This window comes from Salvelinus sp. IW2-2015, linkage group LG4q.1:29 (assembly GCF_002910315.2).
Source record: "Salvelinus sp. IW2-2015 linkage group LG4q.1:29, ASM291031v2, whole genome shotgun sequence".
Taxonomy (NCBI): Eukaryota; Metazoa; Chordata; class Actinopteri; order Salmoniformes; family Salmonidae; genus Salvelinus; species Salvelinus sp. IW2-2015.
The window spans coordinates 13,134,957-13,206,681 of record NC_036842.1 but is presented as its reverse complement, the minus strand read 5'-3'; the positions used below and the strand labels follow the sequence as shown (position 1 = coordinate 13,206,681).

Here is a 71,725-nt window from a genome sequence, read left to right as displayed (position 1 = left end):
TGACAGATCTATAACTCACAGATCTATAACTCACATTTCTATGTGAATTTGGTCGGTCGCCCAAGAAGTTACACATTGCAATTTTCTTAAACATCCTCGGTATTGTGTGCTTGTTGTGTAGACCTTTGCACTCCTACCCTTATATGGCTTGAAAATGGCAGATTTGGGTCCTGATAAGTGTAACATGCTATAAATGACATCAGATCTCAGGCTCTGCGCTTCACAGAGCTGTCTCATTTACACTATACAAGTGGCACTTGCCTAGAAACGCTAACCTCACCCTCATGTGGGTGCTAACAAGCTAGCAAGCAAGCTAGGTAGTGCTACATATCCCACAGTGTTCAGCTCCCTCACCCAACACACTACAGCCTTTCTGAACTTGAGCACTGCATGTGACAAGAAGTTGCCGCATCCCTCCCGCTAATTGGGCAACTTTTGCATTTTTTTGTTGTTGTCTGAGTGAGAGAAATGCTGTAAATTAAAAGGACTCAATGGATTTTGAAAGATGAGACGTTAAGGATTATAATAAATAACGCTTTAATGTCATACAAGCCAAACACCCGTGAGACCAAATGTGCACTTAACATTTCCATATCATAAAACTCATGTCATATACAGTTTATGTTTAAGATCACCATGCTGGAATGTCTACCAATGGAATGTCCATCTTACATTTACATTTACATTTAAGTCATTTAGCAGACGCTCTTATCCAGAGCGACTTACAAATTGGTGCATTCACCTTATGATATCCAGTGGAACAACCACTTTACAATAGTGCATCTAACCTTTTAAGGGGGGGGGGTTAGAAGGATTACTTTATTCCTATCCTAGGTATTCCTTAAAGAGGTGGGGTTTCAGGTGTCTCCGGGAAGGTGGTGATTGACTCCGCTGACCTGGCGTCGTGAGGGAGTTTGTTCCACCATTGGGGTGCCAGAGCAGCGAACAGTTTTGACTGGGCTGAGCGGGAACTGTTCTTCCTCAGAGGTAGGGAGGCGAGCAGGCCAGAGGTGGATGAACGCAGTGCCCTTGTTTGGGTGTAGGGCCTGATCAGAGCCTGAAGGTACGGTGGTGCCGTTCCCCTCACAGCTCCGTAGGCAAGCACCATGGTCTTGTAGCGGATGCGAGCTTCAACTGGAAGCCAGTGGAGAGAGCGGAGGAGCGGGGTGACGTGGAGAGAACTTGGGAAAGTTGAACACCAGACGGGCTGCGGCGTTCTGGATGAGTTGTAGGGGTTTAATGGCACAGGCAGGGAGCCCAGCCAACAGCGAGTTGCAGTAATCCAGACGGGAGATGACAAGTGCCTGGATTAGGACCTGCGCCGCTTCCTGCGTGAGCAGGGTCGTACTCTGCGAATGTTGTAGAGCATGAACCTACAGGAACGGGTCACCGCCTTGATGTTAGTTGAGAACGACAGGGTGTTGTCCAGGATCACGCCAAGGTTCTTAGCACTCTGGGAGGAGGACACAAATGGAGTTGTCAACCGTGATGGCGAGATCATGGAACGGGCAGTCCTTCCCCGGGAGGAAGAGCAGCTCCGTCTTGCCGAGGTTCAGCTTGAGGTGGTGATCCGTCATCCACACTGATATGTCTGCCAGACATGCAGAGATGCGATTCACCACCTGGTTATCAGAGGGGGAAAGGAGAAGATTAATTGTGTGTCGTCTGCATAGCAATGATAGGAGAGACCATGTGAGGATATGACAGAGCCAAGTGACTTGGTTGTATAGCGAGAATAGGAGAGGGCCTAGAACAGAGCCCTGGGGACACCAGTGGTGAGAGCACGTGGTGCGGAGACAGATTCTCGCCACGCCACCTGGTAGGAGCGACCTGTCAGGTAGGACGCAATCCAAGCGTGGGCCGCGCCGGAGATGCCCAGCTCGGAGAGGGTGGAGAGGAGGATCTGATGGTTCACAGTATCAAAGGCAGCCGATAGGTCTAGAAGGATGAGAGCAGAGGAGAGAGAGTTAGCTTTAGCAGTGCGGAGCGCCTCCGTGACACAGAGAAGAGCAGTCTCAGTTGAATGACTAGTCTTGAAACCTGACTGATTTGGATCAAGAAGGTCATTCTGAGAGAGATAGCAGGAGAGCTGGCCAAGGACGGCACGTTCAAGAGTTTTGGGAGAGAAAAGAAAGAAGGGATACTGGTCTGTAGTTGTTGACATCGGAGGGATCGAGTGTAGGTTTTTTCAGAAGGGGTGCAACTCTCGCTCTCTGCAGACGGGAAGGGACGTAGCCAGCGGTCAAGGATGAGTTGATGAGCGAGGTGAGGTAAGGGAGAAGGTCTCCGGAATCTTTTTGTGAGAAATTACATTGGTCATCCAAAACATTTTTAAAATGTCTACAAAGTATAAATAGCCCACACTTTAGATGAGGCCACACAAAAATACTTAACTAATGATTAGTAAATGGTTTATAAGGACATATATTAAACATCTTATGAATTATCTTATGAATGATTATTAAATACTTTAAAAGTTGTTTATAAATGTGTGAATAACTAGGTTACCAACATTTATAAATGTGGAAGTAAGGATTAATAAATGATTAATAAACTATTTGTTTTGCAATGGTCAAGAAATAAGCTGCATGGATGTCAGACAAAATGTCAGACTCTCAAGTTCATTAGGGACTGGGACATGCTTAACACCCCGGCCATCCTACAATCTAAGCTTGATGCCCTCAAACACAAATTATCAATGAACCTACCAGGTACAACCCCAAATCCGTAAACATGGGCATCCTCATAGATATCATCCTAACCAACCTGCCCTCCAAATAAACCTCTGCTGTCTTCAACCAGGATCTCAGCGATCACTGACTCATTGCCTGCATCCATAATGGGTCTGCGGTCAAACGACCACCCCTCATCACTGTCAAGCGCTCCCTAAAACACTTCAGCGAGCAGGCCTTTCTAATCGACCTGTCCCGGGTATCCTGGAAGGATATTGACCTCATTCCATCAGTAGAGTATGCCTGGTTATTATTCAAAAGTGCTTTCCTCACCATCTTAAATAAGCATGCCCATTCATAAAATTTAGAACCAGGAATGGATATAGCCCTTGGTTCACTCCAGACCTGACTGCCCTTGACAAAAACATCCTGTGGCGTACTGCATTAGCATCGAATAGCTCCCGCGATATGCAACTTTTCAAGGAAGTTAGGAACCAATATATACAGGCAGTTAGGAATGCAAAAGCTAGCTTTTTCAAACAGAAATGTACATCCTGTTGCACAAACTCCCAAAAGTTCTGGGACACTGTAAAGTCCATGGAGAATAAGAGCACCTCCTCCCAGCTGCCCACTGTACGGAGGCTAGGAAACACTGTCACCCCCAATAAATCCACGATAATTGAGAATTTCAATAAGCATTTTTCTACGGCTGGCTATGCTTTCCACCTGGCAACCCTTACCCCAGTCAACAGCCTTGCACTCCCCACAGCAACTTGCCCAAGCCTCCCCCATTTCTCCTTCACCAAAATCCAGATGGCTGATGTTCTGAAAGACCTGCAAAATCTGGATCCCTACAAATCAGCCGGGCTAGACAATCTGGACCCTCTCGTTCTAAAATTATCTGCCAAAATTGTTGCAACCCCTATTACAAGCCTGTTCAACCCCTCTTTTGTATCGTCTGAGATCCCCATAGATTGGAAAGCTGCCGCGGTCATCCCCCTCTTCAAAGGGGGAGACACTCTAGACCCAAACTGCTACAGACCTATATCTATCCTACCCTGCCTTTCTAAGGTCTTCGAAAACCAAGTTAACAAACAGATCACCGACCATTTCGAATCTCACCGTACCTTCTCCGCTATGCAATCTGATTTCCGAGCTGGTCATGGGTGCACCTCAGCCACGCTCCTTGTCCTAAATGATATCATAACCGCCATCGATAAGAGACAATACTGTGCAGCTGTATTCATTGACCTGGCCAAGGCTTTTGACTCTGTCAATCACTTCATTCTTATCGGCAGACTCAACAACCTTGGTTTCTCAAATGACTGCCTCGCCTGGTTCACCAACTACTTCTCAGACAGAGTTCAGTGTGTCAAATCGGAGGGCCTGTTGTCCGGACCTCTGGCAGTCTCTATGGGGGTGCCACAGGGTTCAATTCTCGGGTCGACTCTTTTCTCTGTATACTGCAATGATATTGCTCTTGCTGCTGGTGATTCTCTAATCCACCTCTACGCAGACGACACCATTCTGTATACTTCTGGCCCTTCTTTGGACACTGTGTTAACTAACCTCCAGATAAGCTTCAATGCCATACAACTCTCCTTCCGTGGCCTCCAACTGATCTTAAATTCTAGTAAAACTAAATGCATGCTCTTCCACCTATCGCTGCCCACACCTGCCCGCCCGTCCAGCATCACTACTCTGGACGGTTCTGACTTAGAATATCTGGACAACTACAAATACCTAAGTGTCTGGTTAGACTGTAAACTCTCCTTCCAGACTCATATTAAGCATCTCCAATCCAAAATTAAATCTAGAATCGGCTTCCTATTTCGCAACAAAGCATCCTTCACTCATGCTGCCAAACATACCCTTGTAAAACTGACTATCTTACCGATCCTTGACTTCGGCAATGTCATTTACAAAATAGCCTCCAACACTCTACTCAGCAAATTGAATGCAGTCTATCATAGTCCCATCCGTTCTGTCTCCAAAGCCCCATATACTACCTACCACTGCGACCTGTATGCTCTCGTTGGCTGGCCCTCGCTTCATATTCGTTGCCAAACCCACTGGCTCCAGGTCATTTATAAGTCTTTGCTAGGTAAAGCCCCGCCTTATCTCAGCTCACTGGTCACCATAGCAGCACCCGCCCGTAGCACGCGCTCCAGCAGGTATATTTCACTGGTCACCCCCAAAGCCAATTCTTCCTTTGGCCACCTTTCCTTCCAGTTCTCTGCTGCCAATGACTGGAACGAACTGCAAAAATCTGGAGACTCATATCTCCCTCACTAACTTTAAGCACCAGCTGTCAGAGCAGCTCACAGATCACTGCACCTGTACATAGCCCATCTGTAAATAGCCCATCCAACTACCTCATCCCCATACTGTTATTTATTTTATTTATTTTTGCTCCTTTGCACCCCAGTATCTCTACTGGCACACTCAACTTCGGCACATCTATCACTCCAGTGTGTAATTGCTATATTGTAATTATTTCTCCACTATGGCCTATTAATTGCCTTACCTCCCTTATCCTACCTCATTTGCACACACTGTATATAGACTTTTCTATTGTATAATTGACTGTATGTTTGTTTATTCCATGTGTAACTGTAACGATCGTCGTAATCCTCCTCGTCTGAGGAGGAGCAAGGATCAGACCAATATGCAGCGTGGTATGTATCCATATTTATTAGAATACTTTTCTAACACGAACAAAACAATAAACAAAACGAAACCAACGACGCTACAGTCCTGAACAAGTGAACAATGAAAAAACAATGAACGCACGAACAGGAACAATCACCCACAAACAAACACTGAAAACAGCCTACCTTAATATGGTTCCCAATCAGAGACAACGTAAAACACCTGCCTCTGATTGAGAACCATATCAGGCCAATAAGACACACCTAAACCAATGAAACACAAAACATAGAATATACCCACCCAGCTCACATCCTGACCAACTAAACAAAGACTAAACAAAGGAAATAAGGTCAGGAACGTGATAGTAACTCTGTGTTGTTGTTTGTGTCGCACTGCTTTGCTTTATCTTGGCCAGGTCGCAGTTGTAAATGAGAACTTGTTTTCAACTAGCCTACCTGGTTAAATAAAATTGAAATCAAAATTTACAAATTAAGTAAATCCATGCACATGAAAGTGTCAGAGGAAGATTTTAACTGGGCTACTTGGGGGCTTCGATGACACAAACAAAGGCTAGTATTGAATGAAAACACTGAATCAGTGTGTGCTCACACTCAGTAAAGTCTTATGATATCAGATGATTCTGCTGAAGAGAGCAACAAATCAGATATTATAATTTTCACTATCTCTTCTATATCACCGGGGCAAAACGTGGATAAGCTTAAGTCTGGGGGTGTTTGTGATTTTAAAAAGAAAATAGAAAATGTTTTACGGTAGTCGTGTCCTATTATAACAGATCATTAATATGACTAGAAATAGACTGAAACTGTATAACAACTTGAAACTTTAAAGGAGAACTCTTAGAGCCAAGAATGGTAACTTGACAAGCAACAGATAGACTATAATGGACACCATATCATCTGCACAGGCAAAGAAAATTGCTTGCCCATTTCCTTGACAGATTAGTGACATTGGGGCAGAAGAGACGAATGGAGTTAAAAATGGAGTTGTGACGTAGGCAGGCAGTTTGAGGCGATCTAGAATAGAACAGAGTAAGATGCTCTGTGAATCGTGACTGATGGAGATATAGAGAGAGGAAAATGCAGAGATCGACACCCTTGACAACAGCAACAGGCATTGTTGGACAAGCTGTCAGCTCTCTGCCGTTCTTGGCTCCTCGCAGATAATCAAGCACAGCTGTCTTTACCTGTCTGCATATTCAGTGTACAGTACCATAAAAAGACTCCAGATTACTTCGAGCCCAGTGTGTGATTATGGTAATAGAAACAGTGTGATTAGTGCTGACAAGATAAGATTATATTTAACCCACCAATCAAAAGTGTGGGATTACTTAGCTTTTCTCATCATGGGATTCTTAGCAGTTTTGCATGCTAATGTTATTCCATAGTAATTTGCATACACTATAACTGGGCTCTTTCCCTCTTATATTTGATCATTCTCCATCTACGAACTCAGAAGAAAACTCATACCTCAATAATAGCCAGAGGCAGAAGAGGCAGACAGCAGATAATTAGTTCTGAGACAACAAAATAATGACACTGACTGCATTTAAGATGAACAATGAATGAAAAGATATATCCAAAATGTAAAGATGAAAACAGCTGAGGGGTTTGTCATCTCATTCTGTTGCTGCTGCTGTGGATCGTGTGACTGTCCTTGTCTATAAGTGTATCAGTGTTTTGTTAGTTGTCATGTTTTGTGTTTTTTCTGGACCACAGTAAGAGTAGCTGCTGCTTCTGCAAAAGCTAATGGGGATCCAAGTAAACAAATACAATTTTGAAAATAAATCTAGATTTGATTGCCTGTCAAAACCAATGAGGTATAGAGACGGGTTAGCTGACAACGTCATGAACATGATGCGCGCCCATCGACAGGGGCAGAAGCCATGCTTTGTTGTGATTCTGAATGGTCAGATAGCTGGCAACAATGACAAGAAGTTGCCATGTGGGGAATCATAAGTTTTAGCTTGTTCTTGATACCATGTCTTGTTTTAAGGTGTTTGACTGATTTCATATCAATGCTAATATGACTAAAATTGGCTAGATATTTAACCAACAACTGTAACAATGTATTTCGGACACAATAAGTGCTCATTGTGCAAATGTGTTTATGTTTTCAATAAACATTTGGAGACTAAATATATGTTGTCAAAAAATCTAAGCCAACCCTGTCTGTTTTTTGCTCCATAGTTGTGGACATGTTGGTTTTGTTGTTAAACAACCAACCTGTCTATAAACCCTAGATTGATGATGCTATTTAATGGTCAGGTTTTGTTGCCAATGATCTGCCATATTGGAACTCCCCAGAAGAAGCAGTCCTCCATAGGAATTAATGGAATTCTACAGTATTTCAATTAAATGTTTCAAGGACACATTTACATGTATTTAAATATTTTGTTGTTGTAGTGGGTACAGTGACATTATAACTTTCCAAAAATTATACTTTAAGGAAAAATTGTATTTTATATTTTTATATTTAAAATTGTTTATGTTTAGCTCACATAATATTATGCAGAAGTATGCATAAAGGTTTTTGTAATAGAATAAGCGTGGCAAAAACAAATATAGACATGAATAAATGCATGGCTTCTAAATAAATAAAAAATAACGGTGGGGGAGTGCCAAGATGGAGGCCCAGTGGCTTCAAAACAGCTCCCCTTGTCAGTATTCTAGTTTAAATATAAATCATTTGTCAAAACAATGACAGCTCTTATAACTACAATTGTTCCACTGTTCAACACATTCATTTCATGTGTATTATCATTTGTCTTGGAGGATAAATAAACACTACCCAGAATGACTGCGGACCTGTCATCTAATGCTGCCAGTGGAGGTAACAGTGCTGACATAGGCAGCAGCCTCTACCAATGCAGGTAGCAGAGCTGTCATCTACAGCAGCTTTTGCTGGTGAAGGTGGCAGACAAGCCATTTTGAAGATACATTATGGTGTCAAGGCAGAAGTTGGAATGGAATTGTCTCTATTGGAATCATTTCATTGACCTTGCACTTTTCTATTTTTAGCTCATTCCTCCTCCTAAGATGTCTCAGCCTCAAGTAAATGTCAAAGGTAGTTTACTTGAACCTGTCATTGGCAAAAACCTTTAAAGAGCAACAGCCCCTAAAAAACGACTTCTCATTTAGAAAACAGCCTACAATATGTGGCATAGATAATTTTGGTCATAAAGTCAGTCTTGTGGTCGTGACAGCATCAGCACATCCATTTTAATGTTCTGCCCACAGCTGGCAAAACAGAAGTAATCATCAATTCAGAGTGCAGCTTCATAGACCCCATCATAATGCCTGTGGTAGATGTGGGTTGACTTTGGATATCCCTATGGGGCTGGTTAGGGACCATGGGTCATGGGACAATATGTTAAAATTCCAATAGCTCCAAATTTCAAACCAACTGTAAATTGTAGAAACCATATTCAAATATTGAAAACTTTTAATGAGAAAACTTAAAGGTGTGCAACACGAAAATATTGTCTCATTTACATTTTGTAATTTATTGACAGTCCCTAACTAGCTTCGGAGATAGACTATTCAAAGTCATACCAACTTTGCCACAGTTGTACGCCAGCCGGCTGAAGCGAATTGGCTAAAGAATTTGTTTAACTCTTCCCACCTTTGAACACACATACGAGACACCCACATCAAACCACACCCCGAAACCAACTCACGTTTGAATTCAGTCATGGTCGCTAGAATTTCTTAATGAACCAAATCTAAAACTTAATGATCCAAAATCACTGGAGTACTGGAGGTGTACTGCAGGATCTGGTGGTGTGTTGCAAAACGTGTAGAATTGTAGGAATTTAGCTGTGTTCCCCAAAAACAGACCTTGCTTGGGGTGTCTGCAAAACTGCTGTACTCCACTGATTAAAATACAAAGTTTTCATGAATATGAAAATATTCTTTGCAATTACAATATTCAAATGTAAGTCAACTCTCCATAACAAAATAAATAACATTTTATTTGTCACATGCACCGAATACAACAGGTGTAAACATTACTGTGAAATGCATATTTTCGAGCCCTTTCTCAACAATGCAGAGTTAAAAAGTACGAACAATTTGCAAAACAAATGTCAGGAAATAGTAACACAATAAAGAGACTATATACAAGGAGTACCTGTACCGAGTCAATGTGCAGGGGTACGAGGTACTGTAGTTGAAGTAATTGAGGTAATGTATATATTGTTTTATTTAACTGGGCAAGTCAGTTAAGAACAAATTCTTATTTACAATGACGGCCTACTCCGGCCAAAACCGGACAACGCTGGGCCAATTGTGCACCGCCCTACGGGACTCCCAATCACAGCTGGATGTGATACAGCCTGGATTCAAACCAGGTACTATAGTGACGCCTCTTGCACTAAGATGCAGTGCCTTAGACCGCTGCGCCACTCAAGAGCATGTAGGTAGGAGTAAATGTGACTAGGCAATCAGGATAGATAATAAACAGAGTAGCAGCAGCACATGTGTAAAAAAAGTGTGAAAAAAAGAGTGTGAAAATGTGTCAATGTGTGAGTGTGTGTTTTGTGTGTGTGAGCGTATGTGTGTGTGTGTGTGTGTTAGAATGTCAGTGTAGTATTTGTGAGTGTGTGGGTAGAGTCCAGTGAGTTCAACTGTTCTGCTACAGTCCCGTCAATGTGAATGGGGGCATGCTCGGCCTTCCGTTTCCTATAGTCCACGATCAGCTCCTTGGTCTTCCTGACATTGAGGGAGAGATTGTTGTCCTGGAACCACGCTGGCAGATATCTTGGCGGGTACCCAGGGGTAATGCCATGCATGAAGCAGTATGCAGCATTTGCCTAATGGAAATGTCAGCCTGGGTGAGAGGAGAAGAGGTGTTGGGAAATGGGGGCATAGTGTGCCAGCAAGCGGACAATGCCTCTCTCTCTCAATCGATAAACACTGGTCACACAGACAGCTAAATGAACAGGCACACTTGAAACCCCAATGACAATGTAAAAATAGAGCATGAATCTCAACAAGGAGATGGCAGCTGGAAAACTACATCTCACACAACATAAAATGTATGCAGGGGCATCTCAACAGCAGGTACAGTCAGACCTCTCTTTTTTTATAATTCCATTTTCAATTTACCTTGTTATATAATATGAAAACCTATGCAGGGAGGATATTCTGCTACTGGACATGGTAAGAGATGTTTTGGGTGATAAGATGTGGATGTGTTGATTGTTGAAGTAATTCATGCATTTACAAATTGAGCACCTGGTTACAGGGGGTGGACAGCATTCATCCCAATGTTCAGGCTGCTCTCGTTGTCTCATCCTCTGGTTCATGGTACAAAGAGGAGTCAGGACCCATCACCGTTTTCTCAGAACAGAACAATTGGAGCAGCTTTCTTTCTTTCTTTTTCAGAGCTATGCACACAACTGTATTCTTGGAAACCTTAAAAATGTTTATGTTTGTGAGCTGGGTTGCTTTGGTGATGTGACACTCAAGCTCTACTGTGACTTTTTTTTAATACTGACATTTCGCAGAATATTCCACGGCTAACACGTTTTCTACATATTGTGTTAAATGTCAAATATGTATAAAGAAAAGAGACAGTTATTTTAGTCTTGTTCCATTTCCCCAGGCCCCCCTCAACTGCACCTGCACCTGCTACGGTTAGTAAAAGCTTTCTTTAAGCTCGTCATTATTTGACTCTTTGTTACTGATGCATCCACAAGAAATACTGGGAGTGGTGTTATTATTACACCATAGAAATAGCATTTTTATTTGATGGCTTACACACCGTCAATTAATAGCGTTCCCCCATATGGTTATGAGACATGGGTATTAATGGACAGAATGGGCTGTGAGAACACCATCAGCACCTCACTGAGTTTAACCTCGGCACAATAATCCCTTCAAGGTAGAGAGATTCATGTGCAGGTAGAAACCCTGTGGCGAACTCACCCCTGAGTGATCAATTGATTCAAAGGAGATAGCCTCCTGTGGATTAACTTTTCCCTGTGTGACATTTAGTGACTGTTCATGGCTTGGTAACAACCCAATAGTTCGGCAGCACACAAATAGGTACCCATGGAAACATGAAATCCGTGTTATCAGATGATAAGGGAGGACCGACGAAATGGAAACGGCATTACCTACACTTTGGGTAATACTGACCGGCTTCTTCATTATACCGAAAGGTGTAAAATAAGGTAAAACCCACCCAAGCCTAACCCAGCAAATGAAATAGGAATTGTAAGTGTTTTGTTTCCTGTTCTGTTCCATTGTCCTCTGCTGTGTTTGAGAGAGGTATTAATGCTCTCAACCTGCTCTTCAGACATGATGTGGGTTGGAGAGGTCTGAACAGACACAGACACAGATAACTAGACATCTTTGAAAGAAAGAGACAAACAAAACACTGAAATAACAACATCCTTGAGTGCACTGAGTAAACAGGTAGGCTGTTCTCAGTGAAGAGATGATTATTCATAAATATGTCTGCAGCTCACAGAGATCCTCTCCAGCCAAAGGGTCATCATCTTTGGTTGCTGAGAATTTTCCTGCACTTGTAGTGTATTTGAGTTTTTTAAAAGCTTCAAAAGTTTGTAATTTCAATTTAGAAATTTTGCCCTGATGAAGAACATATCAAAACATATCAACCCCTACAAAAATGTAGATTACTTACAATCCACATATTTTTTTTTTTTTTTACAATTTCGTGTTGCTGCAGGATTATTTTCCTGCTGTAGTAAACTGGCTCAAATAAGATCCCAAATCTGCCCCAAAACAGTCATCCCGTGCAGGCAATTTGTCTTAATTTCACAGATCAGTAGAGCAGACCAGGGCAGACTTAAAGCTAGAATCCTTAGTTTCTACATCCATTTTTGGACGTATAAATGTATGATATACTGTATACCCGCTGATTCTTGAAGAATATAATTTATAAATGCCTAATGTGCGTAGTTCAACTGTCGTACCCCACCAGAACACAAAATATAGATTGTTTTACTCCAATGTTTGTAAACAAAGTAAATGTAAACAACCACTAAAAACATGGTTAAAACTATCATTTTGATATCATGGATGGTCAGTCCTTGCATCCATAGCTCTGTGAATGAATTTGAGAGTGGTAACATTTCTCCAGGCTCCTACCTCAGCTTTTTACCAAAACAGAGGTGGGGTGTCCGCTTTGTTGTTGTTTCAATTAAGGACTCTAGCTTTAAAACAGGTGAATGGAGTTCAACCTCTATCCTGTTGTTTTACCAATCTATCTAGATTATATTGTACTTCATGGAAAACATGGGAGGCATGTTCCCAATAATTCCTGAATATGCCAGTGCAGTACATTTCCTTGGAACCTCTATGAGCCCTAAACCTCATCCCATCCCTGGAGTGACAATACAGTAGGTGAGCCAGGATTAGATTGCCATAGAAGAGTTGATAAAATACACCTTTATTCATGTGACTTACTGTTGAGGCACATTGTGTGTGCCTATATTCAAATGTGTCCCTTTCACCTGAGCATTGCAGTAACAGCTTGTATTTGCCAGGAGCATTCTCCAACCAACTGAACAATTTGGACAATAACTATGTCATCCTGCACATGGATGACTGACACAGGAGGACCACGTAGTGTCTGTAAGTAATGGACTTGAAGAAATCAATCTTGACCAATCAATTGGTTTTCTTCAAAACACATTCTGCAAGCTCTGAAACCAAGTGAATTATCAGATACCCATTTTTTTTCTGGCTATTATTGTATAGCCTATGGGCAGCCAATTACAGGTAGGCCTACTAAAATTATAATAAAATGTATAATAGAGTCTGACATTGGAGAAAATAAAATCTCCACCCGACTGGGAGATAACCGCCCGTCTCTCTCTCTCTCTCTCTGTCTTGCTCTCTCTTTCCATATCAGCAGTAGTGGCTCTGCAACGTGCTGTGTACTCACCACTGTTCAGGAAGGATATGAATGTGTCCAGAGCGCACTTGACGGAGGTTCTCAGTCATTCAAGGAGTTCACTTCTCCTTTTGCTCATCAGCACTTGAGGTACGATGCCTTTGATAAAATATATTAGTTTCCTTCATTTTTTATAATTACGACTTTCATTTTTACCTCATAAGCAAGGTAGCCTAAGAGTTGTAGGATAAGTTAATTTGTGATTTACTATTATTAATTGCTATCATTCTTATCTTTACTATAAAAAGTGTTTGATCAAGTGTTTTTTTCCAAAATAATGTGTTGTTGATATTAATCAGAATATTACTGTGGTTATCATTATGTTGTGTAGTAAGTTGCTGTTGTTATAATAGAAGTGGTAGTAAAAGATGTATAGCAAGAGTACACTAGTATTTTATTAGAAAAAGATTCCACATTGAATTAATGTCTAAACCTTTATTTCATTCACCCTGCAGTTGTCCTTTTAGCAAATATGAAAAAAGATGCCTGGAAACAATTACTCGGAATTGAATAAAAATTACTAGCAGGCAAGAAGATAATAAAATACAATAGTTTTCATTAACCCATACTTTATTGGAGCCTAAGAGGCCATTGGCATAAAGATATTGGGAACAGATATATTGAATGCAGGTTTTAAATAATTAATAATTGCATATTATTGAGTTGCAGCCAGGTAGCCACAATATATATATATATTTTAAATAGAATGCGTACATCTCACATTGCATCCATCTTTATCTCTATATAGTTGTATCTGTTGGCTTAGACAGTGGGTGTAATGCTTTGATGAATAATAGTCTAGATTCTCTACTTTGTCTCCAATCAGACCCACGAGCCACTGCGGCTGCTCCTGAGAAGTAAAAAAACAATAGTGGCCACCACCCCCATCAAAGTTGCCCATCACTGCATCATATCATGTTAAATATATATATTAATCATTATAACACTCATTATTAACCAAAGGTATTTTTACATCAAATTGAGGGTCATGTAGGCATGTCAGCAATCTGAACTGTTACATTTCATCCAAGCCAATTAAATAGCTTCTTAGCATAGAGCAATTTCTCAAGCAAGAATTTTGCTAAGACTGTCTAGGAGTGGTCTGAGTGAGGAGGAGAAAACTGAAAACTAGCTGTTATTGGCAGAGATTTGGAACTCTCTTTCTTATTGGTCTATTAACCAATTTACCGCCTGCTGATGTCAGATGAGGTAGTCATCTGGAATGCATTTCAATTAACAGGTGTGCCTTGTTAAAAGTACATTTATGGAATTTTTTCATTCTTAATGCATTTGAACCAATCAAATGTGTTGTGACAAGGTAGGGCTGGTACAGTATACAGAAGGTAGCCCATTTGGTAAAAGACCAAGTCCATATTATGGCAAGAAAAGAAAAGAGAAACAACAGTCCATCATTACTTTAAGACATGAAGGTCAGTCAATTCGTTATTTTTTCAAAAACTTTGAAAGTTTTTTCAAGTGCAGTCGGAAAAACCATCAATCGCTATGATGAAACTTGCTCTCATGAAGACTGCCACAGGAAAGGAAGACCCAAAGTTACCTCTGCTGCAGAGGATAAGTTCATTAGAGGTACCAGCCTCAGAAATTGCAGCCCAAATAAATGCTTCACAGAGTTCAAGTAACAGACACATCTCAACATCAACTGTTCAGAGGAGACTGTGTGAATCAGGCCTTCGTGGTCGAATTTCTGCAAAGAAACCACTACTAAAGGACACCAATAATAAGAAGAGACTTGCTTGGGCCAAGAAAAACAACCGGTGGAAATCTGAGGAGTCCAAATGAGAGATTATTGGTTCAAACCTCAGTGTCTTTGTGAGACGCAGAATAGGTGAACGGATGATCTCCGCATGTGTGGTTCTCACCGTGAAGCATGGAGGAGGAGGTGTGATGGTGCTTTGCTGGTGACACTGTCGGGATTTATTTAGAATTCAAAGCACACTTAACCAGCATGGCTACCACAGCATTCCTCAGCGATACGCCATCCCAGCTTCGTGGGACTATCATTGTCCTGTTGTTTTTCAACAGGACAATGGTCGAACTCACCTCCAGGCTGTGTAAGGGCTATTTGACCAAGAAGGAGAGTGATGGAGTGCTGCATCAGATGACCTGGTCTCCACAATCACCCCACCTCAACCCAATTGACATGGTTTGGGATGAGTTGGACCGCAGAGTGAAGAAAAAGCAGCCAATAAGTGCTCAGCATATGTGGGTACTCCTTCAAGACTGTTGTAAAAGCATCACATGTGTAGCTGGTTGAAAGAATGCCAAGAGTTTGCAAAGCTGTCATCGAGGCAAAGGCTACTTTCATAGTTTTGATGTCTTCACTATTATTCTACAATGTAGAAAATAGTAAAAATAAATAAAAACCCTTGAATGAGTAGGTGTGTCCAAACTTTTGACTGGCACTGTGTATAAAACACAGGAGTATCACGTTTTTGACTGCAAAGGGCCTTTAATTGGCCATGCATGCACTTATACTATAAGATATTTTTGTAGAAAATTCTTTATGTTTCAAAAGAGCTTCCCCTCCCCAAAACTCGTTTCCCGAAAGCATTTGGAATACTGTGCAGCTGAGTCTATCTGAAGGGTTGGGAACATTTTCTCAATCACTCCAGAGCTAATTCACTTTAATAGACATAGCCTGTAGTGTGTAGCAAGCCCCACACTACAGGCATGTTCTGATTGATTAAAGTAGTCATGGATCTTTTTTGGATTATTTGATTGATTAGGATCCCCATAAAGCAAAGGTTTGCTGTTCACTTGCGCTGTATAAGATGAAGGGAGTTCCATGCACTCATGGCTCTGTATAATACTGTACGTTTCCTTCAATTTGTTCTGGACCTGGGGACTATCATACTCGTAACCAATCATCGAAAGGAAAAGGTCCTATAAAAGCAAAAGTAAAAGTCAGTTTGGTTTTGTTGATGAAGATATACTGTACATTAACGTACGATCTACTGTATATCATTCACATGTTTGAATGCCATTCATTTCCAGTTATGATAAATATACCGGTAGTTAAAATACATTTTTGCTTATTGTTTGTCACAAAAATTTGCCCAACCTCTGTGCTCTGACTCTTGCAGGGTAAGGTGCTAAGAGGCTGCTACTCAGGGCTCCCTATTGCTTTGCGGTTAATCAGATACAGTATGGACGGCAGTGGCAGTGGCTGGACTGGGCGTCTGCTGCCCTCTGTAAGCGAGAAGACAACAGAGGGGCACTCAGTCTTTGAGATGGCTGTTCAGAATGACTCGGCCAACCACAGCTCCTTGTTTGCAGACGTGGCTCTGCTGCAGAGCTTCAAGCTGCTCATCATCCCCTGCTACTCCCTGGTGGTGGTGGTGGGTGTGTTGGGGAACTACCTGTTGCTCTACGTCATCTGCCGCACTCGCAAGATGCACAATGTCACCAACTTCTTCATAGGGAACCTGGCCTTCTCAGACATGCTGATGTGTGTGACCTGTGTACCCTTCACCCTGGCCTATGCATTCAACACTCGTGGCTGGGTGTTTGGGAGGTTCATGTGCTACCTGGTGTTCCTGATCCAGCCGGTTACCGTCTATGTGTCTGTCTTCACCCTCACCGCCATCGCTGTTGACAGGTGAGTGTACCCACTTTGACTCGAGAGAACGAAAAAAGTCCATGGGTTTTCAAAGGGCAGTTTCAAATGAACTGTGAAAATAAAAATAAATAAAATAATGACGTTGTAATTGTTGATCTATATCTATGATTTTTTTTCTTCTCAATTCATTAAAATGAATACTGCTGTGCACTTTCCCTGCCAGGTACTACGCCACTGTGCATCCTCTGAAGAAGCGCACCTCTGTGTCCACCTGTGCTTACGTCCTGTCAGGGATCTGGCTGCTGTCCTGTGGCCTGGTGGCTCCGGCCGTGGCCCACACGTACCACGTGGAGTTCAGAGAGGAGGGCCTCACTATCTGTGAGGAGTTCTGGCTGGGACAGGAGAAGGAGAGGCTAGCCTACGCCTACAGCACCCTGCTGGTTACCTACATCCTGCCACTCTCCGCTGTCTGCGCCTCCTATCTCTGCATCTCTTTCAAGCTGAGGAACTGCGTGGCGCCGGGACATCGGTCCCGAGACCAGGCAGAGGCACAGCGAGCCCGAAAGCGAAAGATCTTCCGTCTGGTGGCGTTAGTGGTGGCGGCCTTCGGGGTGTGTTGGCTGCCCATCCATGTGTTCAACGTGCTGCGTGACATCGATATCCGCCTAATTAACAAGCGCCACTTCCTGCTCATTCAGCTGCTGTGCCACCTGTGTGCCATGAGCTCCTCCTGCTGTAACCCCTTCCTGTATGCCTGGCTGCACGACCGCTTTCGCGCTGAGCTGCGCAAGATGTTCACCTGCCACCACCGCATCGGCATCCCCACCAACCACTGTGCTATGGCCAGTGTGGTCCTCTGACTGCGCAGGGACAAGGAGATAGAAGAGACACAAGGCCTCTGATACCTGTGTAAGCATGTTGTAGGTCCAATTTCCTGATAATGTTCATGTTTGTTGGTGACCTAATGTAGACATAACAAGAGATCATCATTAACAATACAGGAAATCTTGGACTTACAGCTGATTATAGAGATATGAGGTGGTTTCCTCATTGTTCATAGGTAAACAAATCAATTGAACATAAATTAGGTGATTGACTGGAAATAATCAATAAATGAGCAGATTGAACAACAATAAGAAGAAGGTGAAATTCAAGAGACAAAAAGAGCAAGAGACGAGAGAAGAGAGACGAGAGACGAGAGAGAGAGAGAGAGAGCGAGAGAGAAAGAGAGAGAGAAAGAGAAAGAGAGAGAGGGGAGAAAAGAGGTGGCAGGAACTTTCCGTTTGAAGTTTTGGAATATAAAAGGCAATTATGCATACAGTCAATGTTCAACTAATCTCAGTTACCCAGAAGTAAAATTCTAGCGAAAGTTGTTACTTCCTGTCAATCTGTCCACGAGAGATTGTTTAACACAAGGAGAACAGTAGCAAACAGGAAAATCTGAATACACAAAATGTTGTCAATGCTCATAAGAGGTCTTGTAAATAATACCATTAGTTAAGTAATCATCACAGTAGTTGCTACAGGAAGTCATCTTCCATTCATCCAGATGGACAGCTGTCTGCTGAGGTTAGAGCGCAGCACTCAGTGGACAGACTATATAATGTCAACTCAAATCAGTGTCCAGTATGCTTCTGTCTGTTGTGTTAATAGACAACTGCAGGTTTGGTCCCCAGACTGGTCAGCCTGGTCTCATAGACTAGATGTAACATAGTAAATGTAAATATGTAAAGTCCCAAATTAATATGATATGACACATTTGGTATGGTTACAAACAGAAAGTAGGGTGGTTGGTCGGGGTGGATGGGTTCTAAAGCGAACGTCTACCAACCCAAGGTTGCGTGTTCGAATCTTATCACGGACAACTTTAGCTAAATAGCAACTGTGCAACTACTTACTACTTTTTAGCTACTTTGTAACTACTTAGCATTTTACCTTCCCCTAATCATAACCCTAACCTTAACCCTTTAACCTAACTCCTAACCCTCACCCTAACCTTAACCCTTTAACCTAACTCCTAACCCTCACCCTAACCTTAACCCTTTCACCTAACCCTAACCCAAATCTAACCTTAACACCTAACCCCCAGCAAATGTTAGCCACCTAGCTAATGTTAGCTACAACAAATTGGAATTTGTAACATATCATACATTTTGCAAATTCATAACATATTGTACGAATTGCAATTGATAACATATTGTACAAATGCAATTTGTAATGCATCATACAAATTATAATTCGCAATATATCATACAAAATTGATAATGGACATCCATAAATTAATACATACCATACCCAGAAGTCAAATATCATACTAATTGAAGTAACTTGGACTTACATTTACTATGTTACGTCTACCCGAGTCCAGGTTGGATTGCACATCCCTGGAGCACTGCTGAATGATGTGATTACAGATATCTCTGTCTGCAACCTGTGAATAAACATGCTTAAATAAAACAGTAGGTGAGCTTTTTCCCCCTATGGTTAAATAATTCATTTTTATTGCAGTCTTCTCAGTCTCTTACATATCTTTGTTTGTGGGGAATGTACCACGCCTCTGAAAATAGTCATTCAGAATTAGGTGTTTGTTAGGCATTTGCTAAGGTCATGCTTGCCACTGCATGATTGCATTATTGACTGATTATCATAACTCCAGAAAGTTTCACTGAGGTGTTGATTCTCATAATTGTTTAGACAAACCACAAGACTACCCACTTTCAATACATTTAAGCAAAATGTCATGGTGGTTTGCTGAAGTTGTCGTGTGTCCCTTTGTAATAAATGGCCTTCTGTGGTTTGTGTCATGCTATATAAAATGCCTGTCCTTATTAAGTGATTGCATGCAATTATGTGTAAAATTCTCAATAAACGAACACTGACAATTGGCCCATTTTTTAAAAATTGAATTACCTTTGGAAGTGCTAATAAGCTTAAAGGGGCAGTGCAGTCAAAAACGTGATTTTTGTGTAATTGCCTGGAATTTCTGCCTGTTCAGGTGGGATAGAGTGTTTGGCCCAGATCTGATCAGATTATTCTGACCAATGACCAGTCATCTTTTATTTGCATATGTAACCAAGGGGTAGGTGGGGTATTATCAACCAGCTAATAATTAGAATCAGGTGCCCTAGATTGGGGTTGGAGCAAAAACCTACAGGACGGTAGCTCTCCAGGAACAGGGTTGGAGACCCCAGGTCTAGAAGATCCTATCCGCCAATCAGGGTTGTGTATGTAAATATGTCTACATTTGTATCAACACGCCCACATGATCAGACTGAGCATTTCAATGGCAGAGGCTCAGGGAAATAAATTATAAAAAATATATTTGGAGTTATTGTCATGAAATAAAAACCCAGTGATTTATTAGACATTATTAGTGATGATTTAAAAATACAATTGAAAAGACTGCATTGAGGCTTTAATGTATTACAGATGGCAAATGTCTTAATTAATAAAGACTTGAAATCACATAGACCAACATCACAGAACAATATTTACACAGGACTAATTAATATACACTTTAATTAGGCTATTCCATCAATAGAGTGCCTTTTGCATAGCTTAATTTGGTAATTTATTTATTTCACCTAATTTTAGCATTCTGTCAGAAAGAACACCTGCTTTTAGACTATGATTTGACTATTAGATATTCAATGTTCCTTGAAAAATAATTTTAAAAGGAATAGTTTCACCATATTAAAACGAGAGTTAAATTCACGTAAAAGGGTTGACCTTAAAATGAGGTACAAATGTAAATTAATCACTAATCACATGAAATACATTTACATTTTAGTCATTTAGCAGATGCTCTTATCCCGAGTGACTTACAGTTAGTGCATTCATCTCCCACATCTTGCTGTGGGATTATTTATGATACTCTTTGAAGAAGCACGGTTTCAGAGAATAGCTTGACTGGGCTGAGCAGGAGCTGCCCTCCCATAGGGTTGGGATGGCTATGAGACCAAAGGTGGCAGAACAGAGTACTCGGGTTGGGGTGTAGGGTTTGAGCATGGCCTGAAGGTAAGGAGGGCCAGTTACTCTTACTGCTCCGTAGGTAAGTACCATGGGCTTGTAGTGGATGCGAGCTTCAACTGGAAGCCAGTGAAGTGTGCAGAGAAGCGGGGTGACATAGAAGAACTTGGGAAGGTTGAACACTAGGCAGGCTGAGCTTGCTGAGCTTGAGGTAGTAGGCCAACATCTAAGCTGAGATATCTGCCAGGCAAGCAGAGATGTGTGTCACCACCTGAGTGTCAGAAAGATAGAAGGAGAAAAGTAGCTGAGTGTCATCCGCATTGCAATGACAGGAGAGACCATGTGAGGATATGACAGAGCTGAGTAACTTGGTGAAAAGAGAGAAGATGAGAGGGCCTAAAACCGAGCCAGTAGTGAGAGTACGTGGTGCAGACACATATTCTCTCCACGTAGGTAGGATGCATCCAAGAGTGTGCAGAGCCTGAGACTCCTAGCCCTGAGAGGGGGGAGAGGAGGATCTGAGGGTTCATGGTGTTGAAGGCAGCGGATAGATCTAGGAGTATGAGAACAGAGGAGAAAGAGTCAGCTTTGGCAGTACGGAGAGCCTCCGTGACACACATGAGCGCAGTCTTGGTTGAGTGACATGTCTTGAAGCCTGACTGGTTAAGGTCAAGAAGATCATTCTGAGAGAGATAGCGAAACAGTTGGTCAGACACAGCACGCTCAAGTGTTTTGGAAAGAAAAGTAAGAAGAAGTTTTTGACAGAAAGGTTGAGTGTTCGTTTCTAGAGGAGGGGAGCAACTCTTGCCAAGTCAGAGGGGACGCAACCAGGGATTAGTTGATGAGGGAAGTGAGGAATGGGAGAAGGTCTCCAGAGATGGAGGAGAAAGAAGGGAATGGGGCCTGGAGGAGGGAGAAGGTAATGGGGTCAAGTGGGCAGGTTGTCGGGCGGCCGGTCCTCAACAGTCTCTGGAGAGAGAGGGGAGAAAGAGGTCAAGGCGTAAGGTAGTTCTGTGTGAGTGGGACCAGTGGACTCAATAGGCTGCGTGGATGAGGAGCAAATGTCGTAAACCTTCTTTTCAAAGTGGTTGACAAAGTTGTCTGCAGAGAGGGAGGAGGAAGGGGTGGAGGATTAAGGAGGGAGGAGAAGGTGGAAAAGAGTTTCCTAGGGAAGAGGCAGAATCTTGAAATATATAGAAAGTGGCTTTAGCAGTGGATACAGAGGAAGAGAAAGTAGACAGGAGGGAAAGAAAGGATGATAGGTCCTGCGGAAGTTTAGTTTTCCTCCATTTTCTGTAAGCTCGCAATTAGTTACTCAGCCATAGAGCAGAAGGGGAGGGCCAAGTCAGAAATGTGTGCACATTTATAAAAAATTAAAAAAACTGAAATATCACATTTATGTAAGTATTCAGACCCTGTACTAAGTACTTGTTGAGGACCTTTGGCAGCGATTACAACCTTGAGTTTTCTTACGTATGACAAGCTTGGCACACCTGTATTTGGGGAGTTTCTCCCATTCTTCTCTGCAGATCATCTGTCAGGTTGGATGGGGAGCGTCGCTGCACAGCTATTTTCAGGTCTCTCCAGAGATGTTAGATCGGGTTCAAGTCCAGGCTCTGACTGGGCCACTCAAGAACATTCAGAGACTTGTCCCAAAGCCACTCATGCATTGTCTTGGCTGTGTCATTAGGGTCGTTGTCCTGTTGGAAGGTGAACCGTCGCCCCAGTCTGAGGTCCCGAGCGCTCTGGAGCATGTTTTCATCAAGGATCTCTCTGTACTTTACTCCGTTCATCTTTACCCTCGATCCTGACTAGTGTCCCAGTCCCTGACGCTAAAAAACATCCCCACAGCATGATGCTGCCACCACCTTGCTTCACCATAAGGATGGAGCCAGGTTTCCTCCAAACGTGATGCTTGGCATTCAGGCCAAAGAGTTCAATCTTCGTTTCATCAGACCAGAGAATCTTGAGTCTTTAAATTGTCTTTTGTCAAACTCCAAGCGGGCTGTCATGTGACTTTTACTGAGGAGTGGCTTCCGTCTGGCCAATCTACCATAAAGGCCTGATTGGTGGAGTGCTGCAGAGATGGTTGTCCTTCTGGAAAGTTCCCCATCTTCACAGAAGAACTCTGGAGCTCTGTCAGAGTGACCATCGGGTTCTTGGTCACCTCCATGACCAAGGCCCTTCTCCCCCGATTGCTCAGTTTGGCTGTGAGGCCAGCTTGCGGAATAGTCTTGGTGGATCCAAAAATGTTCCATTTAAGAATGATGGAGGCCACTGTGTTCTTGGGGCCCTTCAATGTTGCAGAAATGTTTGGTACCCTTCCCCAGATTTGTGCCTCGACACAATCTTGTCTAGGCGCTCAACGGGCAATTCCTTTGACATCATGGCTTGGTATTTGCGCTGACATGCACTTTCAACTGTGGGACCTTATATAGACAGGTGTGTGCCTTTCCAAATCATGTCCAATCAATTGAATTTAACACAGGTGGACTCCACTCAAGTTGTAGAAACATCTCAACGATGATCAATGGAAACAGGATGCACCTGAGCTCAATTTCGAGTCTCAAAGCAAAGGGTCTGAATTTTTACATTTGGACAGACACAGTGGCGACTTTAGCATGTAAATCTTGGTGTGGCAAACAAAAAACAAAAAGAAATCGATACACACCAGCAAAGCCACTACACAACACTAAACAATACATTAATTGCACTATAAAGGTGACAAATGATCCCCATAAACTGTTAGGGCCTACATTAAGCTGTCCCAACAGCAGAGTTTTCTATTCAGCACCATGGAGTGAATCCTTCCCACCACTACACCTGGCTATCATTGGAGCCTTGTCTGGCAGCAAAACAGTTCATTCAGCCTCATTTCCTGCCTTTTTAAAAAAGATAGCTGATAGGGCTGACTTTCTTAAACAAATGTGGTTTCTAATGACAATTGACATGTACAAACTATGGCATAAGGGAACAACGAGCGGATAAGAGGCAATCCGTAATTTTGATTAAGACATTAACGAGTGAGCTAGGATGGACGTGGTCAATATAACTATTTGTTCAGCACTTTTGAAATGTACAGCGATAGAATTCAGAACATGGGCCATTCTTACAGTATTCTCCCCACACCAAGTCAGAACCGTAGGATAAGTAAAGGGGGCATATACTGTAAGCAGACAATGAAAGGTTTTACAATATTCGATGATTACATCGATGATTTCTCTGAAACAGGCTACAGGCATCATGTGCACCACCAAGTCAGAACAGTAGGCTAAGGGACTAAATGATTTAGGGTGAGGCACATGGGCTATTAACAGCTTACTACACAACATACACTTAGTATTACTTGCTAAGCTACAGTATACACATCTCCCTGGCAAATTACATAAATTATGCAGCAGCATACAATACATTTTTGTACTCAACTGGTGCTCACTTGAATAGGAAGGTGGCGCTCAGTCGTTCTTGTGGGCATATTTTGTCATCAAACTTTCTCATCAAAGTCTGGCATTCTCTGGATTTGTGGTGCTTTCAAGACAACTGGGAACTCTGAAAAAAACAAGGTTGAATCATGATGTCAGTGATCTTCAGGTTGCCGCTCTAGAAAAAGGCCCAAGTTCCCGACATGGAATTCTGAGTTGGATGACCGTTCAAAACATATTTTCCCAGTCAGAGCTAGTTTTTTTTTGAGTTCCCAGTTGTCTTGAACTCACTGAAGTCTGAGATTTCCCAGTTCCGAGTTTCCAGTTGTTTTGAATGGGGCATAAGCAGGGGCGAAGCCAGAGGGGTGTCCGGTGGGCACTGGACACCCCTGACATCTGATTGGCCACCCTGGGTGCCACCTCAAAATTGAATTCGCTACTGGCAGTTTGATGCTGATTGACATCTCATTTCACCTGTTGTTGAAAGAAGCATTTATTTTGACGTTCGGTGGCACATTTTTCAAATCGAGGACGAGGAAGAGTGAATATTAACGTTGGTTGCGAGATACAGAAGAATAAGAATAAGAAGAACATACAGAAGAAGAAGAGAGAATATTTCCACAGCTCCACAAGCTCTTTTCGCGATTGGCGAAAGCATCATATTTGAAGGTTTAGCATCGGGTTTAGGTTTCCTGAACAACTTTTACGAAAGTTGAGTCGCTGTGTAAGTTAACGTTAGACATTTGGCTCCATTAAAACAGACAGTTAATCAGATAAGAGAGAGCCTAACATTATGTTTACATCTGTGCTAGTAATACACGCATATACAGTGCAGTGTCTTAAGTTACAGAATATGAATGTTTAGCTAATGTGGGGTAACTAGTAGGCTACAGCTGTCAGTGTTCAGCAAGTTAACATTCAGCAATTTGAAATACATTAACTCAGTTAGATTTTTGTACTTGAACAATTGTTATTATCAATCTGTTAACGTTACTCAAAAGATTACCACAATTTGCAGATAGCCTGTTTGCTATCGTAAAGGTGTAAGAAATTATAGTTAGCTAAGTTACTTACTGCAGAGCAGAGCTAGCCATGATCTAACAATAACTTAGGCTGGTAGTTGATTTTAAGGTAACGTACAGTTATGATAATGGGGATTTGTAATTAAGATTGAGATTGGCCTAAAATGTGGGTAATTGGATGCTTAGACTGTCTTATTTTTGCATAGGGTCAATTAAACATGACAAGAAATGGAGAGATATCAGACTTCTTTTTAAAGGAGCACAAACAGGCAGATCAGGTGCAAACAGACCCCGGCCCTTGCATCACCACCGGACCCCAGAGCAGCTCCCTACCTGAGGCTAGTCAGAGTCAGGCTAGTCAGAGTCAGTGTGGTCAGACTTCACAAGGACCCAGTCTACCACCATCACATCAGAGCATCTACCAGGTAGTCAGTCACATGCCCAGTTCAGAATTTAAGTTTAGCTTCATCTTGTAATAGCTGATTTTGTCAGATTAAGCCTCACTTTAAAATGTTGGTTGTTGATTCATGCGTGTTCTTGTTTTGATGGCTGTGGCATTTTTATTGTGATTATACTCTAATTATTATTGTGTTATTTTAATGTAATAGATGTATCAAGTGATGACACAGAGACCTCTGGCTCTGAGCAAGACAGTGGGCCAGACCTGCCAGGAGATGTCATCGAGCCCCTCCCAACTGCATCAAGCACCAGATATGCTGTTCCAAAAGGACCCAATGGTAGGCCAGGCCTATACTTTACACTACACATTATAGTTAGCAGCTGTTAGTGTCTAATCTTGTAGATCCCTTAATTATACATTTTCATAGAGATATGTCACATTATTTAATAACATGTATTTCAGACATTTCAAGATCCAGAGAAGAGGGTCCTGTACAGCTGTGTTTGAACACATTTTCCAGAACTCAGCATGGTACTAGGAAAAGAGCTCCTGGTATAAGGACAATTCATGGCTTGAATATTCTGTAAGTCAAGATTCAACTTAATGTTTCGCCTGTAGGCATTTTTCTCTGCCCAATACACCTGAATCTGCCTTCACATCACAGTCATGTTTTTTTTAACTGGAAAAAGGCACTGTTTAAAGACTCTGGGTTTAAGCTCCATTCAAAGGCAGAGCATCATATCAGTGCTATGTATGCTTGGAATCAGCATAGAAGGGCTATTGACAGCAACTCATCAATGTTAGAAAGGAAAACTGTAATTATATTGAAACAATTTCAGATGTGCTTCTAACTGCCACTCAAAATATAGCGCAGAGAGGTAATCTATAGTCTGATGACGCTCACAACAAGGGTAATTTTTTGACAATCTTAGAAGAAATAGCAAATCATGACCCTCTCATAGAGAGAAGGATGAATGCATGTGATAATGCTATGTACACAAGCCACCAAATCCAGAAGGAAGTTCTTGAGGGCTGAGCTGAGATGGTGCAAAGTGAAATAATAAGAGAAGTAAAAGAAAGTGAAGTTTTGTGTGTAATTGCAGATGAAACCAAAGATTTAAAGAAAAATAAGACGTCTTTAGTTGTGAGGTACTATTACAACGGGGCCATCCACGAAAGCTTTTTACACTTTCAGTCAGCTGATAGCTTAGAATGCAGCAGGTCTCACAAAAATGATCATTGATTGCCTTGAAGAACATGGTCTGGACTACAGAAATAATCTTGTGGGGCAAGGCTTTGACGGTGCAGCCGTCATGAGCGGAAAGCATTCTGGTGTGTCTGCACGGATTGAAAACAGTGCAAGATGTGCATTTTATGTGCACTGTAATGCACATTGTTTGAATTTGGTTCTTGTTGATGCTGTAAAATCAGGGCCTGAGGCAGTTAACTTTTTTGCTGTCCTGCAGAATCTTTATAACTTTGTATCTGGCTCGTACGTTCATCTCAAGTGGCTTGCAGTTCAGAAAGGGTGGTATCCACAGCAGCAGCCCAGGGAACTACAGAGACTTACGGATGTAAGGTGGGCATGCAGATACATGGCATGCCGTAATCTGAGGGACAGGCTTCCAGCAGTTCTGAGAGTGCTACAGGATATCACACTTGAAAATAGTGATGATAGATCAGTAGAGGCAAGGGGCCTTCTTTCTCAGATAGATTTACATTTCATGGGGCTTTTGGTTACCTTTTGTAAAGTGCTTGGTGATGCCAAATGTCTTTCTGACATGCTCCAATCAAGCTCTCTTGACCTAGCAAGGGCTGTGGATCTAGTAGGTGCCCTTACAGACACATTACAGGACTACAGAAGTGAGGGTTACTTTGGAGAACTATGGAAAGAGGTTGAAGAGATTGCAGAGCACTGCAAAATAAGTGTACAAACAGTGTGTAAAAGACAACCTAAAACAAGCTTAAAATTTCACGACTCATTGATGATGAGCACTGTAGGACAGAAAAATAGTGACCAAAGTGATGGTGAGAGCTTCCAAAGAGCTATCTTTTATCAGGTGCTTGACAGTCTCACAGCTGCGCTGGCGAGGCGTTTTTCAAAGAAGAATTGCGAGATAAGGCAAGGGGTCCAGTCTCTCAACGCAGTGTACAACATTCTTGAATGAGGAGCCTCTGTTTGCCTTTGCTCAGACCTTTGAGTCAGATTTAATAGGAGAGAGAAAAGTGGAAGGGACAGACCATCTACTTTCTTTGACTTTGTTGTGTTTCTAGAACGTTATAAAGAGGTCTTCCTTGAGCTATTTCGACTTTGTAAGATTTCTGTTGTTACACCAGTCAGCAGTGATTTCTTGCGAGAGAAGCTTCTCAGCTTTAAAACTGATTAAAACTTAGGACAATGGTTGATGACAGGTTAAGTCACCTCTGAATTATCAGTGTTGAGTCAAGGAGGACACGCTCCCTCAACGTGGATGAGGTTGTGAAACATTTAGCCAGTTCTCACCAGAACCGCAGAATTATGCTGTTTTAAATCTACCTAGGATCATTTGGCACTTAGGCGGTCCCTCTGGTCATGATTAAAACCTGCACTGTATATACTGACATTCTAAAATGACAAATCGAAAGGGTATCATGTCACACAGATTTAATTTGGTCTTGATTAGGCCAATTCCAAAACTTTTCTTTGCTATTAGTTAACATAATATATATGAGCATAAATATGATACTGTAAGTTTGTAATATTGATATATATTCATGAAAACAGTGACCCGTGTGTGTGTGTGTTGTGTGTGGTGTGTGTGTGGTGTGTGTGGTGTGTGTGTGTGTGGTGTGTGTGTGTGGTGTGTGTGTGTGTGTGTGTGTGTGTGAGAGAGAGAGAAGTGTGTGTGGAGTGTTTAACTATTCTTGTGGGACCAGAAGTCCCTACAAGATAGTAAACAAAGTAAAAATTGACCAACTGGGGACATTTTGTTAGTCCCCACAAGGTCAAATGCTTTTCTAGGGGGTTTAGGGTTAAGGTAGAATTAGTGTTAGGGTTAGAATTAAGTTAAATATTAAGGTTGGGAGCTAGGGTTAGTTGTAGGGTTAGGGTTAGGAGCTAGGGTTAGGTTTAGGGTTAGGATAAAGTTTAGGTTTTTGGGTTAGGGTTAGGGTTAGGGTAAGAGTACGGGTTAGGATTAGGTTTAGGGTTAGGGGTTAGGGAAAATAGGATTTTGAATGGGACTGAATTGTATGTCCCCACAAGGTTAGCTGTACAGAGACTGTGTGTGTGTGTGTGTGTGTGTGTGTGTGTGTGTGTGTGTGTGTGTGTGTGTGTTGTGGTGTGTGTGTGTGTGTGTGTGTGTGTGTGTGTGTGTGTGTGTGTGTGAGAGAGAGAGAAAGAAATTGAGCTGCAGTTCCGAGGTAGGCAACACTGAGGCATGCATGAGAGCATCAGCTGTTCCGGAAGACTGTGTGACCACGCTCTCCGTAGCCGACGTGAGTAAGACCGTTAAACAGGTCAACATACCCAAGGCTGCGGGGCCAGACGGATTACCGGGACGTCTGCTCCGGGCATGTGCTGACCAACTGGCAGGTGTCTTCACTGACATTTTCAACATGTCCCTGATTGAGAATGTAATACCAACATGTTTCAAGCAGACCGCCATAGTCCCTGTGCCCAAGAACACAAAGGCAACCCGCCTAAATGACTACAGACCCGTAGCACTCATGTCCGTAGCCAAGAAGTGCTTTGAAAGGTTGATAATGGCTCACATCAACACCATTATCCCAGAAACCCTAGACCCACTCCAATTTGTATACCGCCCAAACAGACCCACAGATAATGCAATCTCTATTGCACTCCACACTGCCCTTTCCCAACTGAACAAAAGGAACACTTATGTGAGAATGCTATTCATTGACTACAGCTCAGCGTTCAACACCATAGTACCCTCAAAGCTCTTCACTAAGCTAAGGATCCTGAGACTAAACACCTTCCTCTGCAACTGTATCCTGGACTTCCTGATGGTCAGGTGAGATGGTGAGGGTAGGTAGCAACACATCTGCCACGCTGATCCTCAACACTGGAGCTCCCCAGGGGTGCGTGCTCAGTCCCCTCCTGTACTCCCTGTTCACCCACGACTGCATGGCCAGGCACGACTCCAACACCATCATTAAGTTTGCAGACGACACAACAGTGGTAGCCAGTGGTAACAGTGGTAGCCTGATCACCCCCGACAACGACGAGACAGCCTATAGGGAGGAGGTCAGAGACCTGGCCGGGTGGTGGCAGAATAACAACCTATCCCTCAACGTAACCAAGACTAAGGAGATGATTGTGGACTACAGGAAAAGGAGGACTGAGCACGCCCACATTCTCATCGAAGGGGTTGTAGTGGAGCAGGTTGAGAGCTTGGACCTCAGAAAAAAATGTAGTTCTCCACAAGTCTGATTCATCCTTGGGAGCAATTTCCAAATGCCTGAAGGTACCACGTTCATCTGTACAAACAATAGTACGCAAGTATAAACACCATGGGACCACGCAACCGTCATACCGCTCAGGAAGGAGACGCATTCTGTCTCCTAGAGATGAACATACTTTGGTGCGAAAAGTGCAAATCAATCCCAGAACAACAGCAAAGGACCTTGTGAAGATGCTGGAGGAAACAGGTACAAAAGTATCTATATCCACAGTAAAACGAGTCCTATATCGACATAACCTGAAAGGCCGCTCAGCAAGGAAGAAGCCACTGCTCCAAACCGCCATAAAAAAGCCAGACTACGGTTTGCAACTGCACATGGGGACAAAGATCGTACTTTTTGTAGAAATATCCTCTGGTCTGATGAAACAAAAATAGAACTGTTTGGCCATAATGACCATCGTTATGTTTGGAGGAAAAATGGGATGCTTGCAAGCCGAAGAACACCATTCCAACCATGAAGCACGGGAGTGGCAGCATTATGTTGTGGGGGTGCTTTGCTGCAGGAGGGACTGGTGCACTTCACAAAATAGATGGCATCATGAGGGAGGACAATTATGTGGATGTATTGAAGCAACATCTCAAGACATCAGTCAAGAATTTATAGCTTGGTCGCAAATGGGTCTTCCAAATGAACAATGACTCCGAGCATACTTCCAAAGTTGTGGCAAAATGGCTTAAGGACAACAAAGTCAAGGTATTGGAGTGGCCATCACAAAGCCCTGACCTCAATCCTATAGAACATTTGTGGGCAGAACTGAAAAAGTGTGCAATCAAGGATGCCTACAAACCTGACTCAATTACACCAGCTGTCAGGAGGAATGGGCCAAAATTCACCCAACTTATTGTGGGAAGCTTGTGGAAGGCTACCTGAACGTTTGACCCAAGTTAAACAATTTAAAGGCAATGCTACCAAATACTAATTGAGTGTATGTAAACTTCTGACCCACTGGGAAGGTGATGAAAGAAATAAAAGCTGAAATAAATAATTCTCTCTACTATTATTCTGACATTTCACATTCTTAAAATAGAGTGGTGATCCTAACTGACCTAAAACAGGGCATTTTTACTTGGATTAAATGTCAGGAATTGTGAAAAACTGAGTTTAAATGTATTTGGCTAAGGTGTATGCAAATTTTCGACTAAAACTGTATTTCTATCAAATCAGAACTGGAATGTTTACTCAAAGCAAAAGTTGTAAAAGTATACTAGACATTTATGGAATAAATCATATACCTACTTTGATGTTTCTGTGACAAACAGTGAATTAGTTATTGATTTATACCACTTTAAATGGCTTCTTATAGATTTTATGTAGTTCTATAAATCAAAACTGAAATCTTTTGTCGTAGCAATTTCCTGTATTACTAAATGAGGAGAGTTACAAACCACACACCAGTCAGAYTTATACTTAAACTTCATCTTTAATTATATGAGCTTCACCATAGCCCTTTGACTCTCAGATCAATTCAGCGTCTATAATGAATTCTGAGTCCCTACAGTCGAATACAAAGATCTTTTATAGCCAAGATACACCCCTCTCAATTTACATGACGAACCACAGAACTCTTCACAAAGGGCCTTTTACTTGAGAAAGGAGTATCCCATAGCCAGATAGCATTAGCTATACATAATCGTTCAGTTTGGTCTCTAAGACGAGGTTCTGATCTCGTTCCTGGTACTTCATAGTACAAAAACATGACCTCACTATCTGGAATGCTCTTTAGGCTTTATTGGCCAAAGACATCGTAAATCTCCTCTGTCAGTGCTATCTCATAGAGGCCCATCCTCAGTGGAACACTGAACACACAATAGTCGACAGATTCTATTCTGTCAAATAAAACAACCATTCTAATGCAATACAAAGATTATAATATAATCTTTCAAGCACTATAACATAATCTCACAATTTTCCTTTCCTCAAAACAAAGGTTGTAATAGTATGCTAGACATTTATAGAATAAATCATATCTAGTTTTATGATTCTGTCACAAACGGTGAATTAGTTATTGATTTTTACTTTTTTAAATGGCTTTTGGCGAATGTCTGATGAACGTCCAAATGTGTGAATATAAAACCAAATGTACCTCGGTCGTCTACGTGGTCAGGCTTCTCACTTAACGTTACACCTTTGTTATCGTTCAGGGGACGCGCTGCTGTAACAGACAAGCTGTCTTTCCAGAGCACGCCCTGATGCTGTAACTAGTAAGTTGGTTGTCTCTTCTTTCTTCAGTCGCGTGCCACATTCTGTTGTTATGTGAACGATTGGCTGAGCCTTGGATACAGCCAGTATTGCTCCAAACGCGCATTACTCGCTCACAGCCAGTAAGGATCCAACCCCCCTCCTTTCCCAAACTTTTCTCATCAGATCTACACAAATCACGTAGGTCACCTATTTTGAATTCAAAACGGCAAATTTCACCGAAAAGGTGACTAGTTTGCCTTCCTGTGATAAGTGTGTGAATTGGACCATTTTCCTGTCCTGCTAAGCATTGAAAATGTTATGAGTACTTTTGGGTGTCATGGAAAATGGAGTAAAAAGTACATTATTTGTAAAAAGTTGTCAAAAATATAAATAGTAAAGTACAGATACCCCAAAAAACTACTTAAGTACTGCTTTAAAGTATTTTGACTTATAAGTACTTTACGCCACTGATCATTTCCTGTTTCCATCAGCCCGGTCGTGACTTTTTTTTCTCCATGCGTCAAGTAATTCATTAGCATGAAATGTTTGGATAAGGTATGGGCAACTTTGATGGGGGTGGGGGCAACAACACATCTGAACTCATCATGAGGGGCTGTAGTGGCCAGCAGGTCTCCATACCCACATAGTCAGAACTGGCCCTAACCTTTTGGGGCGCCGAAGTTACATTTTATCAATTCAACATCTATTCTACATTGGTTCAACGCCATTTCATTGAAATGACGTGGAAACAACATTGATTCAACCAGTGTGTGCCCAGTGGGATATGAATGGACTGACAAGAGGAGTAAATGAAGAGGCAAGACTGCAGGTAGACAATAACTAGAATGCACTAATCTAAGATAAAAAAATATGTATACTTTATTGTGACAAGTAAACAGTGACTGTCCACAAATCCCACATGTGGTTGCTATGGTAACAATCATCTCACCACAACATCAGTAAAAAAAACACTAGAGAACGTGGCTTCAGAAAGTTCAAATCTAGATGACTAATGCCTAACTTCTGTAAAAACTAATATAAATATTTTAGGCTGACAGCTGTAGACAACCTAATAACCAACAGTGCTGACTGTTTGAAAAAACTATTTTAGACTACAGGCTGTGCTGTGACAACATTGACACTAATTAGGCGAATGTGCTCTAAAATCACTGACAGCCGGCCTGAGATGATAAACTGGGTTTAGGCCACTGTAATTAGTCAAATAGATCATTTGCAAAGAACCACAAATCCAAGGAGTCTATTGGGACACTTCAAGTACAGTATATGGGCTTGTTTGAAGTACAGACCATTTAGTAAAATATTTGGATGCACACACACCTTCAATGCAATAAAATTGATCAGCCAAAGAATAATTTTTCAATTAAACTAACGCATAAAGGATACAATCACCATTAAAATTAATATAGTCCTAAACACTATTGGTGAGTGTTTTGAAATAAGTAGATTTAATGTGTTGCCTTATGACCTGAAGGGTACAAGAGATTATTCAATATTCATACAAAATAGTCAGCCAAATAGTTGCATTATAATGCATTACAGATCAGACAGCGCAGTATAGCTAAGTCACCTGGTTACAATGTGATCCCTTCCTGTCAGAACTCATCATCAGAGGAAGCTAATGCCTCTTTAGCCTCAACATAGTCTCTGATCTCCTGAGGAGTACGGATGTAACTGTCAATCTCACTGTCTGAGATCTCCTCATCACCAGTCACCTCCACCACCGGGACCTGCACCCTCCTTATCTTAGCGTACCTCACAGAAGGGGGTTCAAACAAACTCCTCTTGCTAGAGTTTGGTGCTGAGGGCTGGCTGTGCTGGGAGTCTGTGCCAGGCCCCGTATGTGGCAACCCCTCCATTACAACAGTGTATGTCAGGTCAACATCTCCTTGTTGCTGGATGCTCCCTGTGTCTGGTTCCCCCACAAAGGGTTCTTTAGGGGTCTGCCCTGGGGTCTGGGATGAAGCTGCACCCTCCAGGCAGGGCGTGTTGGTGTGGGATCCAGGTAGGGAGTCCTCTAAGCTTGGTGGGAGTATTGATTCAGAGGCCAGGGCTTCCTCGTGACTGCTCAGGGCCCTCCTCAGTAGGGTGAGTCTATGGTTCAGGATGTCATCCACCATCTGGATCACAGTCTGGGGTGTCACCTCATCCCCCCTCAGCCAGGGCAGCTCCTGGCCCAGCTTACACAGCACCTCCTTCAGCTCAGTCACCCGCTTCGGCGCTATGGAGGACTTGGTCACTTTGGCCATCTGGCAGAACCTGGCCAGTGTGTATTTGAGCCGGGCCTGGGTGGGTTTCAGGGACTGCCAAGCCAGGAAGATGGAGGCCGTGAGGATGGGGATGGGCTGGCGGCCAGTCACTAGCCAGGCATCTGCAGCCAGCTCCAACAGGACAGCAGCTCGCTTTGTCAAATCCTTGGAGGACTCTGACAACTCTTCATGGACATGTTGAGGGCTTAGTTTGTATCTTACGGAGAAAGGAGAGAAAATACAGTTTCTCAATAAGCATCAAATGTCTACCTAATAACAACATGTGCTTAGTCAGGCAATTTATTTATCATCAGGCAATCAAGGCTAATGTTTATAGTTGAGGTGATTGACGTACGCCTGACAGTGTGTCTCCAGTAGGTCAATGATACTGGTGGGGGGAGCCTCTATCTTCAGAATCTTCACCATCTCCTGGTAGACCACGCCTATCAGCCTGGGGTTCGCCTCCAGGAGACAACAAATGGTTCCCATGGCGATGGGCCAGCTGTGCTGCCTGCAGGTCGCCAGCACGCAGCATCCTGCCAGAACCTCTTTCTTCTGCAGGCTGACCCTGATGAAGTTAGGGTGCTCATAGGCCTGCTTAAAATGGGTCTCTGCAGTCTCCTCCATGAGGAAAGTGAGCCTGAGAATACGACAGAGAGCACGCACCCGGTGTATGCCTGTTTGGAGGAAGTGATACAGTATTGCCAGCCACATATGATTAAAATACACAGCAATTTGTGATATTCAACCCTCACATTGTGTCAGAAACAGGTAGTCAGTGGTTCTAGAGGGAAACGGTGCAGTTCCTACCATTGATTAGATTACGGCATGGCTTCTTGTCCACTTCTGTGCTATTAGTGTATCTTACATCTACAGGACCAAAACAAGCAGACAAGGAAATACAAACAAAGTGTTCAATTAAATCACAGTCACAATATAGACAGCAGGCATGTGGAATAGCCTTACAGAAGACTGCATGACCAACACTCAGTAGGAAAGCACATTCTTACAGGCAGCTGCATAAATAAGGTGACAGATAAACCAGTTAGTTAGATAACTAGCTACCTGTGCCCTGTGTCTCTTCACTTCGGGTAGTGGTGAGTAGACCTTCGGATACCACAGCGCCACAATCTGCACATACAAGTTGTGGCTGTGAATAATGTTCGTCGTCCACTATGTCGAGCGAGCCACACTCCGGACACTTCAGACCGACAGTAGCCATCTTCAGTTTGATGTATGTTGGTTAACGTTAGCTAGCAAATCATAAACTTGTGAGTCAGCCAGAACCTACCACAACACCATTCATGTGCTGTGAACGACCAATGAACGTTTCGAGTTCGTAATGTGAGCTCAGCCTTTATAATCCGTGTAGAAACAAGACATCCTTACTTTCGTTCCGCTATTGAAAGCTACTGCAACATTCTACTTCTATTGGAACAGCGCATTATATCCATACGTTACGTTCATCGCGTGAAATCGATGCGTCAAGCTTTTTTTAAAGGTTTATCACAAGGTATTAATACACACTTTACAGATGAGAGAGCGATAGAAAGTGTGCGCGAGTGAGAGACAAAGAGAGAAAGTGGTGTGTGTGTGTTTGTCAACCGGAGGCTAAATAAATTACATGATTTTTTGAAAATGAGTCTTTATTTTATCATTGCAAAATAGGCTTTACATGGACCGAATATAGACGTTCTGACTTTCACCTAATCTCTCGTGGACAGATGTAATTGAGCGTTTGACCCAATTACGTGGGATACATGAGATTTTAGTTCTGGGTGTCCGAGATTAACTTTCACCCAACTATACAGTAATAATTTGTATGACCAAAGGCAGACCAACATACTCTGACACATCTTGCTACTGTATTTACCTATGGACAGTGGTAGCTGGTTTAAGAAAACAGTCTCTGAATTTCAATAGCTTTCTTCACAAGGAAATGCCACTGAACGATATTTATAGGTTACACCCTTGCAATTTGTTTCCAGAGGTGCACCTGTCAGTGAGATTGCCTTTTGATGAATGCACTCTCGATTCATTGCATAGTCCACACTTCCCAGTAAACCTTGCTTATCTGTAGTCTAAATTGTAATAATTATCAATCCATGTTTATCTCTTAGACTAGCAATTTATCAATTCTTTCCTCCTCAAAGTGATTCAACATGAAGTTGACAATAGGAAAAGGACATCTCTATGTACAACATTTATACGAGTTATACAGTATCAGGGAATAATATCTGTACCTCAGACAAGCAATACAAACACTTTACCGACAGGTATTACTCATTAGAATTCATTGTAATACTTGTCATAAGCATGTTTGACACCTTATACCGGTCTGTCTGCTTTACATAAAGTGTTAACAAATAAGCAAACTCCACTGTTCTGTTGGAGCTTTCATTATTCAATTCATTCTTCAGTGTCATTGCACTGGATTTAACCTTCATATCATACTCGTCGCAAGAAAATCAAAACATTAATACTAAGAAAAATCGAACTGTCAAAAACGTAAGGCAACTTCCCACAGGCCTATATGGACTTGTGCTTTGTTTGTGTTCTTATACTGTTACACACCCATAAAGTTAAGAAATCCTTTAGTCAAAATGTAATGAACAATTAAATATTCAACAATCAAAATGTAATGAACAAAAGCGCATCTGTTCAGTAGGAACAGAAAGCCAGTGCTTGGTATGGTATACATGGGTGTCGGGTGAATTCAAAGTTATTTGGGAGGAAAGCCGGAAATATTCAACCAGTCCAATACATGTGCATTGAGGAAGATACATATTTTAGGAAGGGCCTGCTCTGAATGATTAGGAACACTCATTTGAGTGAGTTCATGGTCATCAGGATACTGGGTTGCTCCTCGATGATGCGCACCAGCAGGTTGTCAATGTACTGCTCCAGCTCCTTGATCTTATCGTCCCTTTTGGAGAGCTGCTCCTGCTGCTTCACCACCAGGGAGATCAGCTCTTCCTGGGTCAGCTGGGAGTAGGGACCTTTCACCCCTGTGTCTTTGACCTAGAAGGAAAGGGAGGGAATGGAGGTGGTACAATCAGTCAGTGCCATTTATATTTTTCCATAGACTTCTCCAAGGATACTATATGCCATGTATTATCTATAATGTCTATAGCGTTGGGCCAGTAACTGAAAAGTCACTGGTTTAAATCCCCAAGCCGGCAAGGTGGAAAATCTTCCGTTCTACCCCTGAGCAAGGCAGTTAACCCCCAACAACTGCTCCCTGGGCACTGATGACGTTGATTAAGGCAACCCCCCGCACCTCTCTGATTCAGGGGGGTTGGGTTATATTTGGAAGACATATTTTGGTTTAATGCATTCAGTTGTGCAACTGACAAAGTATCCCCCTTTCCCTATAAAGCAATGTTTGAACTATGCACGAACCCTTACATAGAGAAACATTCAATGCACAAGAAAGGTCTAGCTTTCAGACACTTATAATGGAGGGCATTGGATGGGTGCAATGTTACCTAAATCTCCATTCTAAAAAGTCTTTGAGCCTATGATATGGGCACAGAGACTCAGAGAGGTTTGTGAACTCTGAGCTCTGACAGCTTTGTGAGAACTCTGTTAGAGCTCGTATGTCTCAGATCCCAACACGATAGGCAAAGCCCAGTGTTATTCACAGTGAGCTTAAGGTGCGTCATCGACAAGAGAAAGAATGTTGTAGAATAGATCAATTAATCTGTGGCAATTCTTTACAGGGACCATTTGGTGGGAGGGCTTGTTGCGACTTTGTTTGTGTTTGAGCGTGCGTGCTACGTGTGTGCCCGCGTACGTGTAGCTAGAATGGGATTTTATTGTACTAATGTTTCATTAAAACCAACTGTGCATCAAATAACTTGTTGGATAAATTGAAACAGCAGCACAGGACATTTGCATGAGGTGCCTGGGGGATTGATTTCAAATATATCCTGGTACGTTAATTGCATAAGATTATTATGATAATATTATCAAAAAGAGCCCCGGCTGTGCATATTAACACTTTTCCCAACATACACTCTTAGAAAAAAGGGTTCCAAAAGGGTTCTTTGGCTGTTCCCATAGGATAACCCTTTTCGGTTCCATGTAGAACCCTCTGTGGAAAGGAACCGAATAAGGTTCATCAAAGGGTTCTCCTTTGGGGACAGCCGAAGAAGCCTTTTAGGTTCTAGATAGCACCTTTTTTCTTAGACACAATGGGGTCTGAATATTCAGTACACATGGAGGGGTGTAGTGCCATTCTTTTAGGTGCGGAAATGCATTTTTTTTTTTATGACGTCATCATTTCTCAAAGTTTGTAACAGATGCATTATAGAATAATGCATCCTCCAATTGCAACGTCTGCCTATGCCCACACATATTGTCTCAATAAATTATTCCCATTTTCTTTTTCTCCCTTTTTCTCCCCAATTGGTAGTTACAGTCTTGTCCCATCGCTGCAACTCCCGTACGGACTCGGGAGAGGCGAAGGTCGAGAGCCGTGTGTCCTCCGAAATAACCCAGCCAAGCCGCACTGCTTCTTGACACAATGCCTGCTTAACCCGGAAGCCAGACGCACTAATGTGCCGGGGGAACCACCGTACACCTGGTGACCGTGTCAGCATGCATTGTGCCCAGCCCGCCACAGGAGTCGCTAGTGTGCGATGGGACAAGAACATCCCTGCCGGCCAAACCCTCCCCTAACCTGGACAATGCTGGGCCCATGGGTCTCCCGGTCACAGCCGGCTGCGACAGAGCCTGGACTTGAAACAGGGTTTCTAATGGCACAGCTAGCACTGTGATGCAGTGCCTTAGACCACTGCGCCACTCGGAAGGCCAAATGTTTCTATTTTTAATACCCTCAAACACCAAAACAGGCAATCATGAATGTTAATTATTCAAGTTTTACCGGTGAAATGTCCAAACTCCATGCCAATCATTTGATCTCAATCAGTTTCATGGGAATATGCATTTAGATCTTCTTGAACTACTGTTCTGTAAGTGAATTACAACAGATGGCCTAAACAATTAGCCTTTCTTGTATTTTGTTTCAATCTAAGCATAGACTATACATCCTGCCGAGTTGCGTGCTCAGTTGAGTTTTGGGCGCATGAGGAAAAAAAACAGAGTGACTTCAGCGAGAACCCTAAAAGTCATAAAAAAATGACTGAGGTGGTGTTTTTGGTGTAACTGTAATAGGCCTACTACTACGCTATTATATTTGGGTCTGTTATGTAAATACTAATTAAATCATTAGGCCTATGTGATCTTGCAAGACATAGGCTACACTCGGACAGGGCAAGTTCATTAAATGCGTTATACATGAGCCCAAGTCCATAAACTGTTTTGAGGACAGACGTCTTAGCAGCCTGGTCTCGGACTAGACGTACCATAGTAAATGTAAATCCGGGACACTGAAATTAGTATATGTTACAATTGGTATGGTTACATAAGACCGGTCGCTTAACTTCTCTAGGATAGGGGGCAGCATTTTCAGGTTTGGATGAAAAGCATACCCAAATTCAACTGCCAGCTACTCATCCCCAGAAGATAAGATATGCATATTGTTAGTAGATTTGGATAGAAAACTCACTCAAGTTTCTAAAACTGTTTGAATCATGTCTGTGAGTATAACAGAACTTATTTAGCAGGCGAAACCCCGAGGACAAACCATTCAGATTCTTTTTTTTTTTGAGGTCACTCTCTTTTCAATGGATTTTCATTGGGAATACAGATTTCTAATTGACCTTCTTGCAGTTCCTACCGCTTCCACTGGATGTCAACAGTCTTTAGAAATTAGTTGAGTGTTTTTCCTTTGTGTAATGAAGACGTACGGCCATTTTTAATCAGGGTCACTTGTTGTGTACTGTTAGATAGAGGCGCGTGACCAGAAAGCATGCTACAGATTGTTTTAATCCTGTATTGAACACAGATCATCCCGTCTTCAATTTTATTGATTATTTACGTTAAAAAATACCTAAAGTTGTATTACAAAAGTATTTTGAAATGTTTTGGCAAAGTTTACAGGTGAGATGTTTTGTAATCATGTTTCACGAGTTGGAACCGGTGTTTTTCTGGATCAAACGCGCCAAATAAATGGACATTTTGGATATATATTGACGGAATTAATCGAACAAAAAAGGACCATTTGTGATGTTTATGGGACATATTGGAGTGCCAACAACAGAAGCTCGTCAAAGGTAAGGCATGAATTATATTTTTATTTCTGCGTTTTGTGTCGCGCCTGCAGGGTTGAAATATGCTTATCTCTCTTTGTTTACAATGGTGCTAACTCAGATAATAGCACCGTTTGCTTTTGCCGAAAAGCCTATTTGAATTCTGACATGTTGGCTGGATTCACAACCAGTGTAGCTTTAATTTGGTATCTTTCATGTGTGATTTAATGAAAGTTTGATTTTTATAGTAATTTATTTGAATATGGCGCTCTGCATTTTCTCTGGCTTTTGGCCAAGTGAGACAGTAGCGTCCCGCCTAAAGTCAGATTTTTGGATAGAAATATGAACTTTACCGAACAAAACATACATGTATTGTGTAACATGAAGTCCTATGAGTATCATCGGATGAAGATCAAAGGTTAGTGATTAATTTTATCTCTATTTCTGCTTTTTGTTACTCCTCTCTTTGGATGGAAAAATGGCTGTGTTTTTCTGTGGCTATGTACTGACCTAACATAATCGTTTGGTGTGCTTTCGCCGTAAATCCTTTTTGAAATCAGACATGTTGTCTGGATTCACAACAAGTGTAGCTTTAATTTGGTGTCTTTCATGTGTGATTTCATGAAAGTTGGATTTTTATAGTAATTTATTTGAATTTGGCACTCTGCTTTTTACTGGCTTTTGGCCAAGTGGGACGTTAACTTCTCTGGGATATGTGGATATGTAAGGCAAAAATGAAAGTAAGGTGGCTGGTCGAGTGTATAACGCGAACATCTTGCAAACCAAAGGTTGCTTGTTCGAATCCCATCATGGACAACTTTAGCATTTAACTTCTTTGGGACTAAGGGGCAGTATTGAGTAACTTCGATGAAAAGGTGCCCAGAGTAAACTGCCTGCTACTCAGGCCCAAAAGCTAGAATATGCATATAATTAGTAGATTTGGATAGAAAACACTCTGAAGTTTCTAAAACTGTTTGAATGATGTCTGAGTATAACAGAACTCATATGGCAGGCAAAAACCTGAGAAAAAATCCAACCAGGAAGTGGAAAATCTGAGGTTTGTAGGTTTTCAAGTCTTTGCCTATCCAATATACAGTGTCTATGGGGTCATATTGCACTTCCTAAGGCTTCCACTAGATGTCAACAGTCTTTAGAACGTTGTTTCAGGCTTCTACTGTGAAGGGGGAGAGAATAAGAGCTGTTTGAACCAGGTGTCTGGCAGAATAGAAAGGCCTGACTGAGGTCATGGCAAAGACAAAGGAATTGTCCGGTTGAAACATTATTGAAGATTTATGATAAAAACATCCTAAAGATTGATTCTATACATCATTTGACATGTTTCTACGAACTGTAATATAACTTTTTTGACTTTGTCTGGACCTAGTGCCTGCACTTTTGGATTACTGTACTAAGCGCACAAACAAAAAGGAGGTATTTGGACAAATTATGGACTTTATCGAACAAAACTAACATTTATTGTGGAACTGGGATTCCTGGGAGTGCATTCCGATGAAGATCATCAAAGGTAAGTTAATATTTATAATGCTATTTCTGACTTCTGTTGACTCCACAACATGGCGGGTATCTGTATGGCTTGTTTTGGTCTCTGAGCGCTGTACTCAGCTTATTCCATGGTGTGCTTTCGCTGTAAAGCTTTTTTGAAATCTGACATGGTTGCATTAAGGAGAAGTATATCTTTAATTCCATGCATAACACTTGTATTTTCATCAACATTTATGATGAGTATTTCTGTAAATTGATGTGGCTCTCTGCAAAATCACTGGATGTTTTGGAAGCAAAACATTACTGAACATAACGCGCCAATGTAAACTGAGATTTTTGGATATAAATATGAACTTTATCGAACAAAACATACATGAATTGTGTAACATGAAGTCCTATGAGTGCCATCTGATGAAGATCATCAAAGGTTAGTGATTAATTTTGTCTCCATTTCTGCTTTTTGTGACTCTTCTCTTCGGCTGGAAAAATGGCTGTGTTTTTTTGTGACTAGGTACTGACCTAACATAATCGCATTGTATGCTTTCGTCGTAACGCCTTTTTGAAATCGCACACGGTGGTGGGATTAACAACAAGTTTATCTTTAAAATGGTGTATAATACTGGTATGTTTGAGGAATTTTAATTTAGAGATTTCTGTTGTTTGAATTTGGCGCCCTGCAGTTTCACTTTCTGTTGTCAACTCGATCCCGTTAACGGGATTTGAGCCAAAAGTGTTAAGCTAATTAGTAACTTTGCAACTACTTTTTAGCTACTTTGCAACTACTTAGCATGTTAGCTTCCCCTCACCTTGCAAAGTAGTTGTAAAGTTATGTGAGAATGCTGTTCATTGACTCAGCATACAACACCATTGTTCCCTCCAACCTTAGGACTTTGGGACTGAACAACTCCCTCTGCAACTGGATCCTGGACTTCGTGACGAGCCAACCCCAGGTGGTGAGGGTCGGCAACATCACCTCCGCCAACCTGACCCTCAACATGGGGGCCCCACAGGGATGTGTGCTTAGTCCCCTCCTGTACTCCCTGTTCACCCATGACTGCGTGGACCCACACGACTTCAACACCATCATCAAGTTTGTTAACGACACGACAATGTGGTGCCGGGACAACAGCCTATCCTGCAACGTCAGTAAGACCAAGGAGCTGATCGTGGACTACAGGAAACGGGGGGCCGCGAGCACGCCCCATACACATCGACGGGGCTGTAGGGGAGCGGGCCAAGAGCTACAAGTTCCTCGGTGTCTAAATCACCAAGGACTTAAAAATGGTCCACTCACACACGTAAAGTTGTGAAGGCGTGACAGCGCTTCTTCCCACTCAGGAGGTTGAAAAGGTTTGGCATGGGCCCTCAAATCCTCAAAAGGTTCTACAGCTGCACCATTGAGAGCATCTTGACTTTAATTTTTTTTTTGTTATTTAACCTTTATTGTACTAGGCATTTAACTGGCTGCATCATTGCTTGGTATGGCAACAGCACCACCCTTGGTCGCATGGTGCTACAGAGGTTGGTGCCGACAACTCAGTACATCACTGGAGCCGAGCTCCCTGCCATCCAGGACCTCTATATCAGGAGGTGTGAAAGACCAGCCACCCAAGCCATAGACTGTTCTCTCTGCTTTCGCACAGAAAGCAGTACCGGTGCATCAAGTCTGACACCAAAAGGCTCCTGAACAGTTTCTATCCCCAAGCCATAAGACTGCTAAATAGCTAACAGAATGGCTACACAGACTGAGTAGACCCTTGTATATTTTTTGTCTCTATGCACACAAACTCCAACACACACATAACATGCAGTCACATTTATACTGACTCTATACACATACATACAACCATAATTTAAACTACTGCTACTCTGTATATCATATATCCTGATGCCTAATCACCTTACCCCTATACATATCTACAGTTGAAGTCGGAAGTTTACATGCATTAAAACTAATTTTTCACCACTCCACAAATTTCTTGTTAACAAACTATAGTTTTGGTAAGTCGGTGAGGACATCTACTTTGTGCATGACACAAGTAATTTTTCCAACAATTGTTTACAGATAGATTATTTCACTGTATCACAATTCCAGTGGGTCAGAAGTTTACCTACACTAAGTTGACTGTGCCTTTAAACAGCTTGGAAAATTCCAGAAAATGATGTCATGGCTTTAGAAGCTTCAGAAAGGCTAATTAACATAATTTGAGTCAATTGGAGGTGTACCTGTGGATGTATTTCAAGGCCTACCTTCAAACAAAGTGCCTCTTTGCTTGACATGATGTGAAAATGAAAAGAAATCAGCCAAGACCTCAGAAAAAAATTGTAGACCTCCACAAGTCTGGTTTATCCTTGGGAGCAATTTCCAAACACCCGAAGGTACCACGTTCATCTGTACAAACAATAGTACGCAAGTATAAACACCATGGGACCACGCAGCCGTCATACTGCTCAGGAAGGAGATGCGTTCTGTCTCCTAGAGATGAACGTACTTGGTGCGAAAAGTGAAAATCAATCCCAGAACAACAGCAAAGGACCTTGTGAAGATGCTGGAGGAAACAGGTACAAAAGTATCTATATCCACAGTAAAACGAGTCCTATATCGACATAAACTGAATGGCCGCTCAGCAAGCAAAAAGCCACTGCTCCAAAACCGCCATAAAAAAGGCAGACTACGGTTTGCAACTGCACATGGGGGACAAAGATGGTACTTCTTGGAGAAATGTCCTCTGGTCTGATGAAACAAAAATAGAACTGTTTGGCCATAATGACCATTGTTATGTTTGGAGGAAAAAGGGGGATGCTTGCAAGCCGAAGAACACCATCCCAACCGTGAAGCATGGGGGTGGCAGCATCATGTTGTGGGGGTGTTTGCTGCAGCAGGGACTGGTGGGAAAATAGATTGCATCATGAGGCGGGAAAATTATGTGGATATATTGAAGCAACATCTCAAGACATCAGTCAGGAAGTTAAAGCTTGGTCGCAAATGCGTCTTCCAAATGGACAATGACCCCAAGCATACTTCCAAAGTTGTGGCAAAATGGCTTAAGGACAACAAAGTCAACTTATTGGAGTGGCCATCACAAAGCCCTGACCTCAATCCCATAGAAGATTTGTGGGTAGAACTGAAAAAGCTTGTGTGAGCAAGGAGGCCTACAAACCTGACRCAGTTACACCAGCTCTGTCAGAAGGAAGGGGCCAAAATTCACCCAACTTATTGTGGGAAGCTTGTGGAAGGATACCCGACATGTTTGACCCAAGTTAAACCATTTAAAGGCAATGCTACCAAAGACTAATTGAGTGTATGTAAACTTCTGACCACGTGATGAAAGAAATAAAAGCTGAAATAAATCACTCTCTCTACTATTATTCTGACATTTCACATTCTTAAAATAAAGTGGTGATCCTAACTGACCTAAGACAGGGAATATTTACTAGGCAGAAATAGTCAGGAATGGAAGTGAAAACTGAGTTTATGTATTTGGCTAAGGTGTATGTAAACTTCCGACTTCAACTGTACATATTTTGTCCCGCCATTCCCCCTCTGAATGGCACACATACACACTACATTTCTGAATTATCTCAAGGCTTAAAAATTATTCTTTAACTGGTCTCCTCCCCTTTCGTGTGCCGTCGACTGGTAAGACGCTTCAGGAGGGGCGGTCAGGTGGTTTTGGGATTGAGCCTCCGTGTGAGATGAATCAGGAGGAAGTGGTACTTGGCAAGCAGCGGCGTGACGTCCTTTACACTGGCTATTATAATGTAATATCCTACATAGAGTCAGTTCAACATCTAGTTTTTATTTACATTTGGCTGAGTTGTCAACTGACATGAAATCAATATAATAAAATAAAAATCACCATGTCATTGGATTTGCAATTTCGACCTGTTAAAAGCTCTGACCCTTTTTTCAATTTTAACCTAAAATGCCATCCCCAAATCTAACTGCCTGTAGCTCAGGACCTGAAGCAAGGATATGCATATTATTGATACCATTTGAAAGGAAACACTTTGAAGTTTGTGGAAATATGAAATTAAATGTAGGAGAATATAACACATTACATGCATCTGGTAAAATGCATTTTTTTTTGTACCATCATCTTTGAAATGCAAGAGAAAAGGCCATAATGTATTATTCCAGCCCAGGCGCAAAAAAAACGATGAAAGCTACAAAGGCTGGCATTTCTGTAGACGTGATTCATACTGGCTGAGGGCATTGTCTGAATGACATCACAATTAAACTAGCAGAGAAAAATTTGTATAAAATAATACAGCTCAGTATTTGTATTATTTATTTTATGCAGTCTGTTTTGCTCATCTTTATCAAGGGTGCCAATAATTATGGACCTGACTGTATATTCCTTTAAAGTACCTGTATCTTCTCTTGAAGACCACCGAGGATCCCTGTAGATTTGCCAGCCTGTCCCTCATGGATGTTGGAGGCTGGCTGGTTTTCCAGGGAACTCAAGGGCTTTACTGGGTGTGGCCTGAATCGAGATAGACAGAGACCATGAGAGTGAGAGACTCAAACTTTTCTGAAAAGTATTGTTATTAGAGGGGATGCAGAAGGTGGATGTGGGGGATATCGGGATACATTCCTTTTCTCAAAAAGCAGGTCTGATTATTTGAAGTTGAAGCTTGCTGCCAACAGTGGGACACGATTTGTTTGATCAGTTATACATGAGAAGAAATCCGAGCAGGGTTCGTCTTCACAATTGACTCATTCGCATCATACATGACACAATGACAAGCGTATCTGTACTCTTCTTTCCCTCTTAGATAAGGTTAGACTGCAGAGGATCCAGTGTACGCACGGTCTGAGTAATGGCATTTTACAGGCTCCACTGAGCTTTGTCAGATTCTACAGGAAGAATAACATGACAAAAAGCAATGAAAGCTACAAAGGCTGGCATTTCTACAGTCCTTATTCATGCTGGCTGAGGGCATTGTGTGAATGACATCACAATTAAACAACTAGCAGAAAATAATTTACACCTGCTGTAATTAGTAGCTAAGTGCTCTTTGATGACATAATATACTGCTAATTGCTCTGGGGAGCTATGTTCCATTTGCTTTATGTTAAACTCCATAATAATTACAGTATAATAATTAAGAAAATAGTACCAGCTATGATTTCCTTTGCACAATTTTTGAAAGTATTGCAAATACAACCTAGTCATAAGTTTAATTCAGGAAAGTGCAGCTAAACATTTGATAAGAGAGTAGAAGAGTTTTATAAAGGGTCACAGTCATGAAGTGTTCTGGAACAATGCATTTTACAAGCGATTGGGGAGGTTTAGTAATTCTAACTACAGTACATTCTACAGGAGAGGTTTGGTGGACAGCACATAGCTGCTACACGCTACAGGAAAAGGCTGAGATCTCTCTCACCTGCGTGTGCTTGAGGCAGACCTGTCCCCTCTCCCTCCTGCCTCCTCTCCACTGCACTGCTCTGTAATGGAGGGCAGAGCTCCAGCATGAAGCAGGGTCTTCTGGCCAGGGACAGAGCTTGTTGTCTGGGGAGGGCAGTCTCTCCTGCCCCCTGATCCCTTCAGGGGCTCAGGGTGGGGTATGGAGGAGGGGGCAGGTGAGGGGAAACATGGGGGCTGGGCAAGGGTAACACATGGTAGTGCCATACCCACCCCGCCATTCTGCTTTCTTACCCAGTTACCTGAGGAAAGCTTACTCGAAGTGGGAGCCGCTGGGCTTTGTAGTTTTCCAGAACTCTGTTTACCAGCTCCCTCCTCTCTAAAGGTGGATGTTATCTTCACTGGAGGCAAGGGAGCACGGGCTCGCTTCGCTGATGTGCTTTTGGTGGGACAGGAGACATCCTCAGCTGGCAGAACATCTGGCGCTGGAAGCTCAGTTGTGTCCCCAACCACACGCTTCTGAAACGGACCTAGATCTGCATCTGTGGAGGTACAACTCTGTTGATTGTGAGAGTCCAGGCTCTCCTGACGCTCACCAGTTAGACTCTGATCTTCACTGCGTCCAGAGGACTTCTCCATTCTGCAGTCTTCTGCAAAGGGATTGTTTGGACCAAACTGAACCGAAGAGTCATGTTCCTCAGTATTTGATTGCTCATCTAACACATCAGCTGTTGGCAATGTCTTCCCTGGAGGGTGCTGGGGCCTGGAGGGTGCTGGACCTTTATTGTGTTTCGCAACCATCAACCCCCCAGTGGCTGAGGGCATGGGTTCCTCTGCTTGGTTCCCATGGTGGGTAGAGCTCTGGCTTCCACTGATGTGTTCTGTTGTAGCTGTGGAGGAAGATCTCAGTGGTGTGATCATCTGTGCCACACGTTGAGAAACCTTGGACATGGAGGCACCCACTCTGTCCTTATGTCCCTGATTCACACTGGTCATACTCTGGTCCCTCTGTGTCTGGCTTGGAGCCTGGTTTGGTCTGTCAGGAGGCAGTGGAGCAGGACGCTTGTCCCTCCTGATACTGGAATCATCCTGACTAACACTCTCATTTAAGTGCTGGTCATATTCGCTTCCCACCAATGACGTGGCAGAGTGGCATCTTGGAGGAGGCTGCGGTTTTGTTGGCGTTTTTTGGGTGAGGGTAGGAGTGGCAGAATCAGGGTTGGACTTACTGGGCCAGTTGTCCTTATGAGCCCATCGCTGGTTGTCTGGAGGCAGTGGAGCAGGGCCCTTATCCTGTCTGACACTGGAATGGTCCTTACCACTAACACTCCCCTGGTCATCCCCACTTCCCACCAATGACGTGGAAGATTGACGTCTGAGGGGAGGGGGCGGTTTTGTTGGCTTTGTTTTAGCGAGGGTAGGTGTGGCACAATGAGATTTACTAGACCAGTTGTCCTTACGAGCCCAGCGCTGATTGTTGGGAGCCACAAGGGCAGGGTCTTTCTTCTCCATCAGATCAGCAGACGGGTCAATAGCGTCTCCGGTTTCCCTAGCGCCTCTGGGGGAGTCCATAGAACTCTCCAGTTCAGGAGACGAGGATGATAAGGGGCTGGAAGATATAGCAGGCTTTGAAGGGTTCCCCCATGAAGAGGGTCTGGAAGAGCAGGGTTAGGAAGGGGAGGGTGCAGTGAGATGTTTTGTTGTTGTTGCTGACGACAAGGTCTAACTACCAAACATTGAAAATGGAAAAACCTTCAAAACTTTTTAAAGAACATAGAATTTGTTTCTAAAACTAAATGATGAAATGCTTCGAAACTCTTGTTGGAATCCACACACAAACACATTCCAGTTAGCAGAGAGGTAGGCAGTGCAAACTACAGAGGTGTTACATAACAAAGTTGTTACTAGTTTCTCGTAACTCACCAGACAAGAACATGGGAGTACGGGTGGGATTTCATTTTATTAGGTCTTTATGAGAGGGACATGAAGGTTAGTTATAATGTTTATGTTAGTAACACAAAAACACTAAGGCACAGAAAGGTTTTACATGTAGATTTAAAATAACGAAACATAGATCAAAAGGAGAAATACAAAAGAGAAATCATCTTTCTAGCTTCTGAACCTTGCCTGTTCACATGACCAAACAGCCTTGCTTGAATACACTCAAATCATCCTGTTGCTTTGTTTCATCCTCATACACTCTCTCATGAGTCATTCAACATCAACGCCATAGTTAAAAACCTGAGCAATCACCTAATGCTTTGTGTCTCACTGTAACACCTTTAATATGACATCTGTAGAAACTGTATAGCAAGGTATGATTCATGGGAGTAGCAGCCAATCCAATCTGAGCCAAAGGTTTCCAACACGAACATCCACATTTTCCACTGCACTGCAACTTTCATGACGGTGTCATATTACTTCAGGGGATTGTGCTTTAATGAGATGCGCATGAGAGAGTAGTGCCATACACCTCAGGCCAACAGATACCAGGACATCTCGCTTAACACCAAACGGCCATGACTCTAACACGGAGATTAACTTAATATTCTCTACTGAGCATCACCCTGTACCAAAGTCATTGATAAGGCAACAGGTTTTCTGCTCAAATCTCAATTTTGTACCAAAGCAGTAAAGATCCAATAAAACCAACCCAATTACATCCAGCCGAGTCTCATCCATACATTGGGCTTGTTGCCTCCCTTGATTAACTGGTGGTATAAAAGTCTCTTTCAGACAAGTTGGTAGGTTTTCCACATCAATCTGACTTGTGCCACCCTGCTCTGACAGCCCAGAGGAAAGAGAATGTTAGCATTATTGATATTGTTTTGTTAGAAGATGAAATGGGATGTCTGAATCAGAGAATCTGAAGATTTGAGAGAGGGAAAGTTAGTGTGTGCGGATGAAAGGAGAGATCTCAGGGGGTTCCAGAAGACACTTGGGTATTTTCCCCCTGCTGCTTTTGGAGACTAAATAAATAGCGCATCCATAATTTATGGCACCCAAGGGCTAATGGAATTCTGGCAAAGGGAACTGAGACCGTGTGTGTATGTGACTGACCTTGGCTTGACTGCTGATACTTTATTTATCCGGCAGCTGATGGGTCCAGTGGTGGTCATAGCGTTCTCCTCAAACAGATTATTTGAAGCGGTGTCATCAAATGAACTGGTGGGAGAGACTTCCTCAAAAGGATTATTGCACACGGTGACCTTTGCCTCGCTATTCTGCTCCTCAACTTCCTCACGCCTTTGCCCTTCCTCCATCTGCTTCTCAACTTCCTCACGCCTTTGCTCTTCCTCCATCTGTGCATTTCTCCTTTTCTCTTCCTGTCCCAACTCCTCTTTTTTCATATTTTCTTCCGCCACCCTAAATCTTTCTTTCTGCTCCTTATCCCTCCTCTCCTGTTCATTTCCCCTTATTTCTTCAAGCCTCATTGTTTCTGCTTCCTCCTTCCTCAGCCTCTCCTTCCTGATCTTCCTCTCCTCTTCCTCCTTTCTCAACATCTCCTCCTCTAATCTCCTTATCCTCTCTTCCTCCTTCCTGATCTTCCTCTCCTCTTCCTCCTTTCTCAACATCTCCTCCTCTAATCTCCTTATCCTCTCTTCCTCCTTCCTAATCTTCCTCTCCTCTTCCTCCTTTCTCAGCCTATCCTCCTCTTCTCTCTTAATTCTTTCCTCCTCTGTCCTTTTTATCCCCATTTCCTCTCTCAGCCTATCTTCCTCCTCGGCCTTCCTCACCCTTTCTTCCTCCCCCCTCACTCTTCTCTCCTCCTCTCTCAGCCTATCCTGTTCTCTCTTCACTCTTTCTTCCTCCTTCCTGATCTTCCTCTCCTCTTCTTCCTTTCTCAGCCTATCCTCCTCTTCTCTCTTAATTCTTTCCTCCTCTGTCCTCTTTATCCCCATTTCCTCTCTCAGCCTATCTTCCTCCTCGGCCTTCCTCACCCTTTCTTCCTCCTCCCTCACTCTTCTCTCCTCCTCTCTCAGCCTATCCTGTTCTCTCTTCACTCTTTCTTCCTCCTCCCTGATCTTCCTCTCCCGTTCCTCCCTTCTTTGCATATCTTCCTCTTGTTCTCTCCTAATCCTTTCTTCCTCCTTAATTCTCTCCTCTTTCTCCCTCTTCAATCTTTCCTCCACCTCCCTCATTTTCCTCTCGTCCTCCTTCCTCAGTCTATCCTCCCTCTTCATTCTTTCATGCTCTTCTCTCCTCATCCTTTCCTCTTCTTCCCACCTCTCTTGTTCCCTCATTTCCTCCTGTAACCTAATCATTTCCTGTTCTTTCTTCTTTACCCTCTCCTCTCCCTCCTCCTCCAGTCTCCTCTTCCTCTCTTCCATCATTCTACTTTCCTCCTCAACCCTAATCTTTTCTTCCTCCATCCTCTTTCTGTTTTCCTGCTCCTCCATCCTCGTTTTCTCTTCCTCCATTTCCTCCTGTAACCTAATCATTTCCTGTTCTTTCTTCTTTACCCTCACCTCTCCCTCCTCCTTCAGTTTCCTCTTCCTCTCTTCCAACATTCTACTTTCCTCCTCAACCCTAATCTTTTCCTCCTCCATCCTCTTTCTGTTTTCCTGCTCCTCCATCCTCGTTTTCTCTTCCTCCTCAAACCTCATCTTCTCCTCTTCAATCCGTATCCTCTCCTCCTCAAACCTAAGTCTTTCTACCTCCTTCCCAATCCTCCTTTTCTCTTGTTCCTCCTTATTCATCCTCTCTTCCTCATCTAACTTCTTTCTCTCCTGCTCTTTCTTTCTCTTCATCTCGTCCATCTTAACTCTTTCTTCCTCCTCCTCCTCTTCCTCCTCCTCCTCCTCTGCCCTGCTGCTCTCCACCTCTGCCCAGGGTGAGGGCTGCTTCAGGGCCGTGAGAGAGTCCATGGAGGTGCTGGAGCTCTTACGGCCCTGGGCCCTGCGTAGGTCTTCCATGGAACCGTGGCCTGAGCTGGCAAGGCTGAAGGTGGAGCCGGTGCGTGCGCTCCGTGGCTGGGTATGCTCTGTGTACACGTGACTGCCGTTGATGCACAGGTTACTCTGCTCTGCAAGCGGGGCAGGGATCTTAGAGCGCCCTAGAGACAAGGAGCCCTGAGAAGCCTTACTGTCGGAACTGCCTGTGCGTTTATGGGTCAGAAACTTGAATTTATTTTTACCTGTGGATGAGAAAGAAGCGTGGGAAGTTTGATTTGTAAACACAGTGTAACAAGTTTTCTAATAGATTACGCTATATTTAAAATGGAAGGCCAGTCTGTGATGATGCTCACCTTCAGAGGAGTCCTCGTTGAGGCCTGAGGGGCTGCCACTCAGTGAGGAGTTCTTCTCAGGCAGAGGGCCCAGGACAGACATGGATTGCGACAGTCCGTGACGCTGCAGATTAGACTTGGGAGAAAACAGAGACTTCAGCTTGTTTTTCTTCTTTTTCTCTTTTTTGTCTGCACCTCCCTCCCCTTCCCCCTCTCCCTCGCTGTCCGTCAGAACCTGGGTGAAGGACGGCACCACGGCAGACGCTGAGTCTGACAGACTCTCCTTCTTCTTGCCTCGAACCTTGTCCTTGAACTTGCCCAGGCGGGAGCGCGGCTTGTCTGTAGCAGAGAGGTCGAACATGCTGGCTGTCAGGTTGTTCTTCATAAACTGGATGTCCACCAGCACCTCTCCCCTGTCTTTGTCTGGCTTGCCTGCCTTATCCAACAGCTTATGCCATCTGTTGAGAGAAAGTCTATTGTTTATCAAATAGTTTCATTGAATTGGTATGAAACACATGCTGTTCTTATCTGAGAGATGGCTCAAGAACAAGGTCTATGAATGTAAGGCAGTGAAAGAAAGAACCAAGGTAATGTTTTATTTGTTTAGATGTCTACTGAGCTCCTCCAATAACTTGTAAGGGCACTCAGAAATAACTAGAAATGTGTAGGCATTCACCCCTCTTTTCAGATAACACACACTTAGCAGACTGATCTGTCTGAACAACCACAGCCTGCATAAGCAGAGGAAGGCTGATGATCAAATAATGTGTCATGTATTCATCAGCCCCTGGGCCTCACCTCCAGTTCTAAAATATATAGCTAACATGTAGACACTATCACAAATAAAGAAAGCTGTCACCCATAGCATAGCTTTATTCAAGGATGTATTTCCCCCCTTATTTGTTGCACTCTAATCCTATTGGTTCGTAGGGGTTTATCATAACCAAGAGAATAAATCCAGTAAATTGGGGCTGCTGCTATTTTTTCTTTCAAATGTTAAGAGTCCTTCCATGGAAACAGTGATTTTTTTGGAGAGGCCCAAGGGTGGAGGAGCCAGGGGAAATGACCGATGATGCGGTAAGTGATCTTGAGAGTCAGTGGGCATTATGATTCATACTAAATGGTCACCACCGGGAACATAGAAAGACAATTTCATCCTTGCCGTCCTACTAAGTTGTAGCACACTTCTGTTGTATGTTAAGACTGAACACCATGCCTTAAAATGTACTGTACAGGCTACTACAGGCCAGGAGTGGAAATGGGTGGGGGGGGGAGGGTTCCGGGAGTGAAATAATTTTGCAATGTGAATTTCTAAACTGAATTAATGGACTTTACATTGGAGGGTTCTAGGAGTGATCATAGCTACAGGATATGCAGGGAAAATATAGTTGGAGTCTGTTAAGATTGCACTCAATTTAGGTTCATATTTAATTAATGACTAACAAAATCCCCAGGCACTTTCTTTAATGAATGCAGTAAATTAAATATAATCAGAATATCACAAAACGAGTTCCTCTACACCTAGTCCGTTTCATTTACTGGTTCACTTGTATAGAAGATGCCTTCTGGTAAAAAGAAGGTCAGAATACAAAGAGAAAGCCTCACATTGTAAGAACTGCATCAAGTAATTTCTTGTGGTCCATGCTGATTGGTTCAATGACCCTCAAGAAATCCCTGTTGTATGTGTTCTGTTATAAAGAAGGTACTGTTCATACATCTGTATGTTTCAGCTAAAATGATAATGGAATAACTGTCAAAACAACCATTCATTTATAGTTTTGAACTGAGCAATGCAGAGCTGAGTCAGCATTAAAAGTCTGTCAAGCAAAACCCATAAGGCCTGAGGTCGCCTGTTCCTCAACAACCCAGCTGAAGTCTGGAAGGAAATGAGGAGGGGGGGCAGGAAGAGTCAACCAGGGGTCTCAGACCTGTGAGATGTGTGACCATGAGTACCCTCTTGGAGGTTACAAAAACAAAATGAACACAATGCTGTGACTGCAGCTTCTTATCTTCAGTGAAGCACTCAATGTGAATCCAAACGGAAAGGCAATAAAAAACAGACCGACTGCTCACAGAATGACAAATATGATGAATAACTGTATGGGGGGAGAGAGAGCATCTCCCCACTATTACTGCAGCTTTGTTGTTGATAATATAACATGGGGAAATGTAGGGCAAGGTAGGTAGGGGTGGCAGCTTTCATTGTTGTCCAATGTTATTATTCATTCACAGAAAAATAGAGCAATACATTTGGGAATCGTACAACATAAAACAAATCAAACTTTGTCACATGCACCGAATACAACAGGTGTAAACCTTACCGTGAAATGCTGAATACAACAGGTGTAAACCTTACCGTGAAATGCTTTCTTACAACAGGTGTAAACCTTACCGTGAAATGCTTTCTTACAACTATGCAGTTCAAGAAATAGAGTTAAGAAAATATTTATTAAATAAACTAAAGTAAAACATAATAAAAAGTAACACAATAAAATAACAATAACGAGGTTATATGCAGGGAGTACCGGTACCGAGTCAATGTGCGGGGGCACAGGTTAGTCAAAGTAATTTGAACATGTAGGTAGGGGTAAAGTGACTATGCATAGATAATAAAACAGCAAATAGCACTAGTGTAAAAACAAAGGGGGGGGGGGGTCAATGTAAATAGTCTGGGAGGCCATTTGATGAACTGTTCAGCAGTCTTATGGCTTGGGGGTAGAAGCTGTTAAGGAGCCTTTTGGTCCTAGACTTGGTGCTAGGATTACCACTTCACATGCGGTAGCAGAGAGAACAGTCTAGGACTTGGGTGACTGGAGTCTGACAATTTTCTGGGCTTTCCTCTGACACCGCCTAGTATATAGGTCCTCGATGGTAGGAGGCTTGGCCACAGGGATGTACTGGGCCGTACGCACTACCCTTTGTAGCGCCATACCAGGCGGTGATGCAACCGGTCAGGATGCTCTCGATGGTGCAGCTGTAGAACTGAGGATCTGGGGACCCATGCTAAATCTTTTCAGTCTTCTGAGGGGGAAAAAGGTGTTGTCATGCCCTCTTCACGACTGTCTTGGTGTGATTGGACCATGATAGTTCATTGGTGATGTGGACACTAAGGAACTTTACTCTCGACCCGCTCCACTACAGCCCCGTTGATGTTAAATGGGTGTCTGTTCGGCCCTCCTTTTCCTGTAGTCCACGATCAGATCCTTTGTCTTGCTCACATTGAGAGAGAGGTTGTTGTCCTGGCACCACACTGCCAGGTCACTGATCTCCTCCCTATAGGCCGTCTCATCGTTGTCGGTAATCAGGCCTACCACTGTTGTGTCGTCAGCAAACTTGATGGTGTTGGAGTCGTGTATGGCCACGCAGTCATGGGTGAACAGGGAGTACAGGAGGGGACTAAGCACGCACCCCTGAGGGGCCCCAGTGTTGAGGATCAGCGTGGAAGACGTGTTGAGCTGGAGTGGGTCTAGGGTATCCGGGATGATGCTGTTGATGTGAGCCATGACCAGCCTTTCAAAGCACTTCATGGCTACCAACGTGAGTGCTATGGGGCGGTAATCATTTAGGCAGGTTACCTTCGCTTCCTTGGGCACAGGGACTATGGTGGTCTGTTTGAAACATGTAGGTATTACAGACTCGTCATGGAGAGGTTGAAAATGTCATTGTAAACACTTGCCAGTTGGTCCGCGCAAGCTTTGAATACACGTCCTGGTAATCTGTCTGGCCCCGTGGCTTTGGAAATGTTGATCTGTTTAAAAGGTCTTGCTCACATCGGCAACCGAGAGCGTTATCACACAGTCGTCTGGAACAGCTGATGCTCTCATGCATGCTTCAATGTTGCTTGCCTCGAAGCGAGCATAAAAAGGCATTTTAGCTCATCAAGGCTCGCGTCACTGGGCAGCTCACGGCTGGGTTTCCCTTTGTAGTCAGTCATAGTTTTCGAGCCCTGCCACATCCGACGAGCGTCAGAGCTGGTGTAGTAGGACTCAATCCTGTATTGATGCTTTGCCTGTTTGATGGGTCGCCCGAGTCCGTAGCGGGATTTCTTATAAGCGTCCAGATTAGTGTCCCGCTCCTTGAAAGCGGTAGCTCTAGCATTTAGCTCAATGTGGATGTTGCCTGTAATCCAGGGCTTCTGGTTGGGATATGCACGTACGGTCACTGTGGGGACGACGTCTTCGAAGCACTTTATGATAAACTGCAGATCACACTACCTCAGGCGAGCAATACCTTGAGACTTCTTTAAAATTAGACATTGCTCACCAGCTGTTGAGACACACACACCCCTGCCCCTTGTCGTAACAGACGTAGTTTCTCTGTTCTGCCGATGCATGAAAAATCCCGCCAGTTCTATATTATCTGTGTCGTCGTTCAACCACGACTTGGTGAAACATAAGATATTACAGTTTTTAATGTCCCGTTGGTAGGATAGTCTTGATCGTATATCATCCATTTTGTTTTCCAATGATTGCATGTTGGCCAATAGAACGGATGGTAGTGGAGGTTTACTCACTCGACTGCGAAATTCTCAGAAGGCAAGCCTGACATCCGCAACCTTTTTCTCCGTCTTTTCTTCACACAAATGACGGGGATCTGAGCCCATTCCCGACAAAGCAGTATATCCTTGCGTCGGACTCGTTAAGTAAATAAATCTTTGTCCAGTTCGAGATAAGTAATCGCTGTTCTGATGTCCAGAAGTTATTTTCGGTCATAAGAGACGGTAGCAGCCACATTATGTACAAAATAACTTAAAAAGGGCAATGTGGTCAGGCTTGTTCAACCTGTCCCTCCATTCCATTGAGTCAATTACTGTGAAATGTACATAGAATAATTACATAATTGATGTAGATTACTGTGTGTGTGTAAACAAGTTTTGTGTATAGTTAACACATCTCCCTTCATGAGGGAGGCCATTGCGTCTAAAAATACTGATCCAGTCTGGAATATTAGTCAGGTTCACACACCCTCCTACTATGTTACTGAGTGACTGACAACACCCCAAAGACTCATCCTTTCCTTCTACACCTCCCGGCTAGTGTTTGGAATACTGAGCAAGCACATCAGGGAAATAGAAATAGAACTTCCGCATTCAACAACCCGGTCGCATTCCGCTTCGCTCCACAGGTAGTATCACATTTCATTCATTACAGTACAACGGTTTGATTTGTTTGATCGTAGCTAGCTACATAGCTAGCTACATAGCCGTCTTTGTATCAAAGATAATTGTGTAGTCTAGAGCAGTTTCTAGGTTAGCTAGCCAGCTATTGTCGTTCTTTTAACGCAACGTAACGTAATCAACACTGCTAGCTAGCCAGCTAGCCACCGAATAGCAGCACTGTAGAAACTATTTACACTCAACGGAACGACTTGATTAGTGTAGTGTTAGCTAGCTACATAGTTGTCTTTACTGTCTTTGTATCTAAGATAACTGTGGAGTCTAGAGTAATTTCGGTTAGCTAGCCAGCTATTTTCGTCCGCTGCGCTGCCGTTTCTCCTACCTAGTCAACACTGCTAACACTGCTAACACTGCTAGCTAGCCAACTCCTACCGAATAGCAGCACTGTAGAAACTATTAAATTACAACGGAACGATTTGATTAGTGTAGTGTTAGCTAGCTACATAGTTGTCTTTGCTGTCCTTGTTCTAAGACAATTGTGTAGTTTAGACTAATTATCTAGCCAGTTACCTGGCCAGCTACACTTTCAAACAAAGTCAACAACGCAGCCACTGCCAGCTAGCCTACTTCAGCATACTGTATCATTTAATCATTTTAGTCAAAAGATTTTTGCTACGTAAGCTTAACTTTCTGAACATTCGAGACGTGTAGTCCACTTGTCATTCCAATCTCCTTTGCATTAGCGTAGCCTCTCCTGTAGCCTGTCAACTATGTGTCTGTCTATCCCTGTTCTCTCCTCTCTGCACAGACCATACAAACGCTTCACACCGCGTGGCCGCGACCACCCTAACCTGGTGGTCCAGCGCGCACGACCCACGTGGAGTTCCAGGTCTCCGGTAGCCTCTGGAACTGCCGATCTGCGGCCAACAAGGCAGAGTTCATCTCAGCCTATGCTTCCCTCCAGTCCTCGACTTCTTGGCACTGACGGAAACATGGATCACCACAGATAACACTGCTACTCCTACTGCTCTCTCTTCGTCCGCCCACGTGTTCTCGCACACCCGAGAGCTTCTGGTCAGCGGGGTGGTGGCACCGGGATCCTCATCTCTCCCAAGTGGTCATTCTCTCTTTCTCCCCTTACCCATCTGTCTATCGCCTCCTTTGAACTCCATGCTGTCACAGTTACCAGCCCTTTCAAGCTTAACATCCTTATCATTTATCGCCCTCCAGGTTCCCTCGGAGAGTTCATCAATGAGCTTGATGCCTTGATAAGCTCCTTTCCTGAGGACGGCTCACCCTCTCACAGTTCTGGGCGACTTTAACCTCCCCACGTCTACCTTTGACTCATTCCTCTCTGCCTCCTTCTTTCCACTCCTCTCCTCTTTTGACCTCACCCTCTCACCTTCCCCCCCTACTCACAAGGCAGGCAATACGCTTGACCTCATCTTTACTAGATGCTGTTCTTCCACTAACCTCATTGCAACTCCCCTCCAAGTCTCCGACCACTACCTTGTATCCTTTTCCCTCTCGCTCTCATCCAACACTTCCCACACTGCCCCTACTCGGATGGTATCGCGCCGTCCCAACCTTTGCTCTCTCTCCCCCGCTACTCTCTCCTCTTCCATCCTATCATCTCTCCCCTGCTCAAACCTTCTCCAACCTATCTCCTGATTCTGCCTCCTCAACCCTCCTCTCCTCCCTTTCTGCATCCTTTGACTCTCTATGTCCCCTATCCTCCAGGCCGGCTCGGTCCTCCCTCCCGCTCCGTGGCTCGACGACTCATTGCGAGCTCACAGAACAGGGCTCCGGGCAGCCGAGCGGAAATGGAGGAAAACTCGCCTCCCTGCGGACCTGGCATCCTTTCACTCCCTCCTCTCTACCATTTTCCTCTTCTGTCTCTGCTGCTAAAGCCACTTTCTACCACTCTAAATTCCAAGCATCTGCCTCTAACCCTAGGAAGCTCTTTGCCACCTTCTCCTCCCTCCTGACCTCCTCCCTCCTGAATCCTCCTCCCTCCTGAATCCTCCTCCCTCCCTCCCTCTCTGCAGATGACTTCGTCAACCATTTTGAAAAGAAGGTCGACGACATCCGATCCTCGTTTGCTAAGTCAAACGACACCGCTGGTTCTGCTCACACTGCCCTACCCTGTGCTCTGACCTCTTTCTCCCCTCTCTCTCCAGATGAAATCTCGCGTCTTGTGACGGCCGGCCGCCCAACAACCTGCCCGCTTGACCCTATCCCCTCCTCTCTTCTCCAGACCATTTCCGAGACCTTCTCCTTACCTCACCTCGCTCATCAACTCATCCCTGACCGCTTGCTACGTCCCTTCCGTCTTCAAGAGAGCGAGAGTTGCACCCCTTCTGAAAAAACCTACACTCGATCCCTCCGATGTCAACAACTACAGACCAGTATCCCTTCTTTCTTTCTCTCCAAAACTCTTGAACGTGCCGTCCTTGGCCAGCCTTCCTGCTATCTCTCTCAGAATGACCTTCTGATCCAAATCAGTCAGGTTTCAAGACTAGTCATTCAACTGAGACTGCTCTTCTCTGTATCACGGAGGCGCTCCGCACTGCTAAAGCTAACTCTCTCTCCTCTGCTCTCATCCTTCTAGACCTATCGGCTGCCTTCGATACTGTGAACCATCAGATCCCCTCTCCACCCTCTCCGAGTTGGGCATCTCCGGCGCGGCCCACGCTTGGATTGCGTCCTACCTGACAGGTCGCTCCTACCAGGTGGCGTGGCGAGAATCTGTCTCCTCACCACGTGCTCTCACCACTGGTGTCCCCAGGGTTCTGTTCTAGGCCCTCTCCTATTCTCGCTATACACCAAGTCACTTGGCTCTGTCATAACCTCACATGGTCTCTCCTATCATTGCTATGCAGACGACACACCAATTAATCTTCTCCTTTCCCCCCTCTGATAACCAGGTGGCGAATCGCATCTCTGCATGTCTGGCAGACATATCAGTGTGGATGACGGTCACCACCTCAAGCTGAACCTCGGCAAGACGGAGCTGCTCTTCCTCCCGGGGAAGGACTGCCCGCGTTCCATGATCTCGCCATCACGGTTGACAACTCCATTGTGTCCTCCTCCCAGAGCGCTAAGAACCTTGGCATGATCCTGGACAACACCCTGTCGTTCTCAACTAACATCAAGGCGGTGGCCCGTTCCTGTAGGTTCATGCTCTACAACATCCGCAGAGTACGACCCTGCCTCACACAGGAAGCGGCGCAGGTCCTAATCCAGGCACTTGTCATCTCCCGTCTGGATTACTGCAACTCGCTGTTGGCTGGGCTCCTGCCTGTGCCATTAAACCCCTACAACTCATCCAGAACGCCGCAGCCCGTCTGGTGTTCAACCTTCCCAAGTTCTCTCACGTCACCCCGCTCCTCCGCTCTCTCCACTGGCTTCCAGTTGAAGCTCGCATCCGCTACAAGACCATGGTGCTTGCCTACGGAGCTGTGAGGGGAACGGCACCTCAGTACCTTCAGGCTCTGATCAGGCCCTACACCCAAACAAGGGCACTGCGTTCATCCACCTCTGGCCTGCTCGCCTCCCTACCACTGAGGAAGTACAGTTCCCGCTCAGCCCAGTCAAAACTGTTCGCTGCTTTGGCCCCCCAATGGTGGAACAAACTCCCTCACGACGCCAGGACAGCGGAGTCAATCACCACTTCCGGAGACACCTGAAACCCCACCTCTTTAAGGAATACCTAGGATAGGATAAAGTAATCCTTCTGACCCCCCCCTAAAAGATTTAGATGCACTATTGTAAAGTGGCTGTTCCACTGGATGTCATAAGGTGAATGCACCAATTTGTAAGTCGCTCTGGATAAGAGCGTCTGCTAAATGACTTAAATGTAAATGTAAATGTAAAATACGTGCCCGCTTGTGGAATCTACTTAGGGGCCACATAGCAGTCACAGCTGTTATACTGTATGCAGTAGCTGAGTAGTTATGAAATCAAACATTCTAAACCAACTCTCTGGCCTTACAGCTGCACTATCACAAGCTGCATTGCCAAAGCAGTAAGGATAGGACACTTACAGTAAGCCCAATTATTATTTCATCCCAATATAGCTCTGTAATTCAATTGACGTTAGACAACAAAGGACAGGTTATTCTTCTCTGTGAAAATGTCAAGTTGTTTTGAAAGTTTCTCAGTGAGCAGGACACACCCAGTCAATCCTTGTAGTTGTTCACTGATGCCTGTGTGGACGTCATGTCACGCTTCTCAACAGACCCTTGTGAACAACACCCTGCTAGGGAAGAGCCGGGCATTGGAGAAAGGGAAAGGGGGATACCTAGTCAGTTGTACAATTGAATGCATTCAATGAGAAGAACAAGAGAAGTAACTTAACATCAGTAAAAAGGAAGTTACAACAGTTAACTGTAGTGGCGTTAGCTGGGTGGAGGGAGCTGACTAAGAACAGGATAGAACAGTCAATGAAAGGGTAATTTAGTATGAAAAGGCCCAGCGTATCATCTCAATGCAGCAGTCTCGCATCCCAGTGTGAAGTACACAACGTGCAGTACTACTGCTGCTCACAGGCAGGATAGAATAATGGAAAGAGATGGAACACTGTGTGAGTCAGCATTTAGGCTGTTATTATTCTAATGGCTCTTTCAGCACATACTCTTCCTGTGTAACCCTGAATGGCTGATAAAACAATGCCTTCCTTGACACAAACCGTTCTTATCACAATATGCAGCTGAGTCTCTCCCCGTCACACACTCACTGAGAGAGACTTAACTTCACTAGGGTAGGGGGCAGCATTCGGAATTTTGGATGAAATGCATGCCCAAATTAAACTGCCTGCTTCTCGGGCACAGAAGATATGATATGCATATAACTGGTAGATTTGGATAGAAAACACTCTAAAAGTTTCCAAAACTGTTACAATAGTGTCTGAGTATAAAATAACTGATTTGGCAGAGGAAAACCTGAGAATACTTCCTGAATGAATTAGTTTTTTTTTGGTTTGGTAGTTTTCTATTCAATGCCATTACAGTATCCATTGACTTAGGACTCAAATTGCAGTTTCTATGCCTTCCACTAGATGTCAACAGTCTTTAGAAATTGTTTCAGGCTTGTATTCTGAAAAATGAAAAAGTAAGAGCAGTCTGAATGAGTGGACCCTAAAGTGCCACAGAGCTTTTTCATGCACGCGACCGAGAGAGTGCGTTTCTTGTTTACCTTTTAAATTGACAACGTTATTGTCCAATTGAAATATTATCGTTTATTTAGGCTAAAAACAACCTGAGGTTTGAATATAAACATCGTTTGACATGTTTCTATGAACTTTACAGATACAATTTGGATTTTTTTGTCTTCCTGTTTTGACTGCGTTTGAGCCTGTGGATTACTGAAGAAAACGCGCGAACAAAAACGGAGGTTTTTGGATATAAAGAGACTTTATCGAAACAAAAGGAACATTTATTGAGTAAATGAATGTCTGCTGAGTGCAACCATATGAAGATCATCAAAGGTAAGGGATTCATTTTATCTCTATTTCTGACATGTGTAACTGTTCTACTTGGCTGGCTACTGTTTGTAATGATTTGTCTAGTGGGCTATGTTCTCAAATAATCGTAAGGTATGCTTTCGCCGTAAAGCATTTTTTTTTATTTTATCTGACACCGTGGTTGGATTCACAAGAAGTTAATCTTTAAACCTATGTCAAATATGTTTTGTTTTCTGAATTTTTATAATGAGTATTTCTGTATTTGAATTTGGCGCCCAGCAGTTTCACTGGCTGTTGAAGAGTGCCCAAGAGAGGTTAACTGAAAGCCAGCCTTTTATAAAAAATATGGCCTATAATAAGGTTTGCAGATGAAATCGTGTTTGGTGCAGTCAATCTTAAAGTATCTGTGTATGAACAGCCTTGTCCGTGACATAGTTATGCCACAGAGGTACTCCATGTACCTTCATTGTGATAAAAAGAGCTGAAGAAAAATATGCACCGAAAAATGTGCTGCCATGTCACATTTCCATATCCTCATGGAAATCAAGCAGTAGTAATCAGTACGGTTACATGCACACAATAATATGATTAGGAATAAATCAGGTTAATATAATAGTTCAATTGAAATGTTTACATGCTTTGAAAGAATAATTATTTCCCTAATAATCCTGTTTACATGGACACATCTGAAATCAGGTTACCTGATGGGACTTGGGTCAATGCAGAAAATCGCCAATCAAAATAAACATTCTTTACAGCAACCGTGTTATTTTTGTGATGCCTATTTGATTCTGAGTTGGGACATATGAAGTTTGTATGTGAAAACAATTTCTAAGATGCATACTTTCAGTTTTACCAAACTCACAAAAGAGGGACGCTTGCATATGCGCAGATCAAATACACCTCTATAACACTAAGGCGTTTACATGTCCTAATAATTCCAACGATTGCTTCGAAATCCAGGTGTTCAATCGGCGTATACTTACTGCGATTATGACTTTAGGCCGATAAAGATAAGCAGAGTAAGGTGTTTACATTACAAATGCCATGCTCAGCCTACTGCCATAATCAGTTTAATATTGAATTATTAGTGTGCATGTAAACGTACTAAATGTTATATTAATACACTATGCAAAATTATCCAACAGTTTATGGTCCCCATTGTACATCTACCCTACATCTATACATGTGTCAGATCAGTAACACACACACAGAAGGGATTTGAAGCTGATTTCTCAGGTCCATGTTCCCTCTTCAGAAAATTGATGGGGAAGCGCTTGCAGGTATGTACAGTACCAGTCAAAAGTTTGGACACACGAACTCGTTCAAGGGTTTTTCCTTTATTTTTACTATTTTCTACATTGTAAAATAATAGCGAAGACATCAAAACTATGAACACATGTAAGTAATCATGTAGTAAGCAAAACAAGTGTTAAATCAAAATATATTTTATATTCTTCAAAGTGGCCACCCTTTGCCTTGATGACAGCTTTGCACACTCTTGACATTCTCTCAACCAGCTTCACATGGAATGCTTTTCCAACAGTCTTGAAGGAGTTCCAACATATGCTGAGCACTTGTTGGCTGCATTCCCTTCACTCCGCGGTCCAACTCATCCCAAACCATCTCAATTGGGTTGAGGTCGGGTGATTGTGGAGGCCAGGTCATCTGATGCAGCACTCCATCACTCTCCTTCTTGGTCAAATAACCCTTACACAGCCCGGAGTTGTGTTGGGGCATTGTCCTGTTGAAAAACAAATGATAGTCCCACTAAGTGCAAACCAGATGGGATGGCGTATCCCTGCAGAATGCTGGTTAAGTGTTCCTTGAATTCTAAATAAATCACTGACAGTGTCACCAGAAAATCACCCTCACACCTCCTCCTCCATGCTTCACGGTGGGAACCACACATGCAAAGATCATCCGTTCACCTACTCCGCGTCTCACAAAGTCACGGCGGTTGGAACCAAAAATCTCTCATTTGGACTCATCAGACCAAAGGACAAATTGCCATTGGTCTAATGTCCATGCTCGTGTTTCTTGGCCCAAGCAAGTCTCTTCTTATTGGTGTCCTTTAGTAGTGTTTTTTTGGCAGCAATTCGACCATGAAGGCCTGATTCACACAGTCTCCCCTGAACAGCTGATGTTGAGATGTGTCTGTTACTTGAAGCATTTATTTGGGCTGCAATTTCTGAGGCTGGTAAATCTAATGAACTTATTCTCTGCAGCAGAAGTAACTATGGATCTTCCTTTCCTGTGGCGGTCATCATGAGAGACAGTATTATCATACTGCTTGATGGTTTTTGCGACTGCACTTGAAGAAACGAGCTCATGAAGCTGGTTGAGTGAATGACAGCTTTGCACACTTGGCATCGAGGCAAACGGTGGCTACTTTGAAGAATCTCAAATATATTTTGATTTGTTTAACACTTTTTTGGTTACTACATGATTCCATGTGTTATTTTATAGTTTTGATGTCTTCAAGATTATTCTACAACGTAGAAAATAGTAAAAATAAAGATTAACCCTGGAATAAGTAGGTGTGTCCAAACTTCTGACTGGTACTGTACAAACACAGTTCAGAGTTAAGAGTAAGAAATCATTGCCAGAGGGATATGTGTGCTGTGTCAATGTCTAGATACAGTGCCAATGTATGAAACTGCTCTTTGAATAAAACAAGTTATTTTTCAAAAGGCAATCAGCTAGTCCTTTAGAAAATGACAAAACGAAATGTCTGAATGAACTGCATGTGTTTCAGAGAGTGGTAGAAGCTGTCTGCAGCTGGCAGGGGCTAGTGAGAATGGGAAGGAAGGCGGTGTAAACAGTAACACTGAGTTATCTGCTTTAAGTCAAACATAACGCGGTCTGTTTGGGAGCTGGTAAAGCCACAGTCAAGCACCAACCACCAGAGAGGGGGAGCACATAATAGGTTTGTTTTTCAAGTTAAACAGAGGCTAAGTCTGGATTTGGCCGCCGCAGAAATCAGGTACACCATAGTCAACCTTGAGAAAGCAGAGTAGAACACAATAAGAAAACTCCCTGAACACAGCTCACTGGTTTTTTAATTTTCTGAAGAACTCAAACGAAGGTTGATAGTACTGTATACTATGCATAAAGGTGTATGAATCAGTATTTATGAGTTACCATGGACATCCCTTGACCAGACATAGAAAAACAGCTGAGAGACTATGAAGATGGCATATAAAAGTAGCTCTGGGAAGAATTCAGGTCTGAGAAAAAAAAAAAAAAAAAATCTGCTGAAGTTTGGCATTTTAGCTAAAGGTCAGCGATAACAACAACGTCACATGAACCTATCACTGTCACACTGAGGGGAAAAAACTATCCGCCGTGGAAATCCTCAGCCCTGTCTCCAGACTGTCTCCTACTCAGATAAAGCATGTAGCATGAAACCAATTATCATCATGGAGAATGGACTTTACATAGGGCTGATCCTATATAAGGAGATGGCAAATCATGATGGATCTTTGCATAGGTCATCAGAAAGATGCAATAACCAAACTAGATGTACTCTAATAGGCTGACCAAGAAGCGCTCTCCTTACACATCACAAGACACAGCAATATCCACTTTCAAGAGTGTCCACTTACCAGACTTAAGTGTGTGCGTACACTGCACATCACCTGGTACTGTGTATAGCAGCAAAATAAGACATGGTCACATGTGTGTGGACCGAAATACCCAGAGACAGCTTAGTGAGATGTAATATTTCTCAAGAAGTTGTGAAATAAATAAGCCTGCAGCCTAATTAATAAACCCCCCGCTGCTGTACTCTCTAAATGTGTCCGCAGACATAGGTTCGGCTTGCTCCTAGCAGAACCCGACTAGGGTTCTTACGATTAAAAAAGCACCAATATTATTGTTGTCCCTCTTCAGCCATCGTAGTAATAACATAACCAATAACACTTCCTCAAAATAGTCTGGATTAGTCCGAAAATTATTTACAGATTTCTTGATTTCACGTTTTTGCAGGGGAGGTCTTAGTCGTGCAATTGTACATCTAACTAAGATGTTCGGCGTTGTATTTCTCAAGTGACAAAATGTGCATGAAAACTAGTCGTCCCTTGTTAAATGACAACACTTAATTTAAGAATCCAGTCCACAGTTCCCACTCCTGCTAGTCTATACTGTTGACCAATCACTGACGAAGGGGCGTAGACTTTAGCTATATATCTTTGACTTGCCTCCAAAAAATCTAGACAAATGTGGAACACCAAAATGTTACCAAATCATAATACATGCACAAACTGTTTCAACTGGGAACCATGCGACAGGCTTAACAAGAACGTTACTTAATTTAGGACGAAAAACAGTAAAGACTATTGCATGCTTCCCAGTTGAAACAGTTCCTGCATATATTATGATGAAATTTGGTGATGTTTTTGTTCGGTTTGGGTTTTCGGCAGTTTTCTTTTTTCAGCTGTTCGCTCGTACAAAAAGATTATTAAATGAAGTGTTTGTCATTCAACGAGAGAACTAGAAAACTTGTTTACACACACACAGTAATGTACATCAATTATGTAATTTCTCTATGTACATTTCACAGTAATTGACTGAATGGAATAGAGCAGGGCTCTCCAACCCTGGTCTTGGCACCAAACACAATTTCATCTGCAAACCTTATTATAGTGGCCATATTTTGAATAAAAGGCTGGCTTTCAGTTAAGTCTCTCTCAGTGAATGTGTGTGTGCATGTGTATGAGGGGGAGAGACAGCTGCATATTGTGATAAGAACGGTTTGTGTCAAGGAAGGCATTGTTTTATCAGCCATTCAGGGTTACACAGGAAGAGTATGTGCTGAAAGAGCCATTAGAATAATAACAGCCTAAATGCTGACTCACACAGTGTTCCATCTCTTTCCATTATTCTATCCTGCCTGTGAGCAGCAGTAGTACTGCACGTTGTGTACTTCACACTGGGATGCGAGACTGCTGCATTTGAGATGATACTCTGACGCCGGGCCTTTTCATACTAAATTACCCTTTCATTGACTGTTCTATCCTGTTCTTAGTCAGCTCCCTCCACCCAGTTAACGGCACTACAGTTTACTTCCTTTTCACTGATGTTCAGTAAAGTTACTTCTCCTCTTGTTCTTCTCCAATGCCCGGCCCTTCCCTAGCAGGGTGTTGTTCACAAGGGTCTGTTGAGAAGTGTGACATGACGTCCACACAGGCATCAGTGAACAACTACAAGGATTGTCTGGGTGTGTCCTGCTCACTGAGAAACTTTCAAAACAACTTGACATTTTCACAGAGAGAAGAATGAACTGTCCTTTGTTGTCTAACGTCAATTGAATTACAGAGCTATATTGGGATGAAATAATAATTGGGCTTACTGTAAGTGTCCTATCCTTACTGCTTTGGCAATGCAGCTTGTGATAGTGCAGCTGTAAGGCCAGAGAGTTGGTTTAGAATGTTTGATTTCATAACTACTCAGCTACTGCATACAGTATAACAGCTGTGACTGCTATGTGGCCCCTAAGTAGATTCCACAAGCGGGCACGTATTTCCCTGATGTGCTTGCTCAGTATTCCAAACACTAGCCGGGAGGTGTAGAAGGAAAGGATGAGTCTTTGGGGTGTTGTCAGTCACTCAGTAACATAGTAGGAGGGTGTGTGAACCTGACTAATATTCCAGACTGGATCAGTATTTTTTAGACGCAATGGCCTCCCTCATGAAGGGAGATGTGTTAACTATACAGAAAACTTGTTTACACACACAGTAATCTACATCAATTATGTAATTTCTCTATGTACATTTCACAGTAATTGACTCAACCCTAATCAAGCGCACCGGATTCAAATAATTAGCTGAATCAGGTCAGTTACAACTGGGGTTGGAGCAAAAACCTACAGGAGGGTAGCTCTCCAGGAACAGGGTTGGAGAGCCCTGGACTAGAGGGACATGTTGAACAAGCCTGACCGCATTGTTTTACATTTTTGTACGATTCCCAAATGTATTGCTCTATTTTTCTGTGAATGAATAATAACATTGGACAACAATGAAAGCTGCCACCCCTACCTACCTTGCCCTACATTTCCCCATGCTGTATTCTCAACACAGCTGCAGTAATAGTGAGGAGATGCTCTCTCCCCCCATACAGTTATTCATCATATTTGTCATTCTGTGAGCAGTCAGTCTGTTTTTTTATTGCCTTTCCGTTTGGATTCACATTGAGTGCTTCACTGAAGATAAGAAGCTGCAGTCACAGCATTGTGTTCATTTTGTTTTTGTAACCTCCAAGAGGGTACTCATGGTCACACACCTCACAGGTCTGAGACCCCTGGTTGACTCTTCCTGCCCCCCCCCCTCCTCATTTCCTTCCAGACTTCAGCTGGGTGTTTTATTCCAGGACAGAGTGTCGCGGAACAGAGGCTTTTACTGATGACTCAGATCCTCATTGTTCAGTTCAAAACTATACATTAGGGATTGTTTTGACTGTTATTATAATATATGAACACCTGAGACAGATGTACAAAACGTTACCTTCTTTATAACATAATAAATGAATACAGTCAAACAAAAGTACTGCAAACCAATGGTTCGGAGATATTAAACCGTAACAGATATTCATAAAGGGAGAGAGCACTGCTATGAACTGATGACTCAGAGGAGACAGGCAATTTGTGAGGTATTGGTAATGGTGTGTTGTGCTGCTCGCATGCTGCACTGTTATGAGCTAAACCAGTAGGCTGTCAAAACAAACAGTGTCACTCAAATGGGAGATGAAGGCAAGCAAGAACTAAAAAGCAACAGGGCAACAATCAATATTATTCCATAGGCTCTAACGACTGGTTGTAGCACTCTGAGTGAATTGTCAGAGTAAAACCATGTGAGATAACACTTTAGGCCTATAGCCTGCTCTTATACTGTATTGTTGTAATTAATACATAACATTGTTGTTGCATGTTGAGTTGGGTGATTTTTACACAAGTGGAATATGGAGCAGTCCCTGTTCTTAATTAATAATTACAACCCCTAATGAAGGCCAATGGAGTAGTGACATTGTGGTGCTCCATTGTCTTAAATAGGCTATTACAACTACAGAGATCATCCATTTAAAAAGGAAGTGTGTAACTAACGGCAAACACTTTCTTGAGAAATGTAGAAATAGAAAGCTGTGATTATTACTGGACAGACGTGAACACTCACTCAGTCTTATTGCGGGATTTAACCTCGCTGAGCTCCAACAGGTTGATGACTGCGTGCCCGAGCAACTTGTCCGATCCCACGAGAGCCCGGTGCATTACGTGGACATGCAACGTACACTTCTCTGTATTACCGTTGTGGAAGAGCGGCAGCTCGAACGTGGCCTCCTCTGTCCACACCGGTGCCACGCTCTTTTCTGCCACCGCCGTAGCGAATTTATCCTTGGCCACTTGCATGATGGCGTATGAGTCGTTGGTGCCATTTTTTCCCTTTATCCTCAGGCTTCTTGCCTGAAGCACAGTTACCTGTACGCTGGTGGGATACCACTGTTGGCTCTGGTCCGATAGAGACATGGCTGAGACCTGCGGAGGTTTGGACGAGTGGGCCTCTGAATAACGTCTAGAAACGTTTTGGTGTGCTAAATAGAAGTAGATAAGTTAGTGTAGCGCGACAGAGAAAAACTTTTACCTATGGACGGTTGAGGAAACAGCTGAGTGGGCGTGGTATGTTGAAATACTCTTGCGAGACAGGTTCTTTGCTGAGCCAAGACACTCCCACAAATTAATGACAAAGCTCGACTTTCGACCGGATGCCTGAAAAAATACCCACATCATTATCCAATAGAACAGGGGTGTCAAAGTCAAATGGACGGAGGGCCAAATAAAAAATTTAGCTACAAGCCGAGGGCCGGACTGTTCGAATGTTCATTGAACATTTTTTAAATGACGCATATAGTCTAGTGAACCTAATTGAACCTACTGAAAACCTAAACTATATAACTACTTATTTCGCAATTATGACAGATAAATAAAGCATAAATAAACTCCGCGGATGGAAAATTGACAACGGGCAATGTCAAAAATGTCGGTGCTCTCATCCACAGCCAAAGAATATGCAATGAAATCGTTTCCCTTTTTCACAAGCTGCTCTTTATGATTGATGGACAACTGGTCTACTCTCTCGCAATGGTGTTTCTGCTCAGACTCACATTTAAAAAGAGTTGCCCTTTTTCTGGGCAAACTTCGTCACAAACTTTAATCATGCAGTTGATGAAATCCCCCTCCGTAAATGGCCGGGCTGATTTAGCGATCTCTTCTGCCAAAATAAAACTGGCCTTGACAGCAGCCTGGCCTTGTGATTTGGCTTTTTTGA

At 43.0% G+C, this 71,725-nt stretch overlaps 3 protein-coding genes across 5 annotated transcripts; 1 reads left to right on the top strand and 2 right to left on the bottom strand.

Moving 5' to 3' along the window:
- Positions 1–13,269: 13,269 nt before the first annotated feature.
- On the top strand, positions 13,270–19,723 carry LOC111961085 (prolactin-releasing peptide receptor-like). The gene is made up of 3 exons (XM_023983202.3): positions 13,270–13,358; positions 16,373–16,887; positions 17,072–19,723. The coding sequence occupies exons 2-3, from the start codon at positions 16,436–16,438 to the stop codon at positions 17,706–17,708; spliced, it is 1,089 nt and encodes a 362-aa protein (XP_023838970.1). The 5' UTR covers positions 13,270–13,358; positions 16,373–16,435; the 3' UTR covers positions 17,709–19,723.
- Positions 19,724–33,162: 13,439 nt separating this feature from the next.
- Positions 33,163–35,930, bottom strand: brf2 (BRF2 general transcription factor IIIB subunit). 2 transcript variants are annotated; one of them, XM_023983801.2, is made up of 4 exons: positions 35,639–35,930; positions 35,384–35,443; positions 34,929–35,250; positions 33,163–34,790 (listed from the first exon to the last, which is right to left on the bottom strand). In XM_023983801.2, exons 1-4 carry the CDS (start codon positions 35,793–35,795, stop codon positions 33,920–33,922), a joined length of 1,410 nt encoding a protein of 469 aa, XP_023839569.1. In that variant the 5' UTR covers positions 35,796–35,930; the 3' UTR covers positions 33,163–33,919. The 2 variants fall into 2 exon arrangements, with proteins under 2 accessions (XP_023839569.1, XP_023839570.1); XM_023983802.2 differs by having other exon boundaries at positions 34,929–35,213; positions 35,639–35,929.
- A 256-nt stretch (positions 35,931–36,186) lies between these two features.
- On the bottom strand, positions 36,187–71,071 carry LOC111961487 (golgin subfamily A member 6-like protein 25). 2 transcript variants are annotated; one of them, XM_023983799.2, is made up of 6 exons: positions 70,577–71,071; positions 52,849–53,285; positions 50,661–52,737; positions 47,623–49,254; positions 46,604–46,718; positions 36,187–37,594 (listed from the first exon to the last, which is right to left on the bottom strand). In XM_023983799.2, the coding sequence occupies exons 1-6, from the start codon at positions 70,924–70,926 to the stop codon at positions 37,397–37,399; spliced, it is 4,809 nt and encodes a 1,602-aa protein (XP_023839567.1). In that variant the 5' UTR covers positions 70,927–71,071; the 3' UTR covers positions 36,187–37,396. The 2 variants fall into 2 exon arrangements, with proteins under 2 accessions (XP_023839567.1, XP_023839568.1); XM_023983800.2 differs by lacking the exon at positions 47,623–49,254 and having other exon boundaries at positions 36,188–37,594.
- Positions 71,072–71,725: the final 654 nt, after the last annotated feature.

Excerpts from the sequence above, each read along its gene's own strand:
- LOC111961085 (XM_023983202.3), top strand. The coding sequence starts at position 16,436 with ATGGACGGCAGTGGCAGTGGCTGGACTGGGCGTCTGCTGCCCTCTGTA. Across the intron at positions 16,888-17,071 it reads ACCGCCATCGCTGTTGACAG|GTACTACGCCACTGTGCATC; the intron begins GTGAGTGTACCC and ends TTTCCCTGCCAG.
- LOC111961487 (XM_023983799.2), bottom strand. The coding sequence starts at position 70,926 with ATGTCTCTATCGGACCAGAGCCAACAGTGGTATCCCACCAGCGTACAG. Across the intron at positions 52,738-52,848 it reads CAACGAGGACTCCTCTGAAG|GTAAAAATAAATTCAAGTTT; the intron begins GTGAGCATCATC and ends TCTCATCCACAG. Across the intron at positions 46,719-47,622 it reads TCTGCCTCAAGCACACGCAG|GCCACACCCAGTAAAGCCCT; the intron begins GTGAGAGAGATC and ends ATCTCGATTCAG.
- brf2 (XM_023983801.2), bottom strand. The coding sequence starts at position 35,795 with ATGGCTACTGTCGGTCTGAAGTGTCCGGAGTGTGGCTCGCTCGACATA. Across the intron at positions 35,251-35,383 it reads ATGCCGTAATCTAATCAATG|GCATACACCGGGTGCGTGCT; the intron begins GTAGGAACTGCA and ends TCCTCCAAACAG. Across the intron at positions 34,791-34,928 it reads CTGGAGACACACTGTCAGGC|ATACAAACTAAGCCCTCAAC; the intron begins GTACGTCAATCA and ends TTTCTCCGTAAG.